The 72089-nt window shown below is 42.2% G+C and overlaps 2 protein-coding genes across 2 annotated transcripts; one reads left to right on the top strand and one right to left on the bottom strand.

Moving 5' to 3' along the window:
• Positions 1-23311: 23311 nt before the first annotated feature.
• On the top strand, positions 23312-39749 carry LOC111975587 (transmembrane protein 161A). The gene is made up of 12 exons (XM_024003978.2): positions 23312-23917; positions 24542-24645; positions 24892-24978; positions 25109-25200; positions 36554-36710; positions 37038-37189; positions 37304-37367; positions 37505-37648; positions 37758-37871; positions 38117-38291; positions 38408-38504; positions 39132-39749. The coding sequence occupies exons 1-12, from the start codon at positions 23915-23917 to the stop codon at positions 39428-39430; spliced, it is 1488 nt and encodes a 495-aa protein (XP_023859746.1). The 5' UTR covers positions 23312-23914; the 3' UTR covers positions 39431-39749.
• Positions 39750-48866: 9117 nt separating this feature from the next.
• On the bottom strand, positions 48867-66897 carry LOC111975588 (myocyte-specific enhancer factor 2B). The gene is made up of 9 exons (XM_024003979.2): positions 66614-66897; positions 55378-55469; positions 55065-55268; positions 54607-54747; positions 54154-54343; positions 53331-53476; positions 51882-51996; positions 51691-51799; positions 48867-51331 (listed from the first exon to the last, which is right to left on the bottom strand). The coding sequence occupies exons 2-9, from the start codon at positions 55429-55431 to the stop codon at positions 51007-51009; spliced, it is 1284 nt and encodes a 427-aa protein (XP_023859747.1). The 5' UTR covers positions 55432-55469; positions 66614-66897; the 3' UTR covers positions 48867-51006.
• Positions 66898-72089: the final 5192 nt, after the last annotated feature.

The following is a 72089-nucleotide window of genomic DNA, read 5'->3' as shown; positions in this document are numbered from 1 at the left end:
GTAAAGGGAACGGTAGGGTAACAGTAGAGAWGAGTATCAGAGATGTATGAAGCACAAGAAGATTTAGGATGTATATTTGGACAGAAAATGGCTTGGAAATAACTTTTTTTTTTTAAACAACTTTTAAAAAACGAATCATGTCTAAATGGTCATTTAGATAAAGAACAAACTATGTATATACATGTAGTTCCTGATAAAATATCATAGTTCTATGTACAGTAGTTCCTATTACTCAGAACACAGCCGTTCATGTTGAGACACACACACAAACACAAACACGCGTGCGCGACAAAAGATTACCTACCAGATGCGATGAACACCGAGAAGCACTCAGCACAACATAATTACCGCTGTACATTTAAGTAATTATGCGTGTACATGTGCACTCATTCATGTAGTCAAAATCCTGAATCAGTATGAGGACAAGCTATAGCAAACGTGCCACAGAGTCATGCCAATCCAATTTGGCTTGGTTCAGCCGAATTAGCTGCATTTATGTAGCCTAAATCCCTAACCAGGGACACTATGGGAAGATGTGAATGTGAATATACGTGGTCATTTGATGGTTTAATTTAATTTCTCACTGTTCAGGATTATGAAATACTTGCATCCTATTGCAGATGTGGCCCTTTGGACCTCGTTGTTGTGTAATAGAGAAGGGAGAACGAGCAGGGTAACACTCACATATACACAACGCTGATGTTATTCCTTTCTTCCAACCAGTCTGAATCAAACGAAGTGGATGGATGGTCATCCAGGATAACCAAAGCTATATACCTCCATTTGAATATGAATAATTGCCTGAACATGCAGAAATGTCAATACATTCCAAAGTTATTAGGCCTAGTTAGACTGAGGGTGGTCCACATCAGTTAGACACAAAATGCTATCATAACTGAGACTGTAGCTTGACTTCCTCTCTTCAATTGCATGTTAAGCAGAATTATACATTTATATTTTGCTATTGACTAAATGACTGAAGTCACCAGTCTGCCAATGATTGAAGGAAGCACCCACAGGAAAGAGAGAATCTATTATCTGTTCAAGTGTGATATGATAGGACAGGCTTGATTTCGAGGCAAACACTTTCATGTGCTGCTTGCCACATGTCACCCTCGCTGTGCTAGTCAGATGCCAACTGGTTAATCAATCCTCTTTGAAAAGCCATATATTGTGGCACCACCATATCTGGCACCTCAGAGCATTTAGATTCTGTTCAATTCAGTACAGTACAGARGATGAATGGCAGTGATATAGGGATGGGCTGGGCACTGTGCGCAGTGTCTCTACTTTTTCTGCATTGTAGCCTACTCCCTGTCCCTCCCTCCCTCCCTGCCCAAGACTCCCCCCTGAGATATGGCGGTGTCTGAAATGTCATAGTCATGAATCTCACACCTCTTTTAAATCCCTCTGACAAATCAGTCCCAGTCTCCTCAGTTTCCATAGCTATCCCTGCGCCATGCACATGCAGAGTGGATGAGGCAGCCTGTGAGTGGAAAGGTGCAGGAGGTGGGAGGGTCCACTGACAGGGCCACGGCTGCTACATTTGCATGTATTCAAATAAAGCATGAATAACATGCATGCAGCAAACAAAGACGGGCCAATGAGAAGGCCTCTTTCCCGCCAGCCCACAAGCCCACTGTATTCACAGCAGCACCCTGGGACGGAGACAGGGAAGTGGTGTGAGAGCAGAGCGGCCCCTGAGTGGTGCAGGAGGGAGACCCTTGTGGCCCCCAGAATATTAGCATTCAATTTGTGCCCATTTCCTAGTAATGTCTGGACACAGATGGTTAATATGTCTGAAGAATTACAATTTGTATCAAAGATGATAGTGAAGGTGCCTTTTTTCTTGCATACTGAAATGTGTCTATTAGAAAGATGTTCAAGATCCAACCATACAACAGGTGTCCATAGAAGACATTGGGACACAATTCAAAGACACATTAACCTCCTGCTCAAATCTTTGAAACACATAGGCCTCCATTGCAGATTAAGATTTTACTTACATAGTATGGACAATGCAGTTCTTTATACAGCAGCACACATGTACAGGTCTGTAGACCAGATACCCACTCTCTCCACTGATTGTACAACACTACAGTCAACAGTCACACGCAATTCTGCACCACATTTTCAAGAGGAAATTGTTTGCATTTTCACTGGGTAGCCCTTTCGTCATGATTTACAGGCAAAGACGTAGGCCCGGTGCTGCATACTTGCTTAAGCGAGATGTTACCATCTTCCACAATGCTTCTTTTGTTGTCGTTCACCATTCTGATAGAAATCACATGCTCTTGTGCACAAGCTCTGTGGGCAAAACATCCAACACAAATTCAGCAAGACGGGTGCTGCCAATTAGCAAAAAGTGGAAATTGTATCAGCTTTTTAAAAGATCCTCACAAACAAGTGGACACACATGCTAAACTCAGATTTGAATGCAATGAATGGCTTTTTAGCAAAAGATCTGGGAGGTTTTGCTCTGTATGCTCCAGTGGAGGAATACAGGAGACTGCTTTATAGAGGATGATCTGTCATTTCTATGCATGGCCTGGACCTGTGTGTGTGTGTGTTGTAAGTGTGTGTTGGTGGTCAGTGTAGTGTGTGTGTGTGTGTGGTAGAGGTGCTCGTGTATGTGGTGGTGTATGGCTGCTCTAAATCAATCGGTTTGTTTGTGTGTGTGTGTGTGTGTGTGTGTGTGTGTGTGTTGCTGTGTGTTGTGTGTGTGTGTGTGTGTGTGTGTGTGTGTGTGTGTGTGGTGTGTGTGTGTGTGTGTGTGTGTGTGGTGGGCCATGCTTTATCAGCCGATCAAGCACACCACACTGCGGACGGTTAGAGGCAAGTCAAATGTCCTTGTGCCAAACTATTCCCCCAGCAGTGGCTTAGCTGACAAGCTCAGGCTCAGACATTATCTTTCAAATCTGTAACATCTGATCAAATCACGCATTCTATATCACTATATTTCTATATAAAATAAAATAAAAACACAAATTAAATGAATTAAGGTTTGTCTGAAACAGGCTACAGTAAAACACATTCAGCCTTTTAAAATCAAATCAAATCAAATCAAATTTTATTAGTCACATACACATGGTTAGCAGATGTTAATGCGAGTGTAGCGAAATGCTTGTGCTTCTAGTTCCGACAATGCAGTAATAACCAACAAGTAATCTAACCTAACAATTCCACAACTACTACCTTATACACACACAAGTGTAAAGGGATAAAGAATATGTACATAAAGATATATGAATGAGTGGTGGTACAGAACGGCATAGGCAGATGCAGTAGATGGTATAGAGTACGGATATTACATATGGATGAGTACTGTAGGGTATGTAAACATAAAGTGGCATAGGTTAAAGTGGCTAGTGGTACATGTATTACATAAAGATGGCAAGATGCAGTAGATGATATAAAGTACAGATATATACATATGAGATGGGTAATGTAGGGTATGTAAACTATATATTAAGTGGCATTGTTTAAAGTGGGCTAGTGGTACATTTTTACATAATTTCCATCAATTCCCTTTTTAAAGTGGCTGGAGTTGAGTCAGTATGTTGCAGCGGGCCGCTAAATGTTAGTGGTGGCTGTTTACAGTCTGATGGCCTGTAGAATAGAAGCTGTTTTTCAGTCTCTCGGTCCCTGCTTTGATGCACCTGTACTGACCTCGCCTTTCTGAGTGAATAGCGGGGTGAACAGCAGTGGCTTGGGTGTTGTTGTCCTTGATGATCTTTTATGGCCTTCCTGTGACATCGGGTGGTGTAGGTGTCCTGGGAGGGCAGTAGTTTGCCCCCGGTGGTGCGTTCTGCAGACCTCACTCCCTCTTGAGGAGGCCTTACGGTTGTGGGCGGAGCAGTTGCCGTACCAGGCGGTGATACAGCCCGACAGGAGCTCTCGATTGTGCATCTGTTAGAAGTTTTGTGTGCTTTTGGTGACAAGCCGAATTTCTTCAGCCTCCTGAGGTTGAAGAGGCGCTGCTGCGCCTCTTTTCACGACGCTGTCTGTGTGGGTGGACCAATTTCAGTTTGTCCGTGATGTGTACACCGAGGAACTTAAAACTTTCCACCTTCCCACTACTGACCCGTCGATGTGGATAGGGGGGTGCTCCCTCTGCTGTTTCCTGAAGTCCACAATCATCTCCTTTGTTTTGTTGACGTTGAGTGTGAGGTTATTTTCCTGACACCACACTCCGAGGGCCCTCACCTCCTCCCTGTAGGCCGTCTCGTCGTTGTTGGTTCAAAAGCCTACCACTCTGTAGTTTCATCCGCAAACTTGATGATTGAGTTGGAGGCGTGCATGGCCACGCAGTCGTGGGTGAACAGGGAGTACAGGAGAGGGCTCAGAACGCACCCTTGTGGGCCCCAGTGTTGAGGGATCAGCGGGGTGGAGATGTTGTTACCTACCCTCACCACCTGGGGGCGGCCCGTCAGGAAGTCCAGGACCCAGGTGTTGCACAGGGCGGGGTCGAGACCCAGGGTCTCGAGCTTGATGACGAGTTTGGGAGGTACTATGGTGTTAAATGCTGAGCTGTAATCGATGAACAGCATTTCACATGGGTATTCCTCTTGTCCAGATGGGTTAGGCAGTGTGCAGTGTGGTTGCGATTGCGTCGTCTGTGACCTTTGGGTCGGTAAGCAAATTGGAGTGGGTCTAGGGTGTCCGGTAGGGTGGAGGTGATATGGTCCTTGACTAGTCTCTCAAAGCACTTCATGATGACGGAAGTGAGTGCTACGGGGCGGTAGTCGTTTAGCTCAGTTACCTTAGCTTTCTTGGGAACAGGAACAATGGTGGCCCTCTTGAAGCATGTGGGAACAGCAGACTGGGGATAAGGATTGATTGAATATGTCCGTAAACCACACCAGCCAGCTGGTCTGCGCATGCTCTGAGGACGCGGCTGGGAATGCCGTCTGGGCCTGCAGCCTTGCGAGGGTTAACACGTTTAAATGTTTTACTCACCTCGGCTGCAGTGAAGGAGAGCCTGCAGGTTTTGGTAGGGGGCCGTGTCAGTGGCACTGTATTGTCCTCAAAGCGGGCAAAAAAGTTGTTTAGCCTGTCTGGGAGCAAGACATCTGGTCCGCGACGGGGCTGGTTTTCTTTTTGTAATCCGTGATTGACTGAGACCCTGCCACATACCTCTTGTGTCTGAGCTGTTGAATTGCGACTCGATTTTGTCTCTGTACTGGGACTTAGCCTGTGTTGATTGCCTTGCGGAGAGAATAGCTACACTGTTTGTTTCGGTCATGCTTCCGGTCACCTTGCCCTGGTTAAAAGCAGTGGTTCGCGCTTTCAGTTTCACGCGAATGCTGCCGTCAATCCACGGTTTCTGGTTTGGGAATGTTTTAATCGTTGCTTGTGGTATAACATCGTCAATGCACTTCCTAATGAACTCGCTCACCGAATCAGCATATTCGTCAAAATTTGTTGGACGCAATGCGGAACATATTTCAATCCGCGTGATCGAAGCAGTCTTGAAGCGTGGAATCAGATTGGTCGGACCAGCGTTGAAAGAACCTGAGCGCGGGAGCTTTTGTTTTGTTTCTTGTTTGTAGGCTGGAATCAACAAAATGGAGTCGTGGTCAGCTTTTCGAAAAGGGGGGCGGGGGAGGGCCTTCATGCGTCGCGGAAATTAGAGTATAACAATGATCTAGGGTTTTCCAGCCCTGTAGCACAATCGATATGCTGATAGAATTATAGAGAGAGTTTTGTTTTTTAGATTAGCCTTGTTAAAATCCCCCAGCTACGATGAATCAGCCTCAGGGTGTGTGGTTCCAGTTTACAAAAGTCAGATAAAGTTCGTTCAGGGCCATCGATGTGTCTGCTTGGGGGGGAATATATACGGCTGTAGTTATGACGCGAAGAGAACCTCTCTGGTAGATAATGCGGTCGACATTTGATTGTGGGAGTTCTAAATCAGGTGAACAGAATACTTGAGTTACCTGTTTGTTGTTATGATGATACACACACGTCTCGTTAATCATAAGCGAATACCCCCCCGCCCCTCCTTCTTACCAGAAAGATGTTTTTGTTTCTGTCGGCGCAGCATGAAGAAACCAAGCTGGGCAGCACCGACTCCGTTAGCGTCTCTTGAGTTAGCCATGTTTCCGTGAAGCAGAGCACGTTGCATCCCTGATGTCTCTCTGGAATGCGATACCCCTTGCTCGGATATTCATCAACACTTATGTCAAGAGGACTGAGGCAAATCGTTTGGGCGAAGTAGTATGCTAAGGGAATGCGAGCCGCGATGCTGCCCGTCTCCGTAAGCTGCTCTAGGCAAGGAGACCGCACTCGTTGCCCCATTATTAACCGGCGTGCTATCGCCAGTCGCCCGGCTGGGATCAGCATCCCATTTGTATATAGAAACTCGGAAGAGCAAAAACAGCTGGATTTCCGTTTCGGGAAAGTCATATTCCTGGTAGGAACGATGATGAGTTGACGTTAATCGTATATTCAGTAGTTCCTCCCGACTGTATGTAATGAAACCTAAGATTACCTGGGGTACCGATGTAAGAAATAACACATAAAAAAACAAAATACTGCATATTTTCCAAGGAACGCGAAGCGAGGCGGCCATCTCGTTTCGGCGCCGGATGTCAATTTTACACTGCATTGTTCTTAGCCCCAGGCTATCTTAGCCCCAGGCTATCTTAGCTCCAGGCTAAGACTGGCCCTGGGCTAGCTTAGACAGAGATTCGACACAAGCATTTGTTAACCCAGGGCTAACGGACAAACCCAATACGTGGCCAACGTTACATTCTACGTAGAGTCCTGCATGGGCATTAGATTTAAGCCCTACCCATACAAATGACGTTCAGGCCCTGCTCGAACTGAAATCCATTAGTTAGAAAATGGGTTTGTGCAATCCCCGGATGCTTGGGACGTCCCTACCCTAAATCCTAACCGGTAACCTTACCCTAACCTGTTTAGAGCGTTGGGTCAGTAACCGAAAGGTTGCTGGTTCGAATAACCTAGCCGACAAGGTATACAAACTGTTCACGTGCCTTTGAGCAAGGCACTTAACCCTAATTTGTGCAAGGGGTGTATGTGGGGTATGTGACAAATATAAATAAACATATTTTACCCTAACTGTAACCCTAACCTTAACCATTTTACATTTCAACTTCAATGTGGTGACGTCAAAGTTGGACATCCCAAGGATCCCGAATCTCTGTCTCGCCCCACTCCAGAGCAGGGCCAGCTAGCCCTGGGCTAACGTTGGTGTTAGCCCACTTTAGAATGTGCAAGTGTGAACACTTGCTTTTCCCAGGGCTAAAATCTCCCTTAGCTCAGGGCTTAGGAGGCTCTTAGCCCTGGGATAAGGTGTGAATGCAACTGCTGCGATGACACATTCTTTTTCACAGGATGGCTCCAGGGCTACAGTGCTTTCACAGAGACCTGACTTTATTGACTGAGTCCACAAGAACGACCAAAACCACTGACAAACAAACACTTCTGATTGAAAGAAAGAACAGTTAGCAACTGCAATCAAACATTAATTGCAATACAAAAGACAGCTGCAAGACAATCGCCTTAAAGAGCGACTGGAAGTGCCGATCCAGCATGTGTTTTTCTGGGGGGTGTGGTAGTTACTGATGTTTATCCCCCATGAGACACCATTGGAACAAAGTTAGTATAACTTCCTCAAAATAGTCAGAATGAATCTAAGATAACTCAAGAAATCTGTAATTAATTATGACATTTATGCAGAGGAGATTTTAGTCGCGCAATTCCAGCTAAGGTGCATTATTTCTCATGTAAAATAATGTATGATGTGTTGTCATATGTAAACAATCCCATGGTCAGATAACATGAAAATAGAGCTCTTTGGTCACATACCAGGGGTGAGTTTGGCATCAAAAAACAGAAGCATATGCAGAAAAATACCTCATACCTACGGTAAAATATGGTGGTGCATCTTTGATGTTATGGTTTTTCCTTGTTGTTGTTGTTGTTGTTGTTGTTTTTTGGTCCTCTTCTCCTTCCACCAACGAGAATCGTTACAGATTAATTGATAAACAAAATCTATTTCTCTGAGCAATTGTATTATTATAATTTTTTTAGCATGCAATACAGCTCAGTATTTGTATTATTTATTTTATACAGTATTTTTTGTTCGTCTTTATCAAGGGTTCCAATAATTATGGACCTGACTGTATCCTTTCTCTCCCTCATGAGGAGGGAGGTTAATAAAAGTTCACAGAATTAACAAGTAAATGTAGACCAGCCAATTAGTGAGTGTGTTTTCAATGATAACAATTTGGTTTATGATTTATTAAGTGATTAAAACATGTCATTCTGTTACCAAATCGGTAACAGAAGGAACCAAAAATCTAAAACCAAAAACAGAATGACTGCAACTGAACTGGCTACCATGGGAATTCATTGTAATCACAAACCACAGTTGGGTCACCTGCTACTGTCCTCCCTTCCACTGGCATACTGGTACTGTATGTTCAGCTCATAACTGTTTTCTTTCTCTTTCTGTAGTGTGGTGGTAAAGAAAATGTATGAAAACATTCTTTCTCTCTCCCCGTCTCTCTTCTCTCTCTCTCTCTCCTTTTAATGTCACCGCTCCCGGCTCTTACTGACACCTACCCATAAGCCTCCTCTCTTTCCATTTACTGTAATCAGCCRTCTCACCCACTGAACACCGACCGACACCGGACGTCCATGGATGTTGAAAGTAGTTTACATTTGATCAGTCCAAATCTGAACCAATCATAGATGTCTGTTTCGAAAGCTTGGACAGCGTGAGTGATTAAAAGTATAGGAGTATAGGTCAATACAATACAGTACAGTACTGTACAGTAGAGTTTAAATCAAATCAAATAAATTCAAATTTGATTTGTCACATACGCCGAATACAACAGGTGTAGACCTTACAGTGAAATGCTTACTTAAAAGCCCTTCACAATGCTTTAGGAAGTTAAGAATTTTTTTAATTCAGTGTTAAGTAAAAAATAGATAGGTAAAAAATAGAAAATAACAAGCAAAGCTATATATAGGGGGTACCGGTACAGAGTCAATGTGTGGGGCCACCGGTTAGTTGAGGTAATATGTACACGTAGGTAGAGTTAAAGTGACTATGCATAGATTATAAACAGAGAGCAGCAGCAGCGTAAAAGAGGGGTCTGGGTAATCATTTGATTAGCTATTCAGGAGTTTTATGGCTTGGAGGTAGAAGCTGTTAAGAAGTCTTTTGGACCTCGACTTGGCGCTTCGGTACCGCTTGCCGTGCGGTAGCAGAGAGAACAGTGTATGGTTCCTCTGAAACCGCCTGGTAAAGAGGTCCTGGATGGCAGGAAGCTTGGCCCCAGTGATGTACTGGGCCGTACGCACTACCCTCTGTAGTGCCTTGTGGTCGGAGGCCGAGCAGTTGCCATACCAGGCAGTGATGCAACCAGTCAGGATGCGCTTTATGGTGCAACTGTAGAACRTTTTGGGGATCTGAGGATCCATGCCAAATCTTTTCAGTCTCCTGTGGTGGAATAGGCTTTGTCGTGCCCTCTTCACAACTGTCTTAGCGTGTTTGGACCATGAAAGTTTGTTGGTGATGTGGACACCAAGGAACTTGAAGTTCTCAACCTGTTCCACTACAGCCCCATCGATGAGAATGGGGGCTTGCTCGGTCCTCCTTTTCCTGTAGTCCACAATCATCTCCTTTGTCGTGATCACGTTGAAGGAGAGGTTGTTGTTCTGGCACCACACGACCAGGTCTCTGACCTCCTCCCTATAGGCTGTCTCATCGTTGTCGGTGGTCAGGCCAACCACTGTTGTGTCCTCGGCAAACTTGATGATGGTGTTGGAGTCATGCCTGGCCATGCAGTCATGAGTGAACAGGGAGTACCAGAGGMGACTGAGCACGCACCCCTGAGGGGCCCCAGTGTTGAGGATCAGCGTGGCGGATGTGTTGTTCCCTACCCTTATCACCTGGGGGCTGCCCGTCAGGAATTCAAAGATCCAGTTGCAGAGGGAGGTGTTTAGTACCAGGGTCCTTAGCTTAATGATGAGCTTTGAGGACACTATGGTGATGAACGCTGAGCTGTAGTCAATGAATAACATTCTCACATAGGTGTTCCTGTTGTCCAGGTGGGAAAGGGCAGCGTTGAGTGCAATAGAGATTGCATCATCTGTGGATCTGTTGGGGTGGTATACAAATTGGAGTGGGTCTAGGGTTTCTGAGATAATGGTGTTGATGTGAGCCATGACCAGCCTTTCAAAGCACTTCATGGCTAGAGACGTGAGCGCTGGTGCTCTGATGCATGTTTCAGTGTTACTTGCCTCGAAGCAAGCATAGAACTAATTTAGCTGTCCTTCCCTTTTTAGTCTGTAATAGTTTGTATTGTTTTGACGCTTCTGACGTCCTGTATTGACGCTTTGCCTGTTTGGTAGTTCGTCGGAGGGCATAGCGGGATTTCTTATAGGCTTCCGGGTTAGAGTCCCGCTCCTTAAAAGCGGCAGCTCTACCCTTTAGCTCAGTGCGGATGGCTTCTGGTTGGGGTATGTGCAGTGGCTTGCGTAAGTATTCACCCCCCTTGGCATTTTTCCTATTTTGTTTCCTCACAACCTGGAATTAAAATAGATTTTTGGGGGAGTTTGTATCATTTGATTTACACAACAAGGCTATCACTTTGAAGATGCAAAATATTTTTGTGTGTGAAAAACAAACAAGAAATAAGACAAAAAAACAGTAAACTTGAGCGTGCATAACTATTCACCCCCCCAAAGTCAATAGTTTGTAGAGCCACCTTTTGCAGCAATTACAACTGCAAGTCTCTTGGGGTATGTCTCTATAAGCTTGGCACATCTAGCCACTGGAATTATTTCCCATTCTTCAAGGCAAAACTGCTCCAGCTCCATCAAGTTGGATGGGTTCCGCTGGTGTACAGCAATCTTTAAGTCATACCATAGATTCTCAACTGCATTGAGGTCTGGGCTTTGACTAGGCCATTCCAAGACATTTAAATGTTTCACCTTAAACCACTCGAGTGTTGATTTAGCAGTATGATTAGAGTCATTGTCCTGCTGGAAGGTGAACCTCTGTCCCAGTCTCAAATCTCTGGAAGACTSAWACAGGTTTCCATCAAGAATTTCCCTGTATTTAATGCCATCCATCATTCCTTCAATTCTGACCAGTTTCCCAGTCCCTGCCGATGAAAAACATCCCCACAGCATGATGCTGCCACCACCATGCTTCACTGTGGGGATGGTGTTCTCAGGGTGATGAGAGGTGTTGGGTTTGCGCCAGACATAGCATTTTCCTTGATGGTCAGAAAGCTCCATTTATGTCTCATCTGACCAGAGTACCTTCTTCCATATGTTTGGGGAGTCTCCCACATGCCTTTTGGCAAACACCAAACGTGTTTGCTTATTTGTTTCTTTAAGCAATTACTTTTTTCTGGCCACTCTTCCGTAAAGCCCAGCTCTGTGGCGTGTACGGCTTAAAGTGGTCCTATGCACAGATACTCCAATCTCCCCTGTGGCGCTTTGCAGCTCCTTCAGGGTTATCTTTGGTCTCTTTGTTGCCTCTCTGATTAATTCCCTCCTTGCCTGGTCTGTGAGTTTTGATGGGCGGCCCTCTCTTGGCAGGTTTGTTGTGGTGCCATATTCTTTCCATGTTTTAATAATGGACTTAATGGTGCTCCGTGGGATGTTCAAAGTTTCTGATATTTTTTTATAACTCAACCCTGATCTGTACTTCTCCACAACTTTGTCCCTGATCTGTTTGGAGAGCTCCTTGGTCTTCATGGTGCCCCGTGCTTAGTGGTGTTGCAGATGCTGGGGCCATTCAGAACAGGTGTATATATACTGAGATCATGTGACAAATCATGTGACACTTAGATTGCACACAGGTGGACTTTATTTAACTAATTACGTGACTTCTGAAGGTAATTGGTTGCACCAGATCTTATTTAGGGGCTTCATAGCAAAGGGGGTGACTACATATGCATGCACCACTTCTGTTTTAAAATATTTTTTTTGAAACAAGTAATTTTTTTCATTTCACTTCACCAATTTGGACTATTTTGTGTATGTCCATTACATGAAATCCAAATAAAAATCTATTTATATTACAGGTTGTAATGCAACAAAATAGGAAAAARGCCAAGAGGGATGAATACTTTTGCAAGGCACTGTACGTACGGTCATTGTGGGGACGACGTCATCAATGCACTTAGTGATGAAGCCAGTGACTGATCTGGTGTACTCCTCAATGCTATCGGAAGAATCCCGGAACATATTCCAGTCTGTGCTAGCAAAACAGTCCTGTAGCTTAGCATCTGCTTCATCTGACCATTTTCCTATTGACCGAGTCACTGGTGCTTCCTGCTTTAGTTTTTTCTTGTGAGCAGGAATCAGGAGGATAGAATTATGGTCAGATTTGCCAAATGGAGGGCGAAGGAGAGCTTTGTGTGTGGAGCAAAGGTGGTCTAGAGTTTTTTCCCTCTGGTTGCACATTTAACATGCTGATGGAAATGAGGTAAAACTGATTTGAGTTTTCCTGCATTAAAGTCCCCAGCCACTAGGAGCACCGCCTCTGGATGAGCGTTTTCCTGTTTGCTTATGGCCGTATACAGCTCATTGAGTGTGGTCTTAGTGCCAGCATTGGTCTGCGGTGGTATATAGAGAGCTACAAAAAATATAGATTTAAACTCTCTTGGTAAATAGTGTGGTCTACAGCTTATCATGAGATACTCTACCTCATGCGAACAAAACTTCCAGAGTTCCTTAGATTTCATGTCTTACCAGAGGCCGCTGTTCTATCCTGCCGATAAAGSTTAATATCCGCCAGCTGTATGTTAAACATGTCGTCGTTCAACCACGACTCGGTGAAACATAAGATGTTACAGTTTTTAATGTCCCGTTGGTAGGACATACGTGCTTGTAGTTCATCCATTTTTTATCGATTGATTGTACGTTTGCTAACAGGACCGATGCTAAAGGTAGATTACCCTCTCGGCGACGGATCCTTACAAGGCACCCGGGCCATCGTCCACYATACCTCCGTCTGTTCCTCCTGCAAATGATGGGGATGAGGGCCTTGTCGAGTGTCTGGAGTAAATAGTTCCCATCCAACTAGTTGAAGAAGAAGAATTCCTCCAGTACGGGGTGAGTAATCGCTGCCCTGATATCAAGAAGCTCTTTTCGGTAATAAGACATGGTGGCAGAAACAATAAGTTACAAATAATGCGAAAAAACATACACAATAGCACAATTGGTTAAAGGATCGTAAAACGGCGGCCATCTCCTTCGGCGCCATTATCATCGGATTAGTTTAGTACAGTAAAGTACAATAGAGCACACTAGAGTATATTATAATTTACTGTACTGAACTATACTCTACTGAACTATACTTTATCTACTGAACTATACTCTACTCTACTAAACTGAACTATATTCTACTCTACTGAAATGAACTATACTCTACTTTATGGAACTGAACTATACTCTACTCGATAGAACTGTTCTCTATTCGACTGAACTATACTGAATTGAACTATACTCTACTGAACTCTACTCTACTGAACTCTGCTCTACTCTACGGTGATGTACTGTGATGTCCAAACTTATGAAACATAGACATCTGTGATTGGTACAGACATGATGCGGTCCGGACCAACCAAATGTGGTCTTGTTTGTACAGATCAGGGATCCATGATCATGTTACCATCACTTTGTTTCCGGGTGTTAATCCACTTCACTTACTTTAGTTCAATAACAAAAATAGAAGAAAAAAAATCTAACTCAAAGTGACATATTGTATCATAGTTGACACTCCATTCTTTCTGCAGACATCTTTGAATCTTAATTCGGAGTATATATTGAAGAAATATTTAAGATATTGGAAAACGTGGTCACATAAAAGACTGAGGGCGATTTGACCTCATTCTGTTATCAAACTTTAAATCTGCATTGTTCTTCAAGTAAATGTGTTTTTGTCAAATTTTCAGTGGAAATTGTTAGTAGTCGTTGTGCATAGAGGTTCATGGTTTGTTTAACTTTGCAATGAACGGTCTTTATTTGGCATACTTTAAAAGTGAAAAAATCGGAGTCTCAGCATCTTTATGGTACCATGGAATTGCCCATAATATTTATCTCCAGACGTAAGACCCACCGTGTTCAAAGCATGCAACAGGGAGATTATCATTAGGGAGATCCTATAAGCGAGGCATTCAGGGTTTTAAGGAGACATGGGGTGGAACTAAGTCAGGGATAGAACTGCACAGACAAAGACCGTGATAATTAGCCATGGACAGACAGATAGAAAGACACATAAAGACTGACCGACAGAACTCAAGAAGTTATTATTCAACATGATTTACCACCCATCATCCAAATGTAACATCTAATAAAACTACAGGTTCTAGGCCCATTGATAGGCAAACAGTCGGGAGGCAGATATAAAAATAACTATTGAAATGTATTAAAATATAAAATAGTTTGGGTTTTCTTGTAAATCTGTAAACTCTACAAAACATGGGCAAGCTGCAGTATACAGGGTGTTCTCTAGCTACACTTTGTAATGGTAATATGTGAATGCTTCCATACAGCCGTTACACCTTACTGTAAAGTGTAGCAAGGAATTTTTCAACAAACCTGCAACTGGACACGAACATTTTTCAAATACACTTTTTTCCTGAATCAAGAATGAGGAAAATATCGGCAAGAACAGGTTAGTTGAAAATGTCCTTGAAACACTTTACAGTAGCTAAGGAACAGATGGAACAATGAGACAGATATTTCACCAGAAATATAAATGTGAAGCATACGGTTGGCGTTTCCACTCACTACCAAATATGGTAATGAAAGGAAGCCCAGTGGCCGGCAGTGGGAGAAGATAGAAGGAGATGGATTTTGGCCGACATTTTGCTAATTTACTCATCAATTAAACATTTGATCTCAATACAGTTTTCTGCTCCCAAAACTATAATCTGTTACTAACAGAGTGGACTAAGTTTTGTAGACTTTACCCCTTGCTAAAGTGTGAAAATATTGCTTTGTTTAGAAGGACTGAAAAGGCGAATTGAGTTATTGCACAAGCGCACTTCCCAGAGTAGGCGTTCCCCAACGGAAATATGCACCGTACATGAGACAGACAACATCTTGATGTCATTATACTCCTTATAGTGTGCTCTAACATACACTACCGGTCAAAAGTCTTAGAACACCTACTCATTCAAGGGTTTTTCTTTATTGTTTGATATTTTCTACATTGTAGAATAATAGTGAAGACATTCAAACTATGAAATAATACATATGGAATCATGTAGTAACCAGAAAAGTGTTAAACAAATCAAAATATATTTTATACTTGAAATTCTTCAAATAGCCACCCTTTGCCTTGATGACAACTTTGCACACTCTTGGCATTCTCTCAACCAGCTTCACCTGGAATGCTTTTCAATAATCTTGAAGGAGTTCCCACATATGCTGAGCACTTGTTGGCTGCTTTTCCTTCACTCTGCAGTCCGACTCATCCCAAACCATCTCAATTGGGTTGAGGTTGGGGGATTGTGGAGGCCAGGTCATCTGATGCAGCACTCCATCACTCTCCTTCTTGGTCAAATAGCCCTTACACAGCCTGGAGGTGTGTTGGGTCATTGTCCTGTTGAAAACCAAATGATAGTCCCACTAAACCCAAACCAGATGGGATGGCGTTTCGCTGCAGAATGCTGTGGTAGCCATGCTGGTTAAGTGTGCCATGAATTCTAAATAAATCACAGACAGTGTCACCAGCAAAGCACTCCCACACCATAACACCTCCTCCTCCATGCTTTACGGTGGGAAATACACACACATAGATCTTCCGCTCACCCACACTGCATCTCACAAAGATATGGAGGTTGGAACCAAAAATCTCAATTTTGGACTCAAGACCAAAGGACAAATTTCCACCGGTCTAATGTCATTGCTTGTATTTCTTGGCCCAAGCAAGTCTCTTCTTCTTATTGGTGTCCTTTAGTTGTGGTTTCTTTGCAGCAATTCGACCATGTAGGCCTCATTCACACAGTCTCCTCTAAATAGCTGATGTTGAGATGTGTCTGTTACTTGAACTCTGTGAAGTGTTTATTTGGGCTGCAATTTCTGAGGATGGTAACTGTAATGAACTTACCCTCTGCAGCAGAAGTAACTCTGGGTCTTCCATTCCTGTGGCGGTCCTCATGAGAACCAGTTTCATCATAGCACTTGATGGTTTTTGCGACTGCATTTTAAATTCTCCGTATTGACTGACCTTTTCCGTGTTGACTGAAGTCTTAAAGTAATGTTAGACTGTTGTTTCTCTTTGCTTATTTGAGCTGTTCTTGCCATAATATAGACTTGGTCTTTTACCAAATAGGGCTATCTTCTGTATACCTCCCTACCTTGTCACAACACGACTGATTGACTCAAACGCATTAAGAAGGAAAAAAAATCCACAAATGAACTTTTAAGAAGGCACACTTTTAAGAATGCATTCCAAGTGACTACCTCATGAAGCTGGTTGGGAGAATGCCAAGAGTGTGCAAAGCTGTCATTAAGGCAAAGGTTGGCTACTTTGAAGAATCTCAAATCTCAAATATATTTAGATTTATTTAACACTTTTTTGGTAACTACATGATTACATATGTGTTATTTCATAGTTTTGACTTCTTCACTATTATTCTACAATGTAGAAACGGGTAAAAAATAAAGAAAAACCCTTGAATGAGTAGGTGTTCTAAAACTTTTGACTGCTAATGTATAGAGTATGTCTAGATTCTGAAATACAACATTTTCCATTCATTTATTCAACATTAAAACATGTGTATATGTATATATTAAAACTACCCTTTCTGATTTTGCTTATTTTTAGACAAATTGTTTGTAACAATATACTCTTCAAATACATCACATTTCCAGAGTGGGCTCTCTGGTACTTTTAATGATATGACACATTTTATACATAGAAATGGACATTAATAGGCAATTAATCACAGCCCTCCTTTAGGATTGTGCATCCAGCAAATCACGAGCAGAGTTCCCTTTGAATCCATGTACCAGTCACTGTTGGCGGTGCTCTTAAAATGTATCATAACTTTAGAATTAGCATAAAGCCAACTCTGGAAATGTAATGTACTTGTAGAGTATATTGTTCCAAACAATATGTCTTAAAATAAACAAAAAGGGTATTTCTGAGATATTAATATTACTTTTTTTAATGTTGAATAAATTAATTTGAAAATGTGTATTTCAGAAAATAGACAAACTACATATGTTGGAGCACACTATGACACTAAGATTTTTAGATTCTCCCACAATAATAAGCACAGTGTGATTGGCTTGAACAGCTGTTCATGTATGCTACATGTACTTAGCTTTATGATATAGTATCTCTAAAACAACTATTTTTATCAGTGGTGTAAAGTACTTAAGTAAAAATACTTTAAAGTACTACTTAAGTAGTCTTTTAGGGTATCTGTACTTTACTATTCATATTTTTGGACAACTTTTAGTTTTACTCCATGACCTGAAGCATGACATTTCCACCTTTAGATTTTGTGGCATAGAGAAAGTTAAGATATCAGACAGGGGAGGAGATATTAATAATACTCTGAGTAAAAGAGAATGTTTTTGGATTTTCACCCTCCAGACATTATTTCCTAAAGGACTTAATGATGAAATGCCTATGTATGTTATGTTGTGAATTTGAACATGAAATATGTGTCTCTTGTAGATTATTCTGACGTTTTTCGTATGATGTACCCAATGACTAATTAAAACTTGCTATGTCCTCATTGAGATTTTACAGACGTGTTCAATACGCCTTATTTATACACTTTTGTAATATTTATGAAATGTTGTTATATTTGGTAGCACTTATTTGTTTTTCCTTTGCCTCCAACCCCCTTCGATGTGTAGAACGGATGTGGGTGGGGCCAGGTCTACATGCACATTTTAAAAAATCACAAAAGCTCTGACGAACGCCGTGTGGCCGATACGTAAGCTTATTAAATATCGGTGATACTATCAAGAGCAGTGTGCGGTTTCCTTTTTCCTTCATCTTGTTCAATTGTTGCCATGCACCTGCAAATAAGATTGCTCAGATGTGCGAGTGCCTTTTGAATTTAGTTTTACTCCACTACATTTCTAAAGAAAATTATGTACTTTTTACTCAAAACATTTTCCCTGACACCCAAAAGTGCACATTACATTTTGAATGCTTAGCAGGACAGGAAAATGGTCCAATTCAAGCACTTATCAAGAGAACACCCCTGGTCACCCGGGGCCTGTTGCACAAAAGTAGAATTAAGACATCCGGGATAAATGACTCAGCTGAGCTCAATGAAGCCAAAACATGTGCGTCCAGGCTTAATTGGTTGCACAAAGACCAAGCCAGGATGAGCAGACACGGATTCATTAAGCCAGGTGAAACCAATCCTGGATAGGTGCGTGCTCACGGCTCACTCAAATAGACCCCGCCACAGATCACAGATTAACTGATTTACCATGGCAACTAGAGCCGCGTACTTTTCCCCGTCGGAAGCACAAATCCTCATGGAGGCATACGAGGAGGTAAAAGATATAATTAAGAAGAAAAGGCAACACCGCCACAGTGATAAAGCAAAGAGAAAAAAGCGTGGCAAAGTATTGCAGACCCCCTGAATGCGTAAGTAGTGCACAATTACACACTCACCGCTCCGCTGAAACATCACAATTACAATTCAAATATTTAATTCACATCTCCAAAAATGCAGTTGTACTGTAATTATGAAACGGTTAAATTTTAATTGAAATGCACTGCAGATATGAGTGAAATTGTGTAAAGTAACTCCATCACACTGTATAAAGCTATGATACATTTTTTGATATTTTTACTGAAAACAAGACAAAAATACCAAGTAATTTTTTGCAGTGTGACTCCATTAAATGTGTGTGTGTGTGTGTGTGTGTGTGTGTGGTGTGTGTGTGTGTGTGTGTGTGTGTAGATTAACATGAACGGGCCAAAACGGACATTGCGCAAGGTCAAAATCAAATACAAGAACATTCTGCAGAATGGTATGGTCCCTGACTAATATTTAACAAAGCACAAGCATATATTGTACCCAGAAGGTGCCTGCTCACACATTGTCTGTACTGTTTTAGCAGTGAAAAAAATACCCACAGACAAGGCACGGGTGGTGGGTCACCAAAGGCTGTACCTTCCCAGCAGAGGACATGGCCTTGGAGCTAAATAAAGGCAGGCCCGTCTTAGAGGGGATCCCTGGGGGGAAAGAGACGAGCATAGGTTCCTCCCAAGATGCCACCGCTTCATTCAAGGTATGTCCTTCCATCTCTACATGGGATACAACCACATTCATATTGAATCAATTTGGACTGTCTGACTTTGGTTTACCTATTGCCTTGCACGTGTCTGGCAGCACTGTGTTCCTGTTAGAGCCACCAGCACAAGCACCAGACGATGCTGATCCAGTGAGTACTCCATCAAAGGCATACTGTAGGCCTGGCATGTCTTGTCTACTAGCTTCAATATGAATCCGATTAAATGTGATAGGGTGAAGGCCCCAGTGCAGCACGCAACAGCACATGATGGAGACGATGATGAGGAGGAGACCATCTCTCTGGATTCCAGAAGGCATGAGGTATCATGTTAAGACTGTGAAAGTACTATTTACTCTACAATGGTGAGGAGTCCTCATCAAAATCAAAAAATCTAATTTCTTTTACAGGACCCATGCTATACAGTGGGAAAACCAGCCTGGCAACATAGTGCGTATTAATAAAAGGACACCACATCCTGCCAAATTCCAGCTGCGCTAATTGTATTGTGTTCACAGAGCTCACAAGCTATCAGAAAGTTGTATGGCAACCACCTCCGGCGCCAAATAGAACTGGCAGACATAGACATTCAGTACAAGAAGAAAAGATGGAAAATCTTCACTGGAGTCCGAAATAAAAAAGAGACAATTAGGAAACTGGACCTTGAAATAAAAAAACTTGAGAGGGAGTGAGATATGCCTTCAATGTACACTGTATGCTAACTGTAACACAAATGTATTAATCATTATTTTTCTTTCCTCCCCCAGCTCCAAGAAGATGACACAGCTCAAAATAAAAATTAGGTATATTCTCGTAAAGTCAAGTGAGCCATGACATATGAGCTTATTGTGAGCACACAGGACGGTGGCATCTTTCTAAGTTTTTTTTATTTTCCCAGCAATCAGTACAACCAAGTCATCGTTATAAGCATCGCCCTCTTTTGCCCACCCCCCCAGCACCAGGTGTGGCCACTAGCCTATATGAAAGCCCAAAATTGTGTGTTCCTTTCTGCTCTGACAATGGCATGCCCATCGTGCGAGATGTGGTGGATGAAGAAGCACGTGCTGAGGAGAGCCTTCAGGCGAGAAAGGGTCTTCAGGGACCGGTTGGACCCACTGGCCTTCCCTGATGACCATCTATATGAAAGATACAGGTTTTCTGCAGATGGCATCAGGTATCTATGCAGACTACTGGGTCCCAGGATTAAGCACCGCACCGCACTCCACACTGAGTGTGGAGCAAATGGTTTGTGTGGCCTTGCGCTTTTTTGCTAGTGGAGCCTTCCTGTACTCAGTGGGGGATGCAGAACAGCTGAACAAGCCACAATTTGCCGCACAATAAGGAGTGTGTGTCTGGCTATCAAAGCATTAGCAGATGTCTTCATCTCCTTCCCTGGCCACAGAAGACTCTGTGACATCAAAGAGGAGTTCTATAGGATTGCAGGTAAGAGGATCTACAAATTACAGGACAACTGTTAACACATAGTAGGATACTCATTACTTTGTGTGACAGGTTTCCCCAATGTCATTGGTGCAGTGGACTGCACACACATAAGGATAAAAGCCCCTCAGGTGCCCATGAGGCCGATTTTGTGAATAGGAAATCCTTTCACAGCATTAATGTTCAGGTGAACATAACTTTTTGATATTGTCCATTGACGAACACTCTGCATTGCCAGTGATGTGCATTGATTGGTGTAATATTCCATCTTATGATTTCAAGATGGTCTGCAATGCTGACTGTGTGATCAGCAATGTTGTGGCAAAATGGCCTGGCTCAGTCCATGACTCCAGAATCTTTCGGCCTCTGAAATCTATCAGTGCCTATCACAAGGTAAGCCACACAACCCCTATTTATAACCATCATGGCTGTGTCAAGAATATCACTGTGTTTATGAGGTAGTAATGATGAGATTTTGTGTTGACAGGTGAATTCCTGGTGTGTTGCTGGGAGACAGGGGGTATGGCTGCCAGCCTTTTCTCCTGACACCTTTCACAGACCCCCAGGAAGCACAGCAGGCCTACAACCATGCCCATGCCAGGACCAGGGCCAGAGTTGAAATGACCTTTCCTCCTGAAGGCACGCTTTCACTGCCTTCACAAATTAAGGGTCAGCCCTGTTAGGGCATGTGATATTACTGTGGCTTGTGCTGTCCTCCACAATGTGGCCTGCCTGAGGAAGGAGAGGGCCCCCAGAGTGCCACCAGCCATGGACTGGGACAATCCGGCAATCTTCCCTGATGACGACAGTGGTCGGCTGCTGAGGGACCAATATGTGTTGAATTTTTTAGTTAGTATGTGTGCTTTCAATTTTGGTTAAAATGTCCTGCGGTGGCAGAGGAATTTGGTTTTTTTGGGTTCGTTTTTTGACGAATTTGGCCTCTTATGATGTTTGTGCGGTATACGTGTGTGAATACAAGGCTGCAGGGAGGCTACTGCATCCATTCATTGTCTGTTCAGTTGATGTGTATGGATTTGTCCTGCATTTATTTAGTGTGCACGACATGCAGGGTGTGTTATATAACAGACCTTTGAATGTGTATGTATCATTTTGTATAATATGCTTGGATTCTGTGCTTCCATCTTGTAGAGTCACTGTGACTTCAGTTTCGAAAGGAGCTGATGGTTTACCTGCTTTGTTTTGTCCTTATTCAATAAAGGAACATAATGTTACACATTGTGTTTTTATATTCATATGGAATGTGTATTTGTTTATATGACAGAGTACTAGGGCCACACTGAAGAAAAAGGATAAAGTCATAAATTTATGAGGCTGGTTCTTTCTGCAGAAAAGCTACATATTGTTTTTACAGTTTTGATACTTATGACAATGTGATACTTAATATTCTGGCACATCAGCATGTCTTTGTTTATGAAACCATACTGAAGTACAATTTCACGAAATGCCCCACATCTGTCATTTTAACAACTGTCCTCCTTTAAAACAACTGGTTACAATATTATGACTTGTGTTTTTTTCCCTCTGTGGCCTAATATTCTATTCATTCATATATAGCCTTATAGTCTATGGGAAACTGTAAATTATCTAATGATAGCAACATCATCTAAAAATCATTTTTTATCCAAAATCATTGAAATTAATGATCACAAACGTTTAAATAATAACAGTGGGTCTAGTTATATGTGATAACAATGTATAGTGAGCAGTGAAATAACTATTGGTTTCCATTTGTGGTGACTGCTGACTGACATTAGGGATGAGATTAAATAGATCCTGGAATTTAGCCTGGTCTGGAGCAGGCTAGCTCCACAGAATAAATCTCCATGGTAATTTATACCATAACATATCCTCCTGCCCCCTATCCATCTTTAGTGCAASCGGATTACGGATCAATTGAGCCAGGATCACCAAGATATCCTGGCTTAATCCCTTATCCTAGTTTTGTGCAACAGGCCCCCGTACTTGCCTCTGATCTGACGCACTCACTAAACACACATGCTCCGTTTGTAAATTATGTATGAGTGTTAGTGTAGCTATATGTAAATAAAAAATATCAAAAAGGTGCCGTCTGGTTTCCTTAGTATAACACATTTGAAATAATTTATACTTTGATACTTAAGTATATTTTAGCAACTTTTGATATTGAAGTATATTTAAAACCAAATACTTTGGACTTTTACTCAAGTAGTAATTTACTGGGTAACTTTCACTTTTACTTGAGTCATTTTCTATTAATAAGGCATCTTTACTTTTACTCAAGTATGACTATTGGGTACTTTTCCCACCACTGCTTTTTATTGCTAATGTAACGGATGTGAAATGGCTAGCTAGTTAGCGGGTACGCACTACTAGCGTTTCAATCAGTTACGTCACTTGCTCTGAAATCTAGAAGTAGTGTTGCCCCTTGCTCTGCAGGTGCCGCGGCCTTTGTGGAGCGATGGGTAATGACGCTTCTTGGGTGACTGTTGTTGATGTGTGCAGAAGGTCCCTGGTTCGCGCCCGGGTATGGGCGAGGGGACGGTTTAAAGTTATACTGTTACACTAAGCAGGTGAAACAATTGATTTTCTCCATGAGAAAATACATTATTATTGTTATTGGGTGCGTTCGACCTTGTAGCCGACTTGAAATGAGAATCGAGACTGACTGATCTACAAATCACCTTGCATTCTAAATAACTACTCAATATTATTACTAGATCAGTCAGTCACAACATACCCAAGATACATCACGGTTTTGATGCTCTCGAAAACAGCCATTGTGACCGATGAATATTTTTACTGGAAATCTTCCAACATTTTTTGAATATTTTTTATAAGGGTATCCAATTAAATCGTCAACAGGCTTCTCGATCCAATGAAAACGCGTGTCTTTCTGAGGTTCGTGGAACCCAAATCCGGGGGTGCGTTCAGTTAGCATGACCGCTTGCTACGTTGCGGAACAGTTTGTATTGAACGCACGTTTTCCCAAAACGTTATTTTACGTTCTTGAACAGATATTGAGATACGTGCGCGCTCCTGGTGTACAGCCCCGTTTCGGTTCAATTGAAACGTTCTATTACGTTTTTATGTACTGAATGCAGCCCGAGTTTCACATGTCATCAGCTGTCAAGACACTGAAGCTACCTACACGCGTGTGTAGCTAACACTACGAACAAAACTTCGGATAATTTAAGAGATGGTGAGTAGCTAAATCTTTTGCTGTAGCCACTTGCACCCAGCATGTAAAGCTTCGCTAGCCAATGCTTGTAGCTAGCTTTTAGCCACTGTTACACGTATTTGACTACAAAATAGTTAGCCTAGCTAGCTAGCTTAGCATGATCAACTACCTGTAAAGTAACGTAGTTAGCTAGCTATAGGTTCCCTGCAAGTTGATATCTGGCTGGGTGTCAGTTTGAAGTTAGCTAGCAGCATAAATTGCTCTTTCCATTCATTTTACTAGTTATGTACACGTTGCACAATAAGTTAGCTAGCTTGCTTGGGCTGCTATCATGGATGGTTAACTTAAACCTTCACAGCCACTATTCCTCATGTCGTGGCTATCTTGGGCAATTTATTTCATTGGCTGTAGAGGATTTGGTTTCTTCGTTGAAAAGTTGAATGACTGACACGGTAGGGAGTGCGCCCCCCACCCTCTGGCAGATGTAACGTTAGTAGCGACTCCTTTGAAATGCATAGCAGCTGATGTCAGATGAAAAATTTAATCTGGAAACTCCATGTTGGCTGTCTATAAAAGTTGGGTTAACACATTTTTGTACTTTAGTTTGATTAACCAAGTGTGTGTGTGTTCTCTCTCACTGACCAGGCGCTGATTGGAGTGCAGCTGGTGGTCAGCTTGCTGGCTGCTAGCATCATGCAGAGAATGGCTCCACACTGTTCATTTGCCCGCTGGCTCTTGTGCAATGGCAGGTAAAGTCATGTACACAAATGTCATATACAAAAGTGGCTTTGGAGATGGGGTGTAGCTATGTCTTGGTAATGTTGACTTCATGGTAAGGGTCTGACATTCCTGGTATGATCATAAGGCCATGATAAACTCTTAGCCCTTATCAGGGGACATTTATTTGAAAGAACAACTGTGACCCTACTACTAGCTAATAACTTACTTGGGGTGTGTATATCTATTTTTTAACAGATCTAACTTTATCCTTTCAGTCTTTTCCGGTTCAAACACCCCTCTGAGGGAGAGCTGTGTGCCCTAGCTGGAAAACAGATGCCCAGCAAGCCCAGCAAGAGAGACAGGTGTGAGCTGGGGACAGGTGGGAGGGGGCATGATGATACAGTACAACTGGTGTCTGCTGCCTTTGTATCACTGTTATGGTGGTAGACTGGCTGTTAAAGGAAATGTTTGCTGACTACTTGTGTTTTGTAGGAGACAGAATGGGGACAGCAAGCCTCTCACAGTTCCCAAGGACATCGACCTTCACTTAGAAAAAGCTCCAGTCGGCGTCCTTGATGCCCTTGGTAAATAAACAAAAGCACCACTTGTAAAATAGACCATGCRTGTGCATGGGACTTTACCCACAATCCTTTTAGGGTGGATATCTCTCCATCTTAGCTGTCAATCATAGCCCAACATTTTCGGACAATCTAAGATAAAATAAATTGTATTTGTCACATGCGCCGAATATATATTGTGTAGACCTTACTGTGAAATGCTTACTTACAAGCCCTTAACCAACAATTCAAGAAAAGAGTTAAGAAAATATTTACTAAATACACTTAAGTAATAAAAGTAAAAAGTAATACAAAATAACAATAATGAGGCTATATACAGAGTCTGTACAGAGTCAATGTGCGGGGGTACAAGTTAGTCGAGGTAATTTGTACATGTAGGTAGGGGTAAAGTGACTATGCATAGATAATAAACAGCGAGTAGCAGCAGTGTAAAAAGAAAGGGGGGGGGTGTCAATGTAAATTGTCCGGGTGGCCATTTGATTAATTGTTCAGCAGTCTTATGACTTGGGGGTAGAAGCTGTTAAGGAGTCTTTTGGACCTAGACTTGGCGCTCCGGTACAGCTTGCTGTGCGGTAGCAGAGAGAACAGTCTATGACTTGGGTGACAGGAGTCTTTGACAATTTTTTGGGCCTTCCTCTGACACCACCTAGTATATAGGTCCAGGATGACAGGAAGCCTGGCCCCAGTGATGTACTGGGCCGTACGCACTACCGTCTGCAGTGGCTTACGGTCGGATGCCAAGCAGTTGCCATAGCAGGCGGTGATGCAACCGGTCGTGCCCTCTTTACGACTGTCATGGTGTGTTTGGACCATTATAGTTTGTTGGTGATGTGGACACCAAGTTATCTGAAACTCTCGACCCGCTCCACTACAGCCCCGTCGATGTGAATGGGGGTGTGTTAGACCCTCCTTTTCCTGTAGTCTACGATAAGCTCTTTTTGTCTTGCTCACGTTGAGGGAGAGGTTGTTGTCCTGGCACCACCCTGCCAGGTCTCTGACCTCCTCCCTATAGGCTGTCTCATTGTTGTCTGTGATCAGACCTTCCAGTCGTGGGTGAACAGGGAGTACAGGAGGGGACTAAGCACGCACCCCTGAGGGGCCCCCGTGTTGACGATCAGCGTGTCAGATGTGTTGTTGCCTACCCTTACCACCTGTGGAGGCCGTCAGAAAGTCCAGGATCCAGTTGTGACCAAGCTTTAACATCCTGACGGATGTCTTGAGATGTTGCTTCAATATATCCACATAATTGTCTTTTCTCATGAAGCCATCTATTTTGTGAAGTGCACCAGTCCCTACTGCAGCAAAGCACCCCCARAACATGATGCTGCCACCCCTGTGCTTCACGGTTGGGATGGTGTTCTTCAGCTTGCAAGCGTTCCCCTTTTTCCTCCAAACATAACGATGGTCATTATGGCCAAACAGTTCTATTTTTGTTTCATCAGACCAGAGGACATTTCTCCAAAAAGTACAATCTTTGTCCCCATGTGCAGTTGCAAACCGTAGTCTGGCTTTTTTATGGAGGTTTTGGAGCAGTGGCTTCTTCCTTGCTGAGCGGCCTTTCAGGTTCTGTCGATATAGGACTCGTTTTACTGTGGATATAGATACTTTTGTACCTGTTTCCTCCAGCATCTTCACAAGGTCCTTTGCTGTTGTTCTGGGATTGATTAGCATTTTTCGCACTAAAGTACGTTCATCTCTAGGAGACAGAACACGTCTCCTTCCTGAGCGGTATGACGGCTGCGTGGTCCCATGGTGTTTATACTTGCGTACTATTGTTTGTACAGATGATCGTGGCGTTTGGCGTTTGGAATTGCTCCCAAGGATGAACCAGACTTGTGGAGGTCTACAATTTTTTTCTGAAGGCTTGGCTGATTTCTTTTGATTTTCCCATGATGTCAAGGAAAGAGGCACTGAGTTTGAAGGTAGGCCTTGAAATACATCCACAGGTACACCTCCAATTGACTTAAATGATGTCAATTAGCCTATCAGAAGCTTCTAAAGCCATGACATTCTTTTCTGGAATTTTCCAAGCTGTTTAAAGGCACAGTCAACTTAGTGTATGTAAACTTCTGACCCACTGGAATTGTGATACAGTGAAATAATCTGTCTGTAAACAATTGTTGGAAAAATTACTTGTGTCATGCACAAAGTAGATGTCCTAACCGACTTGCCAAAACTATAGTTTGTTGACAAGAAATTTGTGGAGTGGTTGAAAAACGAGTTTTAATGACTCCAACCTAAGTGTATGTACACTTCCGACTTCAACTGTACATATGAGATGAGTAATGTAGGATATGTAAACATTATATAAAGTAGCATTGTTTAATGTGACTAGTGATACATTTATTACATCCAATTTTTAATTATTAAAGTGGCTAGAGATTGGAGTCAGTATGTTGGCAGCAGCCGCTAAATGTTAGTGGTGGCTGTTTAACAGTCTGATGGCCTTGAGATAGAAGCTGTTTTTCAGTCTCTCGGTCCCAGCTTTGATGCACCTGTACTGACCTCGCCTTCTGGATGATAGCGGGGTGAATAGGCAGTGGCTATGGTGGTTGTTGTCCTTGATGATCTTTTTGGCCTTCCTGTGACATCGGGTGGTGTAGGTGTCCTGGAGGGCAGGTAGTTTGTCCCCGGTGGTGCGTTGTGCAGACCTCACTACCCTRTGGAGAGCCTTACGGTTGTGGGCGGAGCAGTTGCTGTACCAGGCGGTGATACATCCCGACAGGATGCTCTCGATTGTGCACCTGTAAAAGTTTGTTTTTTGGTGACAAGCCAAATTTCTTCAGCCTCCTGAGGTTGAAGAGGCGCTGTTGCGCCTTCTTCACCACGCTGTCTGTGTGGGTGGACCAATTCAGTTTGTCCGTGATGTGTACGCCGAGGAACTTTAAAACTTTCCACGTTCTCCACTACTGTCCCGTCGACGTGGATAGGAGGGTGCGCCCTATGCTGTTTCCTGAAGTCCACAATCATCTCCTTTGTTTTGTTGACGTTGAGTGTGAGGTTATTTTCCTGACACCACACTCCGAGGGCCCTCACCTCCTCCCTGTGGGCCGTCTCGTCGTTTTTGGTAATCAAGCCTACCACTAGTGTCGTCTGCAAACTTGATTATTGAGTTGGAGGTGTGCATGGCCACACAGTCATGGGTGAACAGGGAGTACAGCAGAGGGCTGAGAACGCACCCTTGTGGGGCACCAGTGTTGAGGATCAGTGGGGTGGAGATGTTGTTTTTTACCCTCACCACCTGGGGGTGGCCCGTCGAAGCCCAGGACCCAGTTGCACAGGGRGGGGTTGAGACCCAGGGTCTCGAGCTTAATGACGAGTTTGGAGGGTACTATGGTGTTAAATGCTGAGCTGTAATCGATGAACAGAATTCTTACATAGGTATTCCTCTTGTCCAGATGGGTTAGGGCAGTGTGATTGCGATTGTGTCGTCTGTGGACCTATTGGGGTGGTAAGCACATTGGAGTGGGTCTAGGGTGTCAGGTAGGGTGGAGGTGATATGATCCTTGGCTGGTCTCTCAAAGCACTTCATGATGACAGAAGTGAGTGCTACGGGCGATAGTCATTTAGCTCAGTTACCTTAGCTTTCTTGGGAACAGGAACAATAATGGCCCTCTTGAAGCATGTGGGAACAGCAGACTGGGATATGGATTGATTGAATATGTCCGTAAACACACCAGCCAGCTGGTCTGTGCATGCTCTGAGGACGCGGCTAGGGAGGCCGTCTGGTTCGGCAGCCTTGCGAGGGTTAACACTTAAATGTTTTACTCACGTTGGCTGCGGTGAAGGAGGGCCCGCAGATTTTGGTAGCGGGCCGTGTCAGTGGCACTGTATTGTCCTCAAAGTGAGCAAAAAAGTTATTTAGTCTGTCTGGGAGCAAGACGTCGGTGTCTGCGACGGGGCTGGTTTTCTTTTTGTAATCCGTGATTGACTGTAGACCCTGCCACATACGTCTCGTGTCTGAGCTGTTGAATTGCGACCCACTTTGTTACTATACTGACGTTTAGCTTATTTGATTGCCTTGCGGATGGAATAGCTACACTGTTTGTATTCATTAATGTTTCTGGTTGCCTTGCCATGATTAAAAACGGTGGTTTGCGCTTTCAGTTTTGCGCAAATGCTGCTATCAATCCACGGTTTCTGGTTGGGGAAGGTTTTAATTGTCACCGTGGGTACAACATCACTGATGCACTTGCTAATAAACTCTCTCACCGAATCAGCGTATACTGTGCTAGCAAAGCAGTCCTGTAGCGTAGCTTCCGCGTCATCTGACCACTTCTGTATTGAGCAAGTCACTGGTACTTCTTGCTTTAGATTTAGCTTGTGAGCAGGAATCAGGAGTGTAGTGTTATGGTCAGATTTGCCAAATGGAGGGTCATGGAGGGAGCTTTGTATGCATCTCTGTGTGTGGAGTAAAGGTGAACAATAGTTTTTTCCCCTCTCTGGTTGCCCATGTGACATGCAGGTAGAAATGAGGTAAAACGGACAAGTTTGCCGGCATTAAAAAAGTCCACGGCCACTAAGTGCGTCGCTTCTGAATAGCATTTTCTTGTTTGCTTCTGGCCTTGTACTGCTCGTTGAGTGCGGTCTTAGTGCCTGCATTGGTTTGTGGTGGTAAATGGACAGCTACGAAATGTATAGATAAACTCTTGGTAGATAGTGTGGTCTACAGCTTATCATGAGGTACTCTACCTCAGGCGAGCAATACCTCGAGACTACCTTAATATTAGACATTGCACACTAGCTGTTATTGACAAATAGACACACTCCCCCACCCCTCGTCTTACCAGACGTAGCTGTTCTGTCCTGCCGATGCACGGATAACCCAGCCAGCGGTATATTATGCGTGTCGTCGTTCAGCCATGACWCGGTGAAACGTAAGATATTACAGTTTAATGTCCTGTTGGTAAGATGGTGTTGAACAAAGATCATTCAGTTTATTTTCCAGTGATTGCACGTTGGCTAATTGAACTTATGGTAGAGGTGGGTTACCCACTCTCCGACAAATTCTCACAAGGCTCCCTGATCTCCGCCCCCTGTATTTCCATCTGTTCTTCACGCGAATGACAGAGATTTGGGCCTGGTCTCAGAGAAGCAGTATATCCTTTTCGTCGGACTGATTAAAGAAAAAAAATCTTTGTCCAGTTCGAGGTGAGTGATCGCTGTTCTGATATCCATCTTTTCGGTTATAAGAGACGGTAGCAGCAACATTATGTACAAAATAAGTTACAAACAATGCGAAAAAACCCACAAAATAGCACAGTTGGTTAGGAGCCCATAAAACGGAAGCCATCCCCTACGGCGCCATTACATTATTATTATTTTAAATCAGTGGGCTTGGACACGCATGTGGACCCTGCACCTGCCCGTTGTAGCTCAGAGTTTTATCGACGTCGCAAGAAGAGTACACAAGTTTTGGCTGGTGACCTAGTTTACTTTTTACTCAAGGAACATTGTGCGTGCATCCAGGAAAGTAAGCTGTGTGGTCTACATCTGGGGATTTTATGCTGTTCAGTAATGCTTAGCTGTTTAGTTTATAGGTCTGTATTGTAGCTCTACTGTTATCCTGCACCTAATAACCTTGAATATTTCAGATGGCCTACTGCTGGTGCATATCATGTACAGTGGCAAGAAAAAGTATGAACCCTTTGGAATTACCTGGAGTTTTGCATAAATTTGTCATAAAATTTGATCTGATCTTCATCTTAGTCACAACAATAGACTAACACAGTGTGCATAAACTAATAACAAACAAATTATTGTATTTTTCTTGTCTATATTGAATACATAATTTAAATATTCAGTGTAGGTTGGAAAAAGTATGTGAACCCCTAGGCTAATGACTTCTCCAAAAGCTAATTGGAGTCAGGAGTCAGCTAACCTGGATTCCAATCAATGAGACAAGATTGGAGATGTTGGTTAGAGCTGCCCTGCCCTATAAAAAACACTATTCACTGGAATAGTCCCCTGGAACATGATAACATCTCTGTTGATGAGTCTACGATACGTAAAACACTAAACAAGAATGGTGTTCATGGGAGGACACCACTGATGAAGCCACTGCTGTCCAAAAGAAACATTGCTGCACGTCTGAAGTTCGCAAAAGAGCACCTGGATGTCCACAGAAAAATATTCTGTGGACAGATTAAAATGAAGTTGAGTTTTGAAGGAACACACAACACTGTGTGTGGAGAAGAAAAGGCACAGCACACCAACATCAAAACCTCATTCCAATTGTAAAGTATGGTGGAGGGAGCATCATTGTTTGGGGCTGCTTTGCTGCCTCAGGGCCTGGACAGCTTGCTATCATCGGTGGAAAAATGAATTCCCAAGTTTATTAAGACATTTTGCAGGAGAATGTAAGGCTATCTGTCTACCAATTGAAGCTCAACAGAAGTTGGGTGATGCAACAAGACAACGACCCAAAACACAGAAGTAAATCAACAACAGAAGGGCTTCAACAGAAGAAAATACGCCTTCCGGAGTGGCCCATTTGGAGTCCTGACCTCAACCCGATTTAAAATGCTGTGGCATGACCTCGAGCGGTTCACACCAGACATCCTAAGAATATTGCTGAACTGAAACCGTTTGGTATAGATGACTGGTCCAAAAGTCCTCCTGACTGTTGTGCAGGTCTGATCCGCAACTACAGAAAACGTTTGGTTGAGTTTATTGCTGCCGATGGAGGGTAAACCAATTATTAAATCCAAGGGTTCACATACGTTTCCCACCCTACACTGTGAATGTTTACACGGTGTGTTCAATCAAGACATGAAAACGTATAATTGTTTGTGTGATAGTTTAAGCAGACTGTTTGTCTATTGTTGTGACTTAGATGAAGATCAGATCAAGTTTTATGACCAATTTATGTAGAAATTCCAAATGGTTCACATACTTTTTCTTGCCACTGTATATCATTATTACATCGATTGCATAAGTATTTATGCACAATATGTTTGTTTAGAAATTATTATACTATAGCTTGTAGTGTATGCACATTCTACCACTGCGCATTCATAGTTTGCGTTAGTCCTATGCCATGGCAAGTTTCTAGAACCTGATAGAAGTTTCAGAGACGGTCCTCGAAGCTCGCACATGCAGTCTGATGTACGACTCTGGGACTAGAGACAGACCAGATAAGATCTACTATAATAATGTAGCAATACAACAGGATCTTTACATAATGGCATTACATACATACATAGCAAAGAGAGAACTAATAACTCGGACAGGCACGATTTATAGCCCTCTCTCTCTGGCCTGATTGTAGATCTTATCTGGTCTGTCTCTGGTCCTACAGAGTTGTACATCAGACTTCGAGGACCGTCTGAAACTTCTAGAAACTCGCCATGGCATAGCACTAGTGCGAACTATGAATGCGCAGTGGTAGAATGTGCAAACATTACAAGCTATAAAATAACAATTTTTAAACTAACATATTGTGCATAAATACTCATGCAAGCAATGCAATAATGATATACACAATTTACAGCAGCTGTAGGCCATCCTAAATATACAAGGGAATTAGGTGCAGAATTACAGCAGTACTACAAATATAAATGTAAGAAAGCAACTATAAATAAGCAACGCTAAACAGCATAAAATTACAAGTAGTAGAGAGTGCGTGCCTCCAAATGCACGCACAATGTTTCAGGAGTAAAGAGTGAACTTGGTCACCAAAACATGTGTCCTCTTCTTGTGTCAGCTAGAACGGGCAGGTGCAGTGTCCACATGCGTGTCCAAGCCCACTGATTGGCTGAAAACGAAGGGCTGTGATGGACAGCTGTGATGGAGAGCGATCCACCCTTAAGGGACTGTGAGGAAAGTCCTGTGCACAGGCATGGCCTTTTTTACAGCTGCCCTTGGATTTCTTATAGAAATCCAAACAACTTGAAAAAGGTTGCACTGGGGGGCTTAGACTTTAACCCGTCAGAGTCTAAGCCCTGTCTAATCCACGGGAGGGGGGGGTGGGGGGTTCTACTAAGCTATATGGAATTGTTTTAAGAAGGTCATTTCAAGGATCATTTAGCTTTTTGATTTTGAGTTTAAAACCCCTTGAACTATAAAAAAGAAATATTAAACAATTATTTGTTAAATTATTTTGGGTCTTATTGTTATTAGCACATAGAAGCACATTGAATAACAGATAGTCCCCCAAAGATATCAAAAATAAGTTTGTTCTGAAGTGTCTATCTGAGAGAGATAAGAAAGATCAGGAAACATTATTATTGTTATTGTTATTATTATTATTATTAAGACCTCAAAACTATGAAATAACACACATGGAATCATGTAGTAACCAAAAAAGTGTTAAACAAATCAAAATATGTTTTAGATTCTTCAAAGTAGCCACCCTTTGCCTTGATGACAGCTTTGCACACTCTTGGTATTCTCTCAATCAGCTTCATGAGGAATGATTTTCCAACGGTCTTGAAGGAGTTCCCATATTTTCTGAGCACTTGTTGGCTGCTTTTCCTTCACTCTTTTGTCCAACTCATCCCAAACCATCTCAATTGGGTTGAGGTCGGGTGATTGTGGAGGCCAGGTCATCTGATGCAGCACTCCATCGCTCTCCTTGGTCAAATAGCCCTTACACAGCCTGGAGGTGTGTTGGGTCATTGTCCTGTTGAAAAACAAATTATAGTCCCACTAAGCGCAAACCAGATGGGATGGTGTATTGCTGTGGTAGCCATGCTGGTTGTGTGCCTTGAATTCTAAATAAATCACAGACAATGTCACCAGCAAAGCACACCACCTCCTCCATGCTTCACGGTGGGAACCACGCATGCGGAGATCATCTGTTCACCTACTCTGCATCTCACAAAGACACGGTGGTTGGATCCAAAAATATCAATTTGACTCATCAGACTAAAGGACAGATTTCCACTGGTCTAATGTCCATTGCTCGTGTTTCTTGGCCCAAGCAAGTCTCTTCTTCTTATTGGTGTCCTTTTAGTAGTGGTTTCTTTGCAGCAATTCGACCATGTAGGCCTGATCCACGCAGTCTGCTCTGAACAGTTGATGTTGATGTGTCTGTTACTTGAACTCTAAAGCATTTATTTGGGCTGCAATTTCTGAGGCTGGTAATGAATGTATCCTCTGCAGCAGAGGTAACTCTGGGTCTTCCTTTCCTGTGGCGGTCCTCATGAGAGCCAGTTTCATCATAGTGCTTGAGGGWTTTTGCGACTGCACTTGAAGAAACATTCGAAGTTCTTGAAATTTATGGATTGACTAACCTTTATGTCCTAAAGTAATGATGGACTGTATATGCCGTTTATAGCGTGGGTGAATAAACCACCGCTAGTTTGGGCTCTAGGCCAGGAGCAGGAGGGGGTTGGAGACTTTATGGCTGAAGGTTTCAGGGCAGCAGACAGTCGAACATTGGACACCCTGCGAGTAGAGGACTACTCTGAAGGCCTTCTTGCTCGCACACGCTTTTCTATTGGATTCAGGTCAGGGCTTTGTGATGGCCACTCCAATACCTTGAATTTGTTGTCCTTAAGCCATTTTGCAACAACTTTGTAAGTATGCTTGGGGTCATTGTCCATTTGGAAGAACCATTTGCGACCAAGCTTTAACTTCCTGGCTGATGTCTTGAGATGTTGCTTCAATATATCCACGTAATTTCCCTTCCTCATGATGCCATCTATTGTGAAGTGCACCAGTCCCTCCTGCAGCAATGCACCCCCACAACATGATGCTGCCACCCCTGTGCTTCACAGTTGGGATGGTGTTCTTCGGCTTGCAAGCCTCTCCCATTTTCCTCCAAACATAACGATGGTCATTATGGCCAAACAGTTCTATGTTTGTTTCACCAGACCAGAGGACATTTATCCAAAAAGTAGTTATTCTGGGATTGATTTGCACTTTTCGCACCAAAGTACGTTCATCTCTAGGAGACAGAACGCGTTTCCTTCCTGAGCGGTATGACGGCTGCGTGGTCCCATGGTGTTTATACTTGCATACTATTGTTTGTACAGATGAACGTGGTACCCTCAGGTGTTTGGAAATTGCTCCCAAGGATGAACCAGACTTGTGGAGGTCTACATTTTTTTTCGGAGGTCTTGGCTGATTCCTTTAGATTTTCCCATGATGTCAAGCAAAGAGGCACTGAGTTTGAAGGTAGGCCTTGAAATACATCCACAGGTACACCTCCAATTGACTCAATGTCAATTAGCCTAATCACAAGCCATGACATAATTTTCTGGAATTTCCCAACATACAGTCTACTTAGTGTATGTAAACTTTTGACCCACTGGAATTGTGATACAGTGAAATAATCTGTCTGTAAACAATTGTTGCAAAAATMACTTGTGTGATGCACAAAGAAACCGACTTGCCAAAATTATAGTTTATTAACAAGACATTTGAGGAGTGGTTGAAAAAGGAGTTTTAATGACTCCAACCTAAGTGTATGTAAACTTCCGACTTCAACTGTAGATACGCCTCCAGCCAGGGGGTCCTGAGTGACGACGATCTGGTAAATAACTGGGTCACCTCTGGACATAGTGGAAGTCCCAACGGTCCCAGGGAGGTGGCAAGTGCTCCCCCTGGAGTAGTGTCTCTCGTGGAGTAGTGTCTCTCGTGGAGTAGTGTCTCTCGTGGAGTAGTGTCTCTCGTGGAGTAGTGTCTCTCGTGGAGTAGGGAGCCTGGCGGACTCGGCACTCCCAAGGTGGGGACGATGGCTCTAACCGGGGGGCCTAGAGTGGTGACGGTCAGGAGAGTAGCGGCAGTAATGGTGCTCCCGCGGTGGTGAGTACGCCCTCCTGATCTCTTCCTGCACATGACGCAGGTCCTCGTTAAAATCTGGTTATCGCCCAACCCTAGTGTGGTCACTCCCTGACTGTTGAGGAGGCCTGGAGCTGGGTTGGACAACTGTAGGATGTGAGAGGTGCATAAGGTCTCGCAGCTCACTGGTACGCCATCACTGTAGTCAGGTCAGAATCCCAACGATTCGAAGAACCATGAAAAAACAGCTAGCTGGAGCTCGTCTGAGCGGTCGGCTGTGAATTCCCTCACCGCTAGTACGTAATGCTGATTGTTAAGGTTCTGACTCACTACAGGCTGTCAGGCTAGAACAAGGCAGATGTGTCCATATCCAGAGTTGTGTTGTCTCTTGATCACCACCACACAGTTGTGCGCACACACACACATATCATAGGGGTAATCTTTGTTACAATTAGGAATGGACTTGTATAGGGGAAAGGATGTGGCCGACCGCTCAGACGAGCTCCAGCTAGCTGTTTTTTTCACCACTACTGCAAACTGAAATGCCATCCAAGCCTTAGCTGGCTTTGTATTTTAGGCATTATCTTTTCCTTACAATGTTTCTGCTTTGCCTCTCCTTTCCCATTCTCAGTACTGCGATTCTTCCTGGAGTACCAGTGGTTGATTGACTTTGCAGTGTATGCCATGGGCATCTACCTTTTCACTGAGGGCTACTTTTGTGTAGTGGACCCCGCCAAGGAGGTCCACATTGGGGCCATCTGGTGTGTGCTGACCGTTCTCTGCTGCCTGTATCCTTCAGTTCACCCTCGCTCTGGAAGCCCACAATTGTATTACAATTTTGAAAAAGTAATATTATGAACTATTCCTAAGAAAACAGCTCTAAGTACTATGTTACAATGTCAACTTAGACTAACTGAAGTTGTACTCACTGTACTTGCCAATGGTATTATGTAAAAACTTTCTACAAAGTGGGGCCCTGGTAAATGAATAACCCAAACATGTACTGTGCCAGAAAAATACTCAGATGCATCAATATTGTGCTGCTCCTTGATTGGAGCTGTTTTTGTTTCCAAAGGACTGTCCAGTTGTCCCTGTGTTTCCCTTAACTCTCACAGGAAAACCCTCCACTCCCTGATGGGCCACTACTTCAGGTCTGACGAGGGAGGCGAGCGCTCAGTGTGCCTGGCCTTTGGCTTCCTGTCTCTGCTGGTGGCCATGCTGGTGCTGGTGGTCAGAGAGGACTACCTGGAGTTTGGCCTGGAGCCTGGTATGTGCACTACATTAACCCCTACTATGGCACGCCCCATTAGGCTATGTATAACACATTTATTTAGTTCATTTTATCATTTCAGTTTGGGCTATTTCATGTTTTGTATTGCAGGTTTTAACAGTCTTTTTGACAACCTTGAGGTTTTCGCAAAACATCAAGGCTTTGCTGAGTGGTCGTAAGTATCTTTTAGTTGGACAGTTAATAAAAATAAAAATAAATCACATCTTGGGCCCATAGAATAGCTTTTAGTGATCTGTGTTGGCAAATGTGCCCCTTTTTTAATGTTTGCTATTATATTTGGACTCCCATCAGAGTCCCTGTGACCAAGCTGACTGTGAAGTTGGGTCTGGCTGCCATTTGTGCTTTTATTGGTGCTTTGCTGGCCTTCCCTGGCCTCCGTCTAGCCCAGACCCACCTGGACGCAGTTCAGATGAACTCAGACCGCCCATTCATCCAGTAAGAACACATAAACACTTATTTAACTGTGAAACCAAATAACCAACTGGTTCCACTGACTAGTAATGTCTTACTGTTTGGTTGTTGTGCTGTTTTCTGCTTCCCTTAGAATGTTGTTGCACATGAGCTTCCTGGGCCCAGTGGTGGTGATCGTGTTGTGGATCAAACCCATTGCTAGGGATTTCCTGGGGAACGCTCCAATGGGGAAGACCTCAGTCACCCTGTAAGTGTGTGTTTGTTTCCTAGACTCCAATATTACAAATGTGGCAATTTGGCACCCTTGTGCTGATTCCTTCTCAAAGTGTTAACAGATCTCCTGTGTGTGTGTGTGTGTGTGTGTGTGTGTGTGTGTGTGTGTGTGTGTGTGTGTGTGTGTGTGTGTGTGTGTGTGTGTGTGTGTGTGTGTGTGTGTGTGTGTGTGTGTGTGTGTGTGTGTGTGTGTGTGTGTGTGTGTGTGTGATATCCCAGTATGTCAAGCGCGGTGTTTGACAGTGTTCGTCTGTGGACAGTGGTGGTTCTGTGCTGCCTGAGGCTGGCCCTCACCCGCTACCACATGCAAGCCTACCTCAACCTTTCCCAGAAGTGGGTGGACCAGATGAAGAAGGAGGCGGGGCGCATTGCCGCCATCGACATCCAGAGGAAGGTCCGACAACACATCTAATTGGCAACGTTTTCATGTTAAAGGAATTCTTTTGAGTTGTTTGGAGAACCAGATGAGACCTTAAACCCATGAGTCTTTTGACGTTGTTGTCCTTCTAGGTGACCCGTGTGTTCTGCTACCTGACCATAGTCACCCTGCAGTACATGGTCCCTGTTCTACTCATCCTCTTCTCTACCCTGGCTCTGAAGGCACTTGGTAAGACATGTACAGTACCTAACATGGCAACAACTAGCTTTGAGGCAAAAAAAAATGTATTCATCGCTTTTTCTTATATTCTAATAAATACTTTCATTATTTATACACACTGCATATTTATTTATATACTGGATTCTTCATATCTCACTATAATATATCTACTGCTGTGCATGTCATTCTTAGCTGTTGTGTAAATTCCACTGATGTGCATTTGCATAGATTGCATTTTGATACTGCTTCAGTGCTATTTGGGTTGTTAATTGGATTCATCCTGCCGTTCTTGATTTCTTGCCTTTTTTGTTGTTGTATTTTTCTTTACATGTTAGCTGTTTGACATTTGACTGCGTTGTTAGGAGCTAGTAGCATAAGAATTTTGGTACACTGCTATAACAGCTGCTAAACTGTACGCGAACAACAAATTCTCATTCGATTTTTAGTGAGGCCTTAGGTGGCCCTTCGTAAATGCTGAGAATCTGCGTTCTATAATTTAACAATATGGAGTTATGATAATATACCAACAGTTTCATCACAATGCTTAATCCATGGAAATGTAATGTATTTCAATTGTGCCTTTCAAATGTCTTGCTGTAACACCCATTTGTTCCTACTGTCTTTTTTGTATCTCAGGTGACTTCTCGTGGAGTGGCGCAGAGCAGGCTCCGGGGGTGACCCCTGCCCTGGTAATGCCCACGGTCTCTCCCGTCCTGCCAGGGCTGGAGGAGGACGAGGAGGGGGTGGAGGACATGGAGGAGGACATCCAGGCCACGGTGGCCCGTCTAACCGAGGGCTTCTCGGCCCTGCGCTCCGTCCTCACCCCCCTCTTCTTCAGAGGCCTCTTTGCCTTCCTCACCTGGTGGGTGGCCGCCTGCCAAGTCATCAGCAGCCTGTTTGGCATTTACTTCCACCAGTACCTCATGCAGAACTGAAGAGGACTACACTACGCTTATCTCTAGCCAACACCATCCCAGTGTTCCAGGCAGGTCAAAATCCATACAACATATGGACAGGATGTGTGCTCCTGTCTGTTACTGTAACAAAGGTGTCACCGATATCAAAAGGGATGTGATGGTTTCTGACATGCTGACACCTTACTACTACTACCTTGTTGTCCTGTGGGCCAAGTCAGACCCTTAGACCTTGACCAGGACTATGATGAAATGATGTATAATGTGGACTGGATTCTGTCCAACTGCTATGTATCACATTTCTCTGTTTTAACAAATGCATTTGAAGCCAGTGTTACTTTTGAAATTTTTATTTTATCACACAGTATCAGGAAATGTTGCAAATGAGCTGTTTCTAGTAGGAAAAGGTACCACTACTTCCAGCCTAGTTTGCTAGTAGAGGCTGATTTCAGAAGTGCTTGATGCTTTATTTATTTTCGTCCTTTAGTTCTGCTGTACCGTACTGATTGTAATGAACCCGTGGAGTTCAGTCTATTCAGCAGTCATCACCACTCGACCGCCCATTCTCCTTAATCATTAGTTACCCACCTTTTAAAACAAAGCACTGAGGATATTTTACTGTGTTTAATGGAGATATTCAGTGGAGAATTCTAAGTGCCTGGAAACTCAGGGATTTTGAGTCAATGATAAGATATTTTAAAAAATTCTGCAAAATAGTAGACTGGTGATAACAGCTGTCTATCTGTAGCATTCAATAACACTCCAGTCCAGCCTGGATTTGGCAAATCTTCCCTGTATTAGCAACCATCTTTCAGTCCCAACAGTTTGTCAGTTGAATTTGTTTGAACAAAGTATTTCCTGTGTTTGTTTTGCTGCCAAACAATCATTTACACTTAAAGCGTCAATCAGCAGTTGAAACAATAACAAAGCGCCTTCCCCACCCTGTTTCGGTAAAAGCTGAGGGATGGGGAGGGAGAAATGTAACCACTCTCAAATGTATAGATAGAGCTATGGATGCAAGGACTGACCATCCATGATATCAAAATTATAGTTTTAACCGTGTTTTGAGGCTATATAGTTTTTCTATACACTTTGTTTACAAACATTGGAGTCAAACAAGCTTATTTTGGTTCTGATGGGGTTGAACTGAGCTCATGAGGCATTAATAAGTTATATTCTTCAAGAATCAATGAGTACAATTTATAAGTAAAACATTTCATGTAGCAACTGCAGATTGCCCCTTTTTCGGATGTAGGCTTAGAACAAATCTTGCCTAAAACTTAAACCTAGGCCTGAAATGTGTTGCTGATTTGTAGTGTCAACGGTTTGTTATTTAAATTGACTTATTTATACTCTATTGCCACTGATCATGTTGGAAAGGTACAGGTGTCGTGCTGTTGGACTTTTGGGTCGTTTTGTTTTTGGAAAGTGTGATTTCTGTGTTAAAAAAAAAAAAAATCTGAATGATTGTTCGCTAATCATTTTTACGTTGTGTGGTTTGTATGAAAATGTTTTTTTCAACAAAAGACTTATGAATGCATGGTTTGAACTTTTAGTTGTATACAAAATGTGTTTTATTCTGTTGTCTGTGTGGCAAATGTTACTGGCATATGAAATTATTAAACTCTTGTTTTAAATCTTGTCTTTTTATTATCGGTGATTAATCACACCTTAGTCATGCCAATATCACATGTTTTAATTATCCCAGCAAAATGTTTTAAAATAAATTTCAGCTTTTCATTTCTCCCACTGACTTATGTCTTGTATATAATATATTGTGGGAGATAAGGAAGATAAAAGGGCTTTTTCAAAGTTAATTCACCATTTGACAAAATAAATCATGCATGACAATGGTATCTAGCTGCTGAATTGACCTTCACCTCTGACCTTAACCTCCAGAGTGGATAATATTTTAATCGTTGATAATTTCACTGCACTTATTCTTCCAACAATCTGATATACAGTGGGGAGAACAAGTATTTGATGCTGATTTTGCAGGTTTTCCTACTTACAAAGCATGTAGAGGTCTGTAATTTATCATAGGTACACTTCAACTGTGAGAGACGGAATCTAAAACAAAAATCCAGAAAATCACATTGTATGATTTTTAAGTAATTAATTTGCATTTTATTGCATGACATAAGTATTTGATACATCAGAAAAGCAGAACTTAATATTTGGTACAGAAACCTTTGTTTGCAACTTCAATGACAGAGATCTAATACTTTCCTGTAGTTCTTGACCAGGTTTACACACACTGCAGCAGGGGATGTATGGGCACCTCTCCTTTCTCCAGACCTTCAGGTTTTGGGGCTGTCGCTGGGCAATACGGACTTTCAGCTCCCTCCAAAGATTTTCTATTGGGTTCAGGTCTGGAGACTGGCTAGGCCACTCCAGGACCTTGAGATCCTTCTTACGGAGCCACTCCTTAGTTGCCCTGGCTGTGTGTTTCGGGTCGTTGTCATGCTGGAAGACCCAGCCACGACCCATCTTAATGCTCTTACGGAGGGAAGGAGGTTGTTGGCCAAATCTCGTGATACATGGCCCCATCCATCCTCCCCTCAATAACGGTGCAGTCGCCCTGCCCCTTTGCAGAAAAGCATCCCAAAGAATGATGTTTCCACCTCCATGCTTCACGGTTGGATGGTGTTCTTAGGGTTGTACTCATCCTTCTTCTTCCTCCAAACACAGCGAGTGGAGTTTAGACCAAAAAGTCTATTTTTGTCTCATCAGACCACATGACCTCTCCCATCCTCCTCTGGATCATCCAGATGGTCATTGGCAAACTTCAGACGGGCCTGGACTTGCGCTGGCTTGAGCAGGGGGACCTTGCGTGCGCTGCAGGATTTTAATTTCCATGACGGCGTAGATGTGTTACTAATGGTTTTCTTTGAGACTGTGGTCCAGCTCTCTTCAGGTCATTGAGCAGATCTGCCTGCTGTAGTTCTGGGTTGATCCCTCACCTTCCTCATGATCATTGATGCCCCACGAGGTGAGATTTTGCATGGAGCCCCAGACCGAGGGTGATTGACCGTCATCTTGAACTTCTTCCATTTTCTAATAATTGCGCCAACAGTTGTTGCCTTCTCACCAAGCTGCTTGCCTATGTCCTGTAGCCCATCCCAGCCTTGTGCAGGTCTACAATTTTATCCCTGATGTCCTTACACAGCTCTCTGGTCTTGGGCATTGTGGAGAGGTGGAGTCTGTTTGATTGAGTGTGTGGACAGGTGTCTTTTATACAGGTAACGAGTTCAAACAGGTGCAGTTTAATACAGGTAATGATGGAGAACAGGAGGGCTTATTAAAGAAAAACTAAAGATCTGTGAGAGCTGGAATTCTACTGGTTGGAGGTGATCAAATACTTATGTCATGCAATAAAATGCAAATTAATTACTTAAAAATCATACAATGTGATTTTCTGGATTTTTGTTTTAGATTCCGTCTCTCACAGTTGAAGTGTACCTATGATAAAAATTACAGACCTCTACATGCTTTGTAAGTAGGAAAACCTGCAAAATCYGCAGTGTATCAAATACTTGTTCTCCCCACTGTATTTGTGTTAAATATATTTTGATTTTAGTGTCATCAATTTAATTTAGCTTTTTAGCAATGTGATGCAGTGTCACGATGTAACATTATTCCGCATCTCAAATTGTATCTTTTTTCTGGATATCACTCCTACTGTGGAATAATATTGTTAAAAACAGATTGATATTGTACAGCAAACTTCTGTCAGATATCCCTGGCAATAAGTAACAAAGCCTTCCCTCAGATGTGTCACAGACAGACTGAGGCCCGCAGGGGGTTAATCAGAGCTGACATGATTTATTGGAGATATTATTTGACTTCCACATCCAGTCAAAACCCACAAAGATGCCCAATTTAGAGAGGGACGGCCCCTTGTCTGAGCCTTTATGTGCTGGTGAGTTGGGATATGCTTCAATGGAGGAAATCGTGCTCAAACACTGAGAAAACTTACCAGAGAGGGGACCAGTTAACACCTTGGAACCTTGTGTATTATGGATGGCTGAGATTCTGATTCTGATGTCTCTTGCAATAACATAATACTTTGACTGTTTAACAATAGATTTTTATATGATGTGCTGGAAAACTTTGAAATGTTTAACAAGTATTTCCCCCCTGTCTTATCTCACCATTCATTTGCCTTTGTGATGCTTTTGAAATCATGGAGCCTACAATGATGGCAAAACAGCTAATCTGAGTACTTTGACTTCATTGGGAGAATATTCTCCCTAACATTCACACCAAACCCTCCATTGCCGGATTAAAAAATCATAGGCCCTGGGGCTTTGTTGTTATAGCCCCCCCTTCCGAGTACACCATCATTTTCTGTAAACAAATCTGTGCACCAAGATGCAATTTGATGCTGGAGTAAATTTACTGTTGAAGAAAAAGKCCCTTTATAATAAAGCCATAATAATGCTTGCCATGTGGCAGAGGCTACAGTTGAGCCTTTGGCTTCATCTTCATCATTAGGTAAGTCAGTGTGCCAATGGAAATTTGATTTAGTAGCCTACTGTAGCCTTTGTTATATATATACTGTATACTGTATATATTTCCTCCTAATACTGTACAATGTGTGTGTCGCTTCATTGGCCTGGCTATTGTTTGTTTGAATTGAAGACCAGATTGATCTTAGCTTGTCAGTGTCAGAGTAGCCACTCATTTTGGTCATTTGTGTGAAATTAAAAAAGATTCAATTAATGTCTTCTGTCATGTAAATGACGTAGAATTGCATGAAATGCGTTTTTAAAAGGCTGCTAAAAATGTCTCCATGTGTGGAAATCCAAAAAACACATGTACTCAACTGTAGCCTATGCCACATGGCAAATGTTTTTATGGCTTTATTATAAAGGGTATTTTTCTTAAACAGTAAATGTACCACAAATCGAAAAGAACCCAAAGCCCTGGGGCCTATGATTTCTTAATCTGGCCCTATAGGCTACTCATGGTGATGGCCGATGCGCTCGTCGTGCCAATAGCCTATCTCAGATGAGCTACTTTGAAAAACAGTGCTTCTGTTAGCTACAAATTGGGAGTTGTCGAGAAAACATTGTTTCTATTGGTTCTACAGACTTCTCTTTTCAGTGGTAGGCATTTGCTTCCAAACTGTGCGTTTTTCCCACGATTGTATTTTTAAATCTGCAAAAGGCAACCAACCATAGAAATATAATACATTCAGTGCTGTGAAAAACTATTTGCCTCTCAAATTTTCTCTATTTTTGCATATTTTTTACACAAAATGTTATCAGATCTTCAACCAAAACCTAATATTAGATAAAGGGAACCTGAGTGAACAAATAACACAACAATTACATACTTATTTCATTTATATTATAAACAAAGTTATGTAACACCCAATGGCCTGTGTGAAAAAGTAATTGCCCCCTTACACTAAATAACTGGTTGTCACATTTAGCTGCAATGACTCCTACCAAACACTTTCTGCATTTGTTGATCAGTCTCTCTGTCACGCCCTGGCCTTAGTATTATTTGTTTTCTTTATTATTTTAGTTAGGTCAGGGTGTGACATGGGGTATGTGTGTGTTTTGGGTGATTATATGGTATAGTTATATGGTTATATTGGTTGTAGTGTATGGGTTTGTGTTGAGTGTATGTGTCTAGGTATGTCTATGGTTGAGTGTAGGTGTTTAGGAAAGTCTATGGTTGCCTGATTTGGTTCTCAATCAGAGACAGCTGGTTATTGTTGTCTCTGATTGGGAGCCATATTTAAGGTAGCCATAGGCTTTAGGTGTTTGTGGGTAATTGTCTATGTTGAACGTTTGTTGTTTTTTGTGTGCACTAACGTTTATAGCTTCACGGTCGTTTGTTGTTTTGTTTTGTMTAGTGTTCGTTTTCGTGTTTTTCCTCTTCTAATAAAAGAAGATGTTCTTTTCACGCGCTGCGCCTTGGTCCGTCTCTCCTCCACACGATCGTGACACTCTCACATCACTGTGGAGGATTTTTGTCCCACTCTTCCATGCAGAACTGCTTTAACTCAGCGATATTTGTGGGTTTTCAAGCATGAAATGCTCATTTCAATCCTGCCACAATTGGGATTAGGTCTGGACTTGGCCTTTCAAAAACTTCAAATTTGTTGCTTTTTAGCCATTTTCATGTAGACTTGATTGTGTTTTTGGATCATTGTCTTGCTGCATGACCCAGCTGCGCAAGAGTGGGACAAAATTCATCCACAGAGATGTGAGAGACTGATCAACAACTACAGGAAGCATTTGTTTGCAGGAATTGCAGCTAAAGGTGGCACAACCAGTTATTGAGTGTAAGGGGGCAGTTACTTTTTCACACAGGAATATTGGATGTTGAATAACTTTTGTTAATTAAATAAATAAATAAAGTATCCATTTTTTTGTTATTTGTAAACTCAGGTTCCCTTTATCTAATATTAGGTTTTCGTTGAAGATCTGATAACATTCAGTATCAAAAATATGCAAAAATATGAAAATGGGGCAAATACTTTTCCTTAATTTTGGCGGATACCTGTATGTGCTTGTGATAAAACTCATTCCACAGTTATTTTTTATGAACTATTGATCCTCTGTGGAMAAATTATGCTCTCTGGTTTATTTTGAACATCGAGAGATTGTGTGAGTCAGGGGCTAGGCTCAATTTTTTATCCAACCACTGTGGTTGGATAGAAAATTGAGCCAAGACCCTGACTCACACAATTGACCAGTCACATTTATTTATTATGCAGTTTATTATATTAAAAAATATATATTAAAAAATCAGTTACCCAATCAAGGCAGGGCCCCCTAGTTACCCACATGGGCCCCCTACCTTCTCTCCTCCTCCCATCTGATGATTAGCAGCAGGCTATTTATTTTTTTACTATTTGCTGCCTCTTGGGCCCCCCACGGGCCGGGGCCCAGGAGCTTCAGCCCCAGTAAGCCCCTGCATTAAGCTGGCTCTGATTGTCCCTCCAGGTAAAAGGCAAATGCAAAGCGTTGTATATGGCCAGGCAGGCCTAGGCCTCTACTAGCCTCTGACAGGTCTGGGAGAGTGTCCAGCTTAATGAACTGGAAGGTGACAGGGTTGACATATCTATATAATCACATTAATTATGTGCATGTGTTTGGAGGCCCCATGTCTGCCGCCTGCAGCCACCATGGCTGTTGCTATAGGGACCAGGCAGCAACCAGGCAGAGGAGATTTCAGACATGGCCTGCAGACTGGCCCTATCCTCAAGGGAGCTGCCCAGACACGACCCCTGTGACACTCTTTTCATTTGGGGAGCAGAGAGGGTGTGCTGACACAGTGTGGGAAAGGGATAATTCTAGCCAATTTCCTCCTAGTTAGTCTAAATTGCAGGGAAATGCTCTATAGGGAGGAATATAGAAGTGTATTCACTGTATGTGATGTCCAGCTGTGATTGTAAGGCATTGTGTACTGTATGCACACTGTCTTTTAATGTTGAAAGCTTTTTGGCTTTTTAAGTGTTCCTCCATTCTTGTTCTCCCCTCAGCTGGAACCTGGTGGTTTGACAGAGTGGTCTGACATTATAATGAGTGACCAGATGTTTTCAATGGACACATGAAAGATAGATACACATGGCAAATATCATTGTATCTGTCTTCAGATTAATTTACATCAAAGGAAATGCTGTGACTTCTAAATCACTTTTTATTTTATTTTATATCAGTCAATTAGATTTACAGCCCTCAGGTGGTCAAAATAACATACAAGTCAAATCATGTTTATTAAAAGACAGCCACATCATTAAAATAAGTATGAAGCCATGGGCTGTTTTGATAAATACAGCCAGCGCTGATACTATTGATGTGTTGCAATAACCTGTGTTTAGAAAATATGTCAAATGTGAATGTATGCAAGAATAATGTTTTTCACGTTCTACATTTATCCACAGTTGAAATATACTGAACAAAAATATAAACGGAACATGCAACAATTTCAAAGATTTTGCTGAGTCATAGAAGCAAATCAGTCAATTGAAATAAACTCATTAGGTCCTATTCTATGGATTTTATATGACTGGGAATACAGATATGCATCTGTTGGTTACAGAGATGCCTTAAAAAAGGTAGGGGCGTGGATCAGAAAACCAGTCAGTATCTGGTGGGACCACCATTCCCCTCATGCATCTCCTTCGCATATAGTTGATTAGGCTGTTGATTGTGGAACGTTGTCTCACTTCTCTTCAATGGCGGTGCAAAGTTGCTGGACATTGCCGGGAACTGGAACACGTGGTCGTACGCGTTGATCCAGAGGATCCCAAACATGCTCAACATGTCTGGTGAAAATGCAGGCCATGGAAGAACTGGGACATTTTCAGCTTCCAGTAATTGTTTACAGATCCTTGCGACATGGGGCTGTGCATTATCATGCTGAAACATGAGGTGATGGCGGCGGATGAATGGCATGACAATGGGCCTCAGGATCTCGTCACATTATCTTTGTGCATTCAAATTGCCATCGATAAAATGCAATTGTGTTTGTTGTCCGTAGCTTATGCCTGCCCATACCATAACCCCACTGCCACCATGGGGCACTCTGTTCACAACGTTGACATCAGCAAACCGCTTGCCCACACGACGCCATACACGCTGTCTGCCATCTGCCCAGTACAGTTGAAACCGTGAAGAGCACAATTCTCCAGCATGCCAATGGCAATCTAAGGTGAGCATTTGAAGTCGGTTAAGATSCCGAACAGCAGTCAGGTCAAGACCTTAGTGAGGACGACGAGCATTCTCTAAAATTACGTTGGAGGCGGCAGAGAAATTAACATAAAATTCTCTGCCAACAGCCCTGCTGGACACTCCTGCAGTCAGCATGCCAATTGCACACTCCCTCAAAATTTGATACATCTTTGGCATTGCGTTCTGTAACAAAACTGCACATTTTATAATGGCCTTTTATTGCCCCCAGCACAAGGTGCACCTGTGTAATGATCAGCTTCGTGATATGCCACACCTGTCATGTGGATGGATTATCTTGGCAAAGGAGAAATGCTAACGGACAGGGACGTAAACAAATGTGCACAACATTTCAGAGAAATAAGCTTTTTGTGTGTATGAGACATTTCTGGGATCTTTTATTTCAGCTCACGAAACATGGGACCAACACTTTACATGTTGTGTTTATATTTTTGTTCAGTGTAATTTGTGTCAATATGGACACATATATACAAATTCATTTCATGTTGTCAACCAGAACTTGAAGTGCTCATATACCGGCTATGTGTATGTCTTCAATACACGAATGATGTAGTTTTATCTTAATACCGTCAGTCTACTGCTTGAACCTGTCATTTTTGTCAGATAATTAACAACCACTAGTAATGGCTGATTCTGTCCTGCATTCTGTCTTGCCTCCAGAGTGATAGTGTGAAATATGTTGCCCTCTTGTGGACAAAATCGTTAACTTCAATGTACACACAAACCCACAATGAGAAACAAAATGGATACAAGATCATTTTACATGATACTTTTTTAAACTTTTAAACACAAAATGGATAAATGAAACAATAACACACCAAAAATCCAGTGCATAATACACAAACATCATTAAAAAAAGAATAATCAAAAACACAAACTCACACAAGCAATAAAAAGTGTCTTGTTTTTTTCATAGACAAAAGTTAACTTACGCAGCTTCTTTGATAGGTGTCTGATTCTCAACATACCTTATTCCCATTGCCCCACTGACAATTAATCAAATGGTTCCCTTTCCACACATGAATAAATAGCTTTTGCAGGGCTGGATTACCAAACGGGCACGCAGGGTTTGGGGGCCACCTGGAGGTCGGGCTCCCCCCAGATATCATATGATACCAAAATGTGTAGAATTGCAGGAAATTTGCTTTACAACTGCAAAAATTCCTCTCAACATCTTGGCAAAATGTGAACAATAGCATGAGATGAGCTACATAACGGTACATTTTTCTCTATGACCCATACCAYAAAGTGTACAATTGCAGAAAATGTGCTTTAAAAATGTAACATTTTCTCTTAGCCTCATGACAAAATGTAGAATTGTAATATAAGATTTGGTATGGGTCCTCAGATCCTCAAAAGGTTTTTGCTTGGCCTCCAACCGCAAGGCACTACACAGGGTAGTGCGTACGGCCCAGTACATCACTGGGACCAAGCTTCCTGCCATCCAGGACGTCTATACCAGGTGGTGTAGAGGAAGGCCCAAAAAATGGTCAAAGACTCCAGCCACCCTAGTCATAGACTGTTCTCTCTGCTACCGCACGGCAAGCGGTACCGGAGCGCCAAGTCTAGGTCCAAGTGGCTCCAAAATAGCTTCTACCCCCAAGCCATAAGACTCCTGAACAGCTAATCAATTGGCTACCCAGACTATTTGCACTGATTTGATATAAAACTGATAATTTTTTCAATAGAAAATATGTTGGAAAGCAGGGGACCTGGAGGTCGGTTCCCCAGTGACCCCAAATGCGGTAGTCCAGCCCTGAGCTTTTTCATCTATTTAAACAAAATTAAGCTCAACTTTATAAAATGGTTATACTGAATATGGACCTTAATTGTTCACAAGGGGAAATAGATTGAAGATGTATAATGATTACTACTGATGGATGATTCTTACATGCCTTTAGATATTTTTTGAAATACATTAGATGCTAAACTTTGGTTTATATTGAATATTCATTTTAAAGAAAATAAACACTTTTTTTTTTTTTTTTCTCCGTTATTTTACCAGGTAAGTTGACTGAGAACACGTTCTCATTTGCAGCAACGCCCTGGGGAATAGTTACAGGGGAAAGGAGGGGGATGTCCTTTGGTCTTAAATTGATGTCATAATTTTACATGATTAAGGCCAGTGTCTAAAAATAAATAATTAAACTATGCAGGATATAGTGTAAAAACAAACAGCTTTGCTCAGTATTATTTTAGTCATAAAAAGCAACACTAAACCTTTATAATGGAACCAATGATCTAAATCCCTAAGAGACTTAAAAATGCACAGATTTTCAATACAAAAATCCATAAGTGCAGATTACATTTTTGTTTTTCTGTGATCAATTCCTATCCAGACCAACTTCCCACTCACTATCACGAGGCCATGCCCATTGAGACCATGATAGATGAATAGAACCTTGCTGCTCCCTAATTGGTCTCCTGTGAGCTGACCACTTCATTGATTTTGAGCTCAAGGATAAACTAAGCATTAAAGTTATATATGTACATTAACTGGGGACCTGAATGTGAAGTATTAATCTGAAACACTGTGCTCTAAGTTATATGGCTAAATGACTGATGCTCTCACCCCTGCTCTGTGATGTAGCACAAGCAGGAGGAGAGAACCACATTGATGTGTGGTTTGACACCCCTCTGAACCAATACACAGACAAACCAACCAAACACAACAACACACCCACTGTATCTCCTCACTGTATCAAGATCAGAGAGGCAGTGCCACATGTTCATTGCCCACAATGAAGAGTCCAGCCCAGCTCCAAGGGGGGTCTTTCTTTCCTCTGGGATGATGTGAACGAGTGAACCCCATCTCCCCATTCTCATCTCTCTGTGTGTTGGAAACCATGTGGCAGGATTTTTGTGTGTGGTAGTCGCTGCCAGCTATCTCTGCCACCCATCGCTGATTTCTAATTGCCTCAGGGGCAGCCCTCCTTTCTCCTCTGCCCCGTGCTGAGCCGGGTAAGGAACACCTCCTTTGGGGAAATCCTCTCTCTCATTGGCTGGGTAGGGCTCTTGGGGGGTGTGGTGAGCGGAATTGGAGGTGCTCATTGGAGAGTGCTGCCTCAAGTTGCGCACGGGCGGAGAGGTCGGGGAGCAGATGTGCTCCGGGGAGGAGCGCTCCGATTTGATGCTGAGGTTGAGGGAGGGGTGAGGAGGGGTGGGGGTTGAGGACTGAGAAGGAAAAGAGCACCCTCCACTGGACATCCTGGTACACAGCAAGCGGACAGAGAAAAGAGAATGGTATATGCATGCATGATATAGTATGAAATGAATCCTCACTTGCTATTTTTCCTATAGAGGCCACTAGTAGACACACAACACTATCAAGTCCATCACTGTGCGAACACTGAGTAATTGAGTAAGGTGTATATGGGGCGGCAGGTAGCCTAGTGGTTAGTGTTGGGCCAGTAACTGAAAGGTTGCTAGATTGAACCCCCGAGCTGACAAGGTAAAAATCTGTCGTTCTGCCCCTGAACAAGGCAGTTAACCCACTGTTTCTAGGCCGTCAATAAGAACTTGTTCTTAACTGACTTGCCTAGTTAAATAAAATATCAGTGGTCTTACGCTGGGCTGAGGTGAGGCACATGCTGCTCCTGTGGTTGTGCTGTCTGCCATGGGTTCACTGTCCCACGCTGTAGACTCACAGCATGGGAGAAACCTGGGTGACTGTAGTCTGGGAGGGAAGAGGAGAATTATTGTAAATCACGAACTAGGAAACAGGTGAAGATTTAAGAGGAGCAGAGCTGCAGCCTTACCAGATGGTCCAGCAGAGGAGAGGCTGTAGCCTCCCAGACCATGGCTCAGCAGACCTGTCTTCCCCATTGCCAGCATGTGGTTCCCTGGGTGCATGCCCGGGTACAGTAGGCCTCTCTGAACATCACATGGAGAGAGATATTTTTTCTTTGTCTTAGCAGGGAGTCCCATTGAGACTAAGGTCTCTTTTACAAGGGAGCCCTGCAAATACACACTTTACAAATACCACATAATACAAATATACAAGATTACCACAAAACAACACACTCAAGAGAAACGATCACATTCCTCAGCAAAGAGGCTCCCAATTAACAATTTGAACTGCCAAAGAGATCTCCAGAGTTAGRCATCCATGAGACCGGGTATGGTAACTCATACGTCTAAAGGTTAGTAATGATGTTAGGTACGGGGGAAGTTTTTGCAAGAGAGCTTTATAAATAAAAAGAGAGCAATAAATCGACCTCCACAACTTCAAAGAGGGCCGGCCTACTTTTTGTTAAAGAACGCGTTGATGTGTACTGAACCTGTCGCCCATAATAAAGCACAATGTGCTATGAAAAACTGCATCTAACGGCTTTAATGTAGTGGCAGCTGCATTCATATAGATGATGTCGCCATAGTCTAAAACTGGTAGGAACGTTGACTGAAAAATCTGCTTTCTGCTATTTAACGAGATGCATGACCTATTTCTATAGAAGAAGCCCATTTTAATTCTCAACTTCTTAACTAACTCATCAATATGCTTTTTAAAAGATAGCTTTTCATCAATCCAATTGCCCAGATATTTATAAGAGTGGACACGGTCAATGTGGGCACCATCCAAAGTTAATATGCCTAATCTATTCATTAATTACTTTAAAAAAGCTATCTACAAAACAATACAGGCCATGTGAGTGTGGTTGGTCCTCTGATTGTCCTTTCGTAATGGCATCGTCATAATCCTGCTCTTCGATTAGTCCTTCATAATGAGATCATCATAACCCTGTACTCTGATTGGTCCTTCATAATTACATCATCATAATGACATTGTTATGACCCTGCTCTCTGATTGACACATCATAATGACATCGTCATAGTCCTGCTCTCTAATTGGGCATTTCAGAATAACATTGTCCTAACCCTAATCTCTGATTGGTACCTTTGTAATATCATTGTCATAACCATGCTCTCTGATTGGTTCATCATAATGACATCATCATAACCCTGCTCTGTTATAGGTCGATTCGTAATTACATAATCTTAAACCTGCTCTCTGATTGGTCCCATCGTAAAAACATCCTCATAACTGCTCTCTAATTGGTCCCTTCATAATGACATCGTCATAACCCTGCTCTCTGATTGCTCCTTCATAATCACCATGAGTGGTAGTGGAACTATGTAGCCTGCAGTACTGCAGTACCTCATGCTAACCTCGCCTTATGACTGACAAGTAGGATTTAAGAGATCCTTACAGAACTGCTAAAGTTGGCGCGTGTGCCACCCATGCCAGGGTGGCTCTCTGTCCGCCGGTTCTCACTGCCCAGATTCAAAGGGGGAGGAGTCTTCATCTCCAAGGCCCGGCTCAGGTTGCCATGGGAGAACATAGAGTTGCCAATACCTGAACAGAGAGAACACAAATAGGAAGTGAGAACAAGATGTTTCACTCACCGACAGAACACTCAATCACTCTCTCTCAATCTCTCTCACTCGCTCTGCCTGTAAAAGTACATTTTGGATCTCTAATAGAAGTCTGCCACTTCAGATTACCAAAACGTACATTATTAATGTCAACCTGATAACAAAAAATGTATTCACACATTAACTTAGTAAGCATAATACGTATTTTTACCATACATTTAGCTCTGATCTGTATTGATAAAAAGGGCATATTACAAGCATCGTACAGTAGTATATAGTCTTTCAAAATGCTGATTTAATTGACTACAAAGCTTGGTTGTGATCACACACCACTGAGTGGCATCCCTACGCATGTCTACTAATAACTATAGGGTGTGAAGAGTGAGGGGTTGAGCTGAGCTGAGCTGAGATGACCAGCAGGTGCAACACACTCACTGCTCAGAAACCACAGATCAGCCTCCAGACACTGTTTCACTTGTGGGGACTGTTTCAGACAGCACACACATATGTGCGTACACAGACACACACACATTCACTTCCTGTGTGCGTGCACAGCTGGCTGCACAGCACTGAGATGGACTCACACTCATGGACACTCATCCATGCCCTCTAACCCTCTAGGAATGTTTGCAAAGAGGAACTAGGGGGGCAGGTCACCTGAGTGTGGGGACATGAAGGCAGCATGGCAGTGGGGCCCTGCAGGGCTGGCTGAGCCTGGTCTGGGGCCCAGGGGCTTGAAGGCCAGGGGTCTGTGGGAGCTCGGGCTGGGGTTGGAGGAGTTGGGGTATCCATTCTCACAGCCAGTAGACACCAGGAACTGGGCCTCTGGTGAGTTCAAGGAGGTGGCCTGAGGAGAAATATGAGAGAGTGTCTGTTTGAGTTAAGATTTGAAAGTTAGGTTTATTGCAGCTGCATTGCAGAGCTAAAGTGTCTCTATGAGTACAACATGTGTTCACTGAGTTAAATTAATGGTTTGACTGTTCAATATAATAATTTTCTCAAATTTAGCCATTATTCACAGAATAAAAGATATCAATGGAACAACTTTAGTTAATGTACAGCCTTTGGCTCAGACAGCATCTGTCTGATAAGACCAGTGTAAGTACTAACGTAGTAGCGCTGGCGGGCCAGGGAGAGGTCCATGCCCTCGCTGTGTGGGCCATACTTCTCTGCTGCCACCTGCATGGGTTCCTCCGTGTCCAGCAGCTCTGTCCCGTCCAGGCCCAGGCCCAGGCCCTTCCTCCGCAGAGTCTACAGTAGCAGGACAGAGGAAAGAGCAGCACACAGACATTACCTCAAGGATACTACAGCACTATTTATACTATTGATTCTTGGGGATGTCCTAACAATACAGAAGTGGACTGTACCAACATTGTTTTTTCAATGCTTTGTGGGGGAGCCCAAGTAAGCATTTCATAAACGTATGCATTCCAACGTCAAAGCACTCTCAACAGTGTGTCTTTATTGGGAATTAATGTAATTGTAACCTTGCATATAATTATGCAACAGATTACTATACGTATAGGAGAACATGTTGAGTAATGTGTGGAGCTGTAATGTATTTATACCTCCAGTATGTCTGTGTTGGTCCTGCTCTCGTGAGGCTCGCTGTACTCTGTGTACTTGAGCAGGACCTTGTCCATGTCAGTGCTGGCGTACTGGAACAGACGGTTGGTGCTGTTGAAGATGATGAGGGCAATCTCACAGTCACACAGAACACTCAGCTCATACGCTTTCTTCATCAGGCCAAACTTACGCTTGGTGAATGTCACCTGGGAACAGAAATATTGGTTCATGTATTATTTGGTCTGTGACTGTTTAACTATACCATGTCAAATGTAATAATCAATCAAAAGTGATAGAATAATTAAAGAGTTGTACCTGTCGATTCCGCTGGTCTAGGATACGAGAGATTTGTATTTTTTTCCTTCCCATTGTGTTTACGGTCTGCGTGTCTGACAGCTGGCTTAACACTGTGAAAATAGATATATATAAAAAAATCTAAACTCAGTCATTTTAACTCATCCCCTTTTCAGCACAGCATGTAAATGTCATCCTAGTAAAACGTTTATTTACGTTAACTTTATTTCATCAGGATATCCCATTGAGATATATAGTCTTTTGTAGATCTCAAGACAACATCAACAGCCCATTACACAATCAAACCTAGCTAACTTTCAAAAAGCAAACCATATGGTTGAGACCTCTGGCCACTTCATAAAGGGTTACGGGTAGGCCCATACAGTGGTTCCACTCAACCTTATCAAAATAAGAGCACCAACCACCGTACAGTATGGGTCTTAACCTTCAGACAATTCTGATGGGAAAATGGCATGTGTTTTGTTTAAGCGATGTAAGTCCCACCCTTCCCCCTTGTCATGGCAGCCTGTTTATTTATACTCTGATGAGGCGATGGGGGATAAAGTTAGACCAGTCTGACACCCCCCCAGTCTGGGTTAACCTGGGACCAGAGCTAGCAGGGTTACAAATATAAACCAGTCAGCTTGTAAGGTACAACAGGCCCTGGTGAAACCAGCGGAAGTTAAACTGTGTTTTCGAAAAGGGAAAGTTCTACACCACCCCCTCTTCTCCCATGTTCAGGTTCAGAAAAAAAGATGGTAGAGACATACGGGCAGGCCTGGTCATGTGGACATAATATAGTTCACTAAGGGCAGCCCACTGAGTGGGAGGGCTGAAAATAACAGTTGGGATTGAGAAGATTATAGTGAAAATAAGTGAATGTTTGTACAGTGCATTCAGAAAGTATTCACACCCCTTGACTTTTTCCACATTTTGTTGTGTTACAAATTGGGATTCAAATTGATTTAATTGTCATTTTTGTCAACGATCTACACAAAATACATTACAAAATGTAATGTCGAACTGTAAGATAAATTCTAGCATTTGTAAAAAAAAAAAAATATATATATATACAGTTGAAGTCGGAAGTTTACATACACCTTAGCCAAATAAATTTTAACTCCTAATTTAATCCTAATAAAAATTCCCTGTTGTAGGTCAGTTAGGATCACCACTTTATTTTAAGAATGTGAAATGAAATATTTCTTTCAGCAAAGCACCCCCGTGCTTCACGGTTGGGATGGTGTTRTTCGGCTTGCAAGCATCCCCCTTTTTCCTCCAAACATAACGATGGTCATTATGGCCAAACAGTTCTATTTTTGTTTCATCAGACCAGAGAACATTTCTCCAAAAAGTACAATCTTTGTCCCCATGTGCAGTTGCAAACCGTAGTCTGACTTTTTTATGGCGGTTTTGGAGCAGTGGCTTCTTCCTTGCGGAGCGGCCTTTCAGGTTCTGTCGATATAGGACTCGTTTTACTGTGGATATAGATACTTTTGTACCTGTTTCCTCCAGCATCTTCACAAGGTCCTTTGCTATTGTTCTGGGATTGATTTGCACTTTTCGCACCAAAGTACGTTCATCTCTAGGAGACAGAACGCGTCTCCTTCCTGAGCGGTATGACAGCTGCGTGGTCCCATGGTGTTTATACTTGCGTACTATTGTTTGTACAGATGATCGTGGTACCTTCAGGCATTTGGAAACTGCTCCCAAGGATGAATCAGACTTGTGGAGGTCTACAATTTTTATTCTGAGGTCTTGGCTGATTTATTTTGATTTTCCCATGATGTCAAGCAAAGAGGCACTGAGTTTGAAGGTAGTTCTTGAAATACATSCACAGGTACACCTCCAATTGACTCAAAGTATGTCAATTAGCCTAATCAGAAGCTTCTAAAGCCATGATGTCATTTTCTGGAATTTTCCAAGCTGTTTAAAGGCACAATCAACTTAGTGTATGTAAACTTCTGATCCACTGGAATTGTGATACAGTGAATTATAAGTGAAATAATCTGTCTGTAAACAATTGTTGGAAAAATAACTTGTGTCATGCACAAAGTAGATGTCCTAACCGACTTGCCAAAACTATAGTTTGTTAACAAGAAATGTGTGGAGTGGTTGAAAAACTAGTTTTAATGACTCCAACCTAAGTGTATGTAAACTTCCGACTTCAACTGTATATATATATCTTAGAATCACATTTGGCAGCTATTACAGCTGTGAATCTTTCTGGGTAAGTCTCTAAGACCTTTACACACCTGGATTGCACAATATCTGCTATTATTTTTGTAATTCTTCAAGCTCTGTCAAGTTGGTTGTTGATCATTGCTAGACAGTCATTTTCAAGTCTTGCCATAGATTTTTAAAGCAGATTTAAGTCAAAACTCTAGCTAGGCCACTCAGGAACATTCAGTGTTGTCTTGGTAAGCAACTCCAGTGTTAATTTGGCCTTTTGTTTTAGGTTATTGTCCTGCTGAAAAGGGAATTTGTCTTCCGGTGTCTGTTTGAAAGCAGACTGAATCAGGTTTTCCTATTGGATTTTGCCTGTGCTGAGCTCTATTCTGTTTCTTTTTATCCTGAAAAACTCCCTAGTCCTTGCCGATAACAAGCACCCATAACATGATGCAGCCACCACCATGCTTGAAAATATGAAGAGTGGTACTCAAAGACGTGTTTTGTTGGATTTTCCCCAAACATAACYCTTTGTATTCAGGACATAAAGATATTTTCTTTGCCACATGTTTTGTAGTTTTACTTTTGTGCCTTATTGCAAACAGGATGCATGCTTTGGAATATTTGTATTCTGTACAAGCTTCCTTCTTTTCATTTAGGTTAGTATTGTCAAATCAAATCAAATTGTATTAGTCACATGCGCAGAATACAACAGTTGTAGACCTTACAGTGAAATGGTAACTTACGATCCCCTAACCGACAGTGCAGTTCCAAAAACKTATGGATAAGAAGAGATAAAAGTAACAAGTAATTAAAGAGGATCAGTAAAAAATAACAATATATACAGGGGGTGCCAGTACAGAGTCAATGTGAGAGTCAATGTGCAGGGCCTTCCTCTGACACCGCCTGGTATAGAGGTCCTGGATGGCAGGAAGCTTGGCCCCAGTGATGTACTAGGCCATACGCACTACCCTCTGTAGTGCCTTGCTGTTGGAGGCCGAGCAGTTGCCATACCAGGCAGTGATGCAACCAGTCAGGATGCTCTTGATGGGGCAGCTGTAGAACCTTTTGGGGATCTGAGGACCCATGCCAAATATTTTCAGTCTCCTGAGGGAGAATAGGTTTGTCGTGCCTGCTTCACGACTGTCATGGTGTGCTTGGACCATGTTAGTTTGTTGGTGATGTGGACACCAAGGAACTTGAAGCTCTCAACCTGCTCCACTGCAGCCCCGTCGATGAGAATGGGGGCGTGCTTGGTCCTCTTTTTCCTGTAGTCCACAATCATCTCTTTTGTCTTGATCACGTTGAGGGAGAGGTTGTTGTCCTGGCACCACACGGCTAGGTCTCTGACCTCCTCCCTATAGGCTGCCTAATTGTTGTCGTGATCAGGCCTACCACTGTTGTGTCATCGGCAAATTTAATGATGGTGTTGGAGTCGTGCCTGGCCGTGCAGTCATGAGTGAACAGGGAGAACAGGAGGGGGCTGAGCACACACCCCTGAGATGCCCCTGTGTTGAGGATCAGCGTGGCGGATGTGTTGTTACCTACCCTGACCAACTGGGGGCGGCCCGTCAGGAGGTCCAGGATCCAGTTGCAGGGGGAGGTGTTTAGTCCCAGGGTCCTTAGCTTATTGATGAGCTTTGAGAGCACTATGGTGTTGTAACTACAATTGTGGAGTAACTACAATGTTATTCATCCATCCTCAGTTTTCTCCAATCACAGCCATTAAACTCTGTAACTATTTCAAAATCACCATTGGCCTGTATATAATTGCGTTGTAAACACAACAATATACAAGATCAAGAACGTCACATTTATAAATGACATTGGGCATAACAATAGTATCCACAATATATCATAAAAAACTTTACACATAAGATAAGTACATTGTTGAGATCAGAAAGTTAGGTCTAGTACAACTCTCTGCGTCCCGGTCCTCAGCTGGCAGTAACTGACTGTACTGTACTGTCTCTACTGATGCAAAGCCCAGAGGAGTTTTCCCTTCTCATATTGGACACGTATGACCTCTATATTTAGAAGCCACATCCAAATGGTGAGTGAGCGGATATGGTGCCGGTGTTCCCACGACCCCCAGAGTGCCCGCTGCCCCCTTGCCCACGCTTGGCACACAGGCATTCAGGGCATTTCTGAGGAATCCACCTCTGTGCCCCTATCATTACCTTATAAAGTATCCACTGGACTCAGCCTCTAAGACAAGACACTTACACCTCAAACTGTAAAATAGAACAGAATCAATCAATGTGTTGAAAAATATCCATCGTTGGTACTCCATTTTCGATTAGTGAAACTTCTCTGAATAATAGTGCTTTATTAAGACTGACAGAATTAGAAAGTAGACAAGTCTCCTAAATCTATAGTACAGCAAACTAGTAACAGATACTGGGGCAAAATAGTTGTAACTGCTCAGCTATTGGATTGCACAAACAAGAGGTCCATCAAGAACACACCAAATGACTGCACCAATTATGATTGCATCATCTTGCATTGTACTGAATAAAAAAATACTATAGTTTTCTGCAACTGAAAGGAGAACTCTACATGACTAGCATGTACAGTTCTGCAGAAGAGAGCATCTCGCCTCAGATGGAAATGAAGACAGTAGAGGGAAGTAGAAGATCTGAGCTACAGTGAGGCCAGAGAGATCTTTATCACATTGGGGTTTACAGAAAGTTCCTTTCTCTCAGATATAACTTCTCACCACAGACAACACCCCCTCTCACACAGCCAGGCAAATATAGCATTTACCTCCCCTCTAAACAGTGAGGACTTGGCCCTCTCACCGTTGTTTTGATGGTTTCTCAAACCCCCAACAACGAAGCCAGTAAACCTGCACACGCCTAATGTCAGCTAATTCTGGATAACGTAGTCCGTATGACAACCGCCACTTGAGGTCTCAAACAGGCTCATAACCTGAGTTTCACTCTCTGTAAAAAACATTGGAGTGTTGTTGAGAATGTACATTTGGCTGCCTTGGGGGGTAGAGCAAATGTTACGGTTTTCATTTTCAATGATCTTGTTCACACACTATAGGATGGAATCCAATTACTTTTTGCCACTCAAGAGACCATGGTATTCAAGACCAGGAAAATGCCTGTGGTAATCTATAGATAATATACTGTATACAGTAAGTGGAGTAGAAAATAACACAAGTATTTTGTGTCCTGTAAGAGTGCAATAATTGCACTCACACACAGTTGCCCCAGGGTCTCGAGCTCCTAGGGACAGAGTGCAGCTTCCTCTGACACCTTCCCAGAGGCCAGACAGTGGAAACGAGACCATACACACTAACAGAGCAGGCCTCTAGCACAGTCAGGCCCTCTCTCCCAAAGACACCCTGGCTGTCCCCAGAGGAATTGCTGAGTGTCTCACTGGGACACCACAGGGTGAAGAACACCGACAACAAACAGTTTTGTCATTACCAGTCAACGCTGTAGCACTACTTCATATGAGTGAGTGGAAGACTTGATACAGAGGTGTGATACTTCTCACTAACACACTGGCTTTAATTATAGCAATTCCTGTGAATGTTAAATGGGAACTTACTCATGAACACGGATCATTGCTGTATATGTACATGACAATAACAACTGTGTCATTCCACATTCCATTAAATAAATGAAATGGAAACTTGCTAATGTTCACCCCTTGCAGAAGGAGAAAGCATACATTTCCCCTTTAAGGCCTATAACTGTGAACAGAGAACCATACTCTTAGATGAACGCTACCATACAATATTAGCTGGGAGGTCCTGAGTACCTGAGTGTTTTCAGTATTAGTTGTTGATGCTCCAGTCATTTCAGTTCAATGGCAAGATGAGAAACCAGGCACCAAAATAGAAAGCAGGAATCCTATTTGCATAACCCAATACATAAAGCCCCCCCCCCCCAAGCCAAGGCAAACATGCCAACACGAACGCTTATTGACTCAACAAACCTTGACATAAAATGCAGATTATTATAAAAAATTGAACASTTCATTCATCGCTGAATTTATCACAGATTAAGGTTTGTGTGAAATCTTCTAAAAGCAATGCAGTGGGCCAATACAGTATCAATTTGCAAGACTGATTTATGGTTAAAAAAAATCTATATTTCACCCCATGTTTATTTAAAACTCGAATGTGACACAGCAGGGTCAGACAGTTTATGTGCTTTGTTATTTGCAATGACTCCCTGGCTGGACATTTGCACAGCAGAGGTGAGGAAATATCTGGCTAATTTTAACAGGAGATAATTAAATTGCCTGTATATTTTGGATTGAGTCAGAATAGACACACACTATGGACAGGACACCTGATCTTTCTGGAAGAGCTTTGGGATTTTTGTGAACCACAGAGACATGTCAAGACCATAGTGTCGTGTCTCAACTTAGAGACAGAGACAGAGAGAGAGAGAGACAGAGATGTAGTCATGACTGCACCAGGGCAACAGGTTCAATACTGAGTGCCCAAGTTTAGTGGTTTTATTATAAAACTAAACTATCAAAGATGCTCTCTTTCAGAAACAAACATATTGCTGTCCATGGAAAAGCAACTTGAGAACAAGAATAACAAACACAGATGTTGTCAAGTCATGCAAAGAATTTAAACTTTTCAGTTCACGATGAACAAATATTTSTTGGAAGCATTGGAAATACTGTGTTTTACTGGAAACTGTGTTAAATATTCTACTTTGAAAATATTTTTTTCTTTATGTATCCTAACCATATAATTTGTGCCTTTATGTTGATGCTTGCACATTCTCTGTTGGCTATGCTTTGCTCCAAGTTAAAAATGTTGCAGAGCTGAATGAAAGGATAAAAATGTAAGCATAAATAAAATGCATTTAAAACAGCCGCTGGACCAGATTCCACTTTACATATTTGCTCCACGGCAAATKTTTCCTTCGTGATAGAAAACCCTGCGTCCCTGTTGTGACAGTATAATGTACACCCACTAAGCCACTGGCATCATCTAAAATGAATTTAGTCCATACAAATAGTGTTTCAATGTTCCCGAGCGTTTACAAAATGCTCAATAAAAATATGCATAATTTAAAAAGGAATTGTACATGCAATGGGAATGAACTACTGTACCTGTATATAGGCCTGAAGGACACACACAATACACCCCCCAAATGTACATTATTTATGCACCGTATAAAGGCTATACAGTGCCTATCATAAGTATTCACCCCCTTGGATTTCTTCACATGTTGGTGTGTAAGAAATTGGGTTTTAAATTAATTTAATTGTGATTTTTATTTGTCATTTATCTACACAAAATATTTCATAATGTCAAAGAGAAGATATATATTTTTTTACATAAATAAATAAATAATAATAACTAGAATCTCCTGTTTATATAAGTATTCACCCTCTTTGTTATGGCAAGCCTAAATAAGTTCCTGGGTAAAGATTTGCTAAACAAATCACATAATAAGTTCCATTGACTCTGTGTTCAATAATAGAGGTTAACTACCCCATCTCTGAACCCCACACACACAATTATATGTAAGGTCCCTCAGTCCAGTAGTACATTTCTAGCACAGATTCAATCACAAAACCAGGGAGCTTTTCAATGTCTTGAAAAGAAGGGCACCAATTGGTAGACACAGCGCATTTGGAAAGTATTCAGACCCCTTCCTTTTTTCTACATTTTGTTACGTTACAGCCTTATTCTAAAAATGATTAATTTAATATTTTTCCTCATCAATCTACACAATACCCCATAATGACAAATCAAAAAAGATCAAATAAAATACCTTATTTACATAAGTATTCAGAGTCTTTGCTATGAGACTAGAAATTGAGCTCAGGTGCATCCTGTTTACATTGATCATCGTTGTGATGTTTCTACAACTTGATTGAAGTCCACTGTGGTAAATTCAAATGATTGGACAGGATTTGGAAAGGCACACACCTGTCTATATAAGGTCCCATAGTTAACAGTGCATGTCAGAGCAAAAACCAAGCCATGAGGTCGAAGGAATTGTCTGTGGAGCTCTGAGACAGAATTGTGTCGAGGCACAGATCTGGGGAAGGGTACCAAAAAATGTCTGCAGCATTGAAGGTGCCCAAGAATACAGTGGCCTCAATCATTCTTAAATGGAAGAAGTTTGGAACCACGAAGACTCTTCCTAGAGCTGTCCGCCTGGCCAAACTGAGAAATTGGGAGAGAAGGGCCTTGGTCAGGGAGGTGACCAAGAACCTGATGGTCATTCTGAGAGAGCTCCAGAGATCCTCTGTGAAGATGGGAGAACCTTCCAGAAGGACATCCATTTCTGCTGCACTCCACCAATCAGATCTTTATGATAGAGTGGCCAGATGGAAGCTACTCCTCAGTAAAAGGCACATGACAGCCCGCTTGGAGTTTGCCCAAAGTCACCTAGAGAACTCTCAGACCATGAGAAACAAGATTCTCTGGTCTGACAAAACCAAGATGGAACTATTTGGCCTGAATGCCAAGCGTCACGTCTGGAGGAAACCTGGCACCATCCTTAAGGTGAAGCACGGTGGTGGCAGCATCATGCTGTGGGGATGTTTTTCAGCGGCAGGGACTGGGAGACTAGTCAGGATTGAGGGAAAGATGAACTGAGCAAAGTACAGAGAGATCCTTGATGAAAACCTGCTCCAGAGTACTCAGGACCTCAGACTGGGGTGAAGGTTCACCTTCCAAAGGGACAACGACCCTAAGCACACAGCCAAGACAATGCAGGAGTGGCTTCGGGACAAGTCTCTGAATGTCCTTGAGTGGCCCAGCCAGAACCTGGACTTGAACCCGATCGAACATCTCTGGAGAGACCTGAAAARAGCTGTGCAGCAATGCTCCTTATCCAACCTGACAGAGTTTGAGAGGATCTGCAGAGCAGAATGGGAGAAACTCCCCAAATACAGGTGACCCAAGCTTGTAGCGTCATACCCAAGAAGATTCAAGGCTGTAATCGCTGCCAAAGGTGTTACAACAAAGTACTGAGTAAAGGGTCTGAATACTTATGTAAATATTATATTTCAGTTTTTAATTTGTAAGATATTTGCAAAAATTTRAAAACCTGTTTTTGCTTTGTCATTATGGGGTATTGTGTGTAGATTGATCAGGTTTTATTTTTTTATATTTTAGAACAAGGCTGTAACGTAACAAAATMTGGAAAAAGTCAAGAGGTCTGAAAACTATCAGAATGCACTGTAGGTCATTTAAAAAAATTAAAAGCAGACATTGAATATCCCTTTGAGCATGGTGAAGTAATTAACTAGGCTTTGGATCAATAGACCCAGTCACCACAAAGATACAAGCGTCCTTCCTAACTGAGTTGCCAAAGAAGAAGGAAACCACTCAGGGATTTCAGCATAAGGCCAATGGTGATTTTGAAACAGTTATGAAGTTTTATGGCTGTGATAGGAGAGAACTGAGGATGGATCCACAATACTAACATAAATGACAGAGTGAAAAGAAGGAAGCCTGTACAGAATAAAACATATTCCATAACATGCATCCTGTTTGCAACAAGGCAGTAAAGTAATACTCCAAAAGGGTGGCAAATAAATCTACTTTTTGTACTGAATTAAAAAAATTATGTTTGAGGCAAATCCAACACAACACAACACAGAGTACCACTCTTCATATTTTTCAGCATGGTGGTGGCTGCATCATGATATGGGTATGCTTGTCATTGGCAAGGACTGGTGAGCTTTTCAGGATAAAAACAAACGTAATGGAGCTAAGCACAGGCAAAATCCTAGAGGAAAACCTGATTCAGTCTGTTTTCCACCAGACTCCGGAAGGGAGACTAATCTTTCAACAAGACAATAACCTAAAACACAAGGCCAAAGGTACACTGGAGTTGCTTACCAAGAAGGCAGTGAATGTTCCTGAGTGGCCTACTTACAGTTTTGACTTAAATTTGCTTGAAAATATATGGCAAGACTTGAAAATGTCTGTCTAGCAATGATCAACAACCAACTTGACAGAGCTTGAAGAATTTTGAAAAGAATAATGGGCAAATATTGCACAGTCTAGGTGTGCAAACTCTTAGAGACTTGCTCAAAAAGACTCACAGCTGTAATCACTGCCAATGGTGATTCTAACACGTATTGACTCCGGGGGGTGAATACTTGTCTAATCAAGATATATTAGTGTTTTAGTTTTATAATATTCACATGTTTTATTTTATTTCATTCATTCCACGTTGGCATTACAGAATAGTCTGTGTACACTGTTGACAGAAATGACAATGAAACACATTTTAATCCAACGTTGTAACACAATGAACTGTGAAGAACTCCAAGGGGGTGAATACTTATGCTAGGCACAGTATTTGTCAGTCATTACTATGATGTGTAGATACATAAATTAGTTGAAAGTGTTATGTCTTGATAGGTACACTTGTGGCATTATTGATCCACTACTGTAAATATGTAAGAATCTCACCATCCATTTCCTTTCATCTTCAATTATGACACATATGATCTGACTTAGGGATGACTCATAGTGGGATAGAGCCAAAGAATGCAAATGTATTATTTGTCATGCAAGGGTTAGGCTTACTTTTCCCATTACTTTCTCTATTGGATGAAATCTCACGTTTAATCTGCCTGAACAATACAACTAGCTTCTTGCTAACATTAGAAACATCTTTGATTGATCCTATCTCTTTTGACCAAGAGGAACCCATCAATAAAAACAGGCCTCCCGATGATTGGCCCTTTGAATGTAGCCTATCAAGTGGAATACTGTGTCAAATATAGCATAACCAGGCACATGACAGTCTTTAGTAAATTATACAACTGGGCAACAGCACTATAAATACAGCTGTGAGGCCTGCATGTGTCGTTGTTAATAATACATAAGACTCCCAAATAATTCCTGCATTTCTGATGCAAAAATACTCGGTTAATAATAGTATTTATGTCCCAGAGTTACGCATTCCTAATTATCTACTATAAATGAGTTAAACAGTAATAGCATGTTACTAGCCTATGCCATAATTTACAGTTTTCTCAGAATAGCACAGATAATTTTAAGGAAACTCTGAATGGAGGTTAAATGTATATTGTTTTGATAAGAAGAAAACAATGACCGCTCCCAGCTCACCTGTTCTTTGATATCTCTCCGGTGTCACGTTCTGCCCTGTTCTTAACTGTAGGTTACTCTGTGTTTGAGCCGGTATTGACGGATAAATATGACAGCAGTGTCTATTTTACAATTTTTTGGAATGTCTTTAAATAATTCAAGAACTATTCGTTATCGTTGAAGTGAATACGCGGTGCCGTGGCTAGAAAAGTCCACCTGATGCGWGATGATAATGATTCAGGAGCGCTCCTTTCAACCGCGCGCACATTTCCAGCAGCAACAGCTGGCTGCAGCCCATTTGTAAATGACCATATACCGCCCTTTCGGCTGTGCCCGTTGGCTCCGCCTCCCTGATGGCAATCATTTCAGTTGACGAGGGACTGGAAGGGCTGTTCAATGAAGGCTGTCACAATTGACTACCCAAATACCAGTGGTGGGAAAAGTACCCAAAAGTCATACTTGAGTAAAAGATACCTTCGTAGAAAATGACTCAAGTAAGTTACCCAGTAAAATACTACTTGAGTAAAAGTCTAAAAGTATTTGGTTTAAAATATACTTGAGTATCAAAAGTAAATCTAATTGCTAAAATATATACTTAAGTATCAAAGTAAAACTAAAAGTATAAATAATTTCAAATTCCTTATATTGAGCAAACCAGATTGCACAATGTTCTTGCTTTTTTTATTTAAGGATAGCCAGGGACACTCTCCAAAACTCCGAAATAATTTACAAATTTAGCGATGACCTGGGATGTTCTCTTGATAAATTGCGTGAATTTGGACAATTTTCCTGTCCTGCTAAGCATTCAAAATGTAACGAGTACTTTTGGATGTCAGGGAAAATGTATGGAGGAAAAAGTACATTATTTTCTTTAGGAATGTAGTGAAGTAAAAGTAAAAGTAGTCAAAAATATAAATAGTAAAGTACAGATACCCCAAAAAACTACTTAAGTAATCCTTTAAAGTACTTTTTACTTAAGTACTTTACACCACTGTCAAATTGCATTTCAATGTGACATGCTTGCTTCTTAGTTTTTATGTTATTGTTAAATGTGATAGTTTCATTATACACATTACTGTACATGACAAGACAAGACATTGATATTATGACATTATTAATACATTATTATTATTATTAATAATACATTATGACAAAGTATTAGCAGATTAAAATAGTCAATTATGAAATAATATTCCTATAACCTTATTTTAGGATTTCACTCACGTGTAAAAAGGCTTCATTCTGTTTTTCTCTGGCTATTGAAGGACATACCAAATGATGCAATGACATGAAGCCATATCTCTGCCAAAAGTTTGGTGATGGAAGGGTGAGCTGCAGTTAGTTTCAGAGTGGGTGGCAAGGAATAAGTTAAACCTAAATATTTCTGAAACTAAAAGCATTGTATTTGGGACAAATCATTCACTAAACCCTCAACCTCAACAAAATATTGTAATAAATAATGTGGAAATTGAGCAAGTGGAGGTGAGTAAACTGCTTGGAGTAACCCTGGATTGTAAACTGCCATGGTCAAAATATATTGATACAACAGTAGCTAAAATAGGGAGAAGTCTGTCCATAATAAAGCACCTGTCCATAATCTACATTCTTAACAGCACTATCAACAATGCAGGTCCTACAGGCCCTAGTTTTGTCGCACCTGGACTACTGTTCAGTCGTGTGGTCAGGTGCCACAAAAAGGGGCTTACAAAAATTGCAATTGGTTCAGAACAGGGCAGCACAGCTGGCTCTTGGATGTTCACAGAGCTAATAATAATAATATGCATGTCAATCTCTTCTGGCTCAAAGTGGAGTAGAGATTGACTTCATCACTACTTGTATTTATGAGAGGTATTGACATGATGAATGCACGGAGCTGTGCGTTTTAACTACTGGCGCACAGCTCGGACCCCCATCAATACCCCACAAGACATGCCAAAACAGACTATGGGAGGCGCACAGTACTACATAGAGCCATGACTACATGGAACTCTATTCCACATTAAGTAACTGATGCAGCAGTAGAATTTGATTTAAAAAACAGATAAAAAGACACCTTATGGAACAGCATGGACTGTGAAGCAACACAAACATAGACACAGACACATGCATACACACACATGATAACATACYCACTATATTTWTTTWWWWTTTTWTTTATTTTACCTTTATTTAACTAGGCAAGTCAGTTAAGAACAAATTCGTATTTTTAATGACGGCCTAGGAACAGTGGGTTAACTGCCTTGTTCAGGGGCAGAACGACAGATTTGTACCATGTCAGCTCGGGGATTCGATCTATACACAAGTATACACAAGTACACGTGGATTTTGTACTGTAGATATGTGGTAGTGGTTCACCTTCCAACAGGACAACACCCCTAAGCACACAGCCAAGACAATGCAGGAGTGGAATCGGGACAAGTCTCTGAATGTCCTTGAGTGGCCCAGCCAGAGCCCGGACTTGAACCTGATCGAACATCTCTGGAGAGACTTGAAAATAGCTGTGCAGCGATGCTCCCCATCCAACCTGATAGAGCTTGAGAGGATCTGCAGAGAGAATGGGAGAAAGTCAGGTGTGCCAAGCTTGTAGCGTCATACCCAAGAAGACTCAAGACTGTAAAGTAAATTGTCTGAATACTTACGTAAATATGATATGTCAGTAAAAAAAAATATATTATAATAATTATGGAGTATTGTGTGTAGATTGATGAGGATTAAAAAATAAAAAATATACACTACCGTTAAGTACATTTTTTGTCCATTAATATAACATCAAATTGATCAGAAATACAGTGTAGACATTGTTAATGTTGTAAATGACTATTGTAGCTGATATTAGTGTTTTATTTTTCATTAATCTTTTTTAAAAAGTACACATTTTCTTCCACTTTGACATTACAGAGTATTTTGTGTACATCGTTAGAAAAAATGTACAATTAAATCCATTTTAATCCCACTTTGTAAGACAATAAAATGTYAAGAAATCCAAGGGGTGAGTACTTATGATACCCACTGTACTTAACTTTGAAAACGATTATCATTCAGGATTTTTTATTTTTTAATAATTGTTTTTATTTATTTCACCTTTATTTAACCAGGTAAGCTAGTTGAGAACAAGTTCTCATTTACAATTTCGACCTGGCCAAGATAAAGCAAAGCAGTGCGACACAAACAACACAGAGTTACACATGGAATAAACAAGCGTACAGTCAATAACACAATAAAAAAAAGAAAATCTATATACGGTGTGTGCAAATGGCATGAGGAGGTAAGGCAATAAATAGGCCATAGTAACGAAGTAATTACAATTTAGCAAATGAACACTGGAGTGATAGATGAGCAGATGGTGATGTGCAAGTAGAAATACTTGTGTGCAAAAGAGCAGAAAAGTAAATAAAAACAGTATGGGGATGAGGTAGGTTGATTGGATGGGATATTTACAGATGTGCTACGTACAGCTGCAGTGATCSGMTAGCTGCTCAGATAGCTGATGTTTAAAGTTAGTGAGGGAAATATAAGTCTCCAGCTTCAGCAATTTTTGCAATTCGTTCCAGTCATTGGCAGCAGAGAACTGGAAGGGAAGGCGGCCAAAGGAGGTGTTGGCTTTGGGGATGACCACTGAGATATACCTGCTGGAGTGCATGCTATGGGTGGGTGTAGTTATCGTGACCAGTGAGCTTAGATACGGCGGAACTTATTAACCTAGCAAAGACTTATAGATGACCTGGAGCCAGTGGGTCTGGCGACGAATATGTAGCGAGGGCCAGCCGACTAGAGCATACAGGTCGCAGTGGTGGGTGGTATAAGGGGCTTTAGTGACAAAACGGATGGCACTGTGATAGACTGCATCCAGTTTGCTGAGTAGAGTGTTGGAAGCTATTTTGTAAATGACATCGACGAAGTCGAGGATCGGTAGGATAGTCAGTTTTACGAGGGTATGTTTGGCGACGTGAGTGAAGGAGGCTTTGTTGAGAAATAGGAAGCCGATTATAGATTTAATTTTGGATTGGAGATGTTTAATATGAGTCTGGAAGGAGAGTTTACAGTCTAGCCATACACCTAGGTATTTGTAGTTGTCCACTACAGAACCGTCCAGAGTAGTGATGCTAGTCGGGCGGGCGGGTGCGGGCAGCGAATGGTTGAAAAGAAAGAATTTGGTTTTACTAGCGTTTAAGAGCAGTTGGAGGCCACGGAAGGAGTGTTGTATGGCATTTAAGCTTGTTTGGAGGTTTATTAACACAGTGTCCAAAGAAGGGCCAGATGTATACAGAATGGTGTCGTCTGCGTAGAGGTGGATCAGGGAATCACCCGCAGCAAGAGCAACATCGTTGATATATACAGAGAAAAGAGTCAGCKCAAGAATTGAACCCTGTGGTACCCCCATAGAGACTGCCAGAGGTCCGAACAACATGCCCTCCGATATGACACACTGAACTCTGTCTGAGAAGTAGTTGGTGAACCAGGCGAGGAAGTCATTTGAGAAACAAAGGCTGTTGAGTCTGCCGATAAGAATACMGTGATTGACAGAGTCGAAAGCCTTGGCCAGGTCGATGAAGACGGGTGCACAGTACTGTCTTTTATCGATGGCGGTTATGATATKATTTAGTACCTTGAGCGTGGCTGAGGTGCACCCGTTACCAGCTCGAAAACCGGATTGCACAGCGGAGAAGGTACGGTGGGATTCAAAATGGTCAGTGATCTGTTTATTAACTTGGCTTTCGAAGACTTTAGAAAGGCAGGGCAGGATGGATATAGGTCTTTAACAGTTTGGGTCTAGAGTGTCACCCCCTTTGAAAAGGGGGATGACCGCGGCAGCTTTCTAATCTTTAGGGACCTCGGACGATACGAAAGAGAGGTTTAACAGACTGGTAATAGGGGTTGCAACAATGGCGGCGGATAATTTTATAAAGAGAGGGTCCATATTGTCTAGCCCAGCTGATTTGTACGGGTCCAGGTTTTTCAGCTCTTTCAGAACATCTACCATCTGGATTTGGGTGAAGGAGAAGCTGGGGAGGCTTGGGCAAGTAGCTGCGGGGGGTGTGGCGCTGTTGGCCGGGGTTGGGGTAGCCAGGAGGAAAGCATGGCCAGCCGTAGAGAAATGCTTATTGAAATTCTCGATTATCGTAGATTTATTGGTGGTGWCAGTGTTACCTAGCCTCAGTGCAGTGGACAGCTGGGAGGAGGTGCTCTTATTCTCCATGGACTTCACAGTGTCCCAAAACTTTTTGGAGTTACAGCTACAGGATGCAAATTTCTGTTTGAAAAAGCTAGCCTTTGCTTTCCTGACTGACTGCGTGTATTGGTTCCTGACTTCCCTGAAAAGTTGCATATTTTCGGGGACTATTCGATGCTAGTGCAGTCCGCCACAGGATGTTTTTGTGCTGGTTGAGGGCAGTCAGGTCTGGAGTGAACCAAGGACTATATCTGTTCTTAGTTCTACATTCTTTGAAAGGGGCATGCTTATTTAAGATGGTGAGAAAATTACTTCCAAAGAACGACC

This window comes from Salvelinus sp. IW2-2015, linkage group LG16 (assembly GCF_002910315.2).
Source record: "Salvelinus sp. IW2-2015 linkage group LG16, ASM291031v2, whole genome shotgun sequence".
NCBI lineage: Eukaryota > Metazoa > Chordata > Actinopteri > Salmoniformes > Salmonidae > Salvelinus > Salvelinus sp. IW2-2015.
This window is presented reverse-complemented; position numbering and strand designations above follow the sequence as displayed.

What these genes read in the sequence shown, in the direction of transcription:
- LOC111975587 (XM_024003978.2), top strand. An exon ending in AAGCCCAGCAAGAGAGACAG is followed by an intron (nt 24,979 to 25,108) that starts GTGTGAGCTGGG and finishes TGTGTTTTGTAG; the next exon opens with GAGACAGAATGGGGACAGCA. An exon ending in CAAGGCTTTGCTGAGTGGTC is followed by an intron (nt 37,368 to 37,504) that starts GTAAGTATCTTT and finishes GACTCCCATCAG; the next exon opens with AGTCCCTGTGACCAAGCTGA.
- LOC111975588 (XM_024003979.2), bottom strand. Translation starts at nt 55,431, where the DNA reads ATGGGAAGGAAAAAAATACAAATCTCTCGTATCCTAGACCAGCGGAAT. An exon ending in GCGCCAACTTTAGCAGTTCT is followed by an intron (nt 51,997 to 53,330) that starts GTAAGGATCTCT and finishes TGTGATGTTCAG; the next exon opens with AGAGGCCTACTGTACCCGGG. An exon ending in GTGCCTCACCTCAGCCCAGC is followed by an intron (nt 51,332 to 51,690) that starts GTAAGACCACTG and finishes GCTGTGTACCAG; the next exon opens with GATGTCCAGTGGAGGGTGCT.